The 72,089-nt window shown below is 35.8% G+C and overlaps 5 protein-coding genes across 5 annotated transcripts; all 5 read left to right on the top strand.

Moving 5' to 3' along the window:
* Positions 1 to 5,758: 5,758 nt before the first annotated feature.
* Positions 5,759 to 6,694, top strand: LOC122739011 (olfactory receptor 2D2-like). The gene has a single exon (XM_043980877.1). The coding sequence runs from the start codon at positions 5,759 to 5,761 to the stop codon at positions 6,692 to 6,694; it is 936 nt and encodes a 311-aa protein (XP_043836812.1).
* Positions 6,695 to 21,647: 14,953 nt separating this feature from the next.
* On the top strand, positions 21,648 to 22,583 carry LOC122739010 (olfactory receptor 2D2-like). The gene has a single exon (XM_043980876.1). It carries the CDS (start codon positions 21,648 to 21,650, stop codon positions 22,581 to 22,583), a length of 936 nt encoding a protein of 311 aa, XP_043836811.1.
* A 7,884-nt stretch (positions 22,584 to 30,467) lies between these two features.
* Positions 30,468 to 31,403, top strand: LOC122743402 (olfactory receptor 2D2-like). Its single transcript, XM_043988340.1, has one exon. The coding sequence runs from the start codon at positions 30,468 to 30,470 to the stop codon at positions 31,401 to 31,403; it is 936 nt and encodes a 311-aa protein (XP_043844275.1).
* A 20,204-nt stretch (positions 31,404 to 51,607) lies between these two features.
* LOC122743523 (olfactory receptor 2D2-like) lies at positions 51,608 to 52,543 on the top strand. Its single transcript, XM_043988509.1, has one exon. It carries the CDS (start codon positions 51,608 to 51,610, stop codon positions 52,541 to 52,543), a length of 936 nt encoding a protein of 311 aa, XP_043844444.1.
* Positions 52,544 to 70,951: 18,408 nt separating this feature from the next.
* On the top strand, positions 70,952 to 71,887 carry LOC122739009 (olfactory receptor 2D2-like). Its single transcript, XM_043980875.1, has one exon. The coding sequence runs from the start codon at positions 70,952 to 70,954 to the stop codon at positions 71,885 to 71,887; it is 936 nt and encodes a 311-aa protein (XP_043836810.1).
* The last annotated feature ends 202 nt before the right edge of the window (positions 71,888 to 72,089 follow it).

Raw genomic sequence — 72,089 nt, 5'->3', positions numbered from 1 at the left:
AACAGATGATATCAAATTAACTCCATTCACTTTTGGGAAATGGTAACCAGTCTAGTACATCAGAGGAATGCTATTGATAAAATCTATTCCTATGTCAGCAAAATATTTGAAAAAGTCTGTAGTGTTAGTCTTTGGAATATGATAAAGATATAGAGGTTAGATGATTAGACAAATGCATCTGGAACTGGTTATGTGACTGGACACAAAGTGTAATTAATGAGTTGATATCAATTTGGAGGGAGGATTTAAGTGGAGTTGCCAAGGATCTGTCCTTGGTGTTTACCAGAAGTGTCAAACCTGGGTAGCACATATACCCCACAATAGCTCTTATTGCAGACAGAACCAGGTTAAAATATAATTGGGACAAGGCAGCTAGGTGGCACAATGGATAAAGTATGGGCCCTGGATTCAGAAGGACCTGAATTCAAATACAGCCTCAGACACTTATTTGACACTTACTAGCTGTGTGACCCTGGGCAAGTCACTTAACCCTCATTGCCCTGAAAAAAAAAATACACACACACACACACACACACACATATATAAAATTGGGAAATACTTAACAAAATAGAAGATAATATCAATATGTAGTTTCCCAAATCAATAACAACCACAGGGATTCCCCCCCCCATTTCTATGAGTGTGACACCATTAATCTATTCTTTTTAACATTTTTATCAGTGATTTGGAAGATGATATGCAGTTGATTTAATTCTGATCAAGTTTTCAGATGATACAAAGCAGAAAAGAAAGCTAACTCTGAATGGAAGAAAAGAAACAAATATTTTGCTAGGTCAGAATTATAGTTTAAAATTGATGAGAATAAATTTAATAGGAAAAAGGGCAAAATTCTATATTTGGAATCAAAAACATCATCACAAGCTCAGGAAAGATAGGGTATGACTCTAAAAGTTTATGTGAAGGGGGCAGCTAGGTGGCGCAGTGGATAAAGCATCGGCCTTGGATGCAGGAGGACCTGAATTCAAATATGACCTCAGACACTTGACACTTGACACTTACTTGCTGTGTGACCCTGGGCAATTCACTTAACCCTCATTGCCCTGCCACCCCCCCCCCAAGTTTATGTGAATAAGGTCTAAATGTTTTAATGCCTATAAATTAAAAATTGGCAGAATCATTCAACAGGCTTAGTAGGTAATACTATTCTAAGTGGAATAAATAAAGACATTCATTTTCAGAACGAGGCACTTGATACTCCAACCATACAATTTCCTATTTAGGTCAGAGCATTGTGCTCAGATCCAGGTGCCACATTTTAGAAAAGATAGCAAGCATTGTAGGCAGCATGACCAGCATGGTCAGAGAATTATAAACCATGCTCTTTTGTATCACTATGGAGGTGATAATAGCAGGGGGCTTATTTTGCTTCTATCTCCCTTTCCTCTGAATCTGGAAGGCTTCTCTCTGGCTAGAAAATTTATTTCAACCTCAGCTAGTGTAGATGCCTTTTCTGGTTCATTTCTATCTATACTATTGCACCTCCAAAAGCCAGGCAAGTGTTTATATATGGTTGCCTGGTTCTTTCAGGTTTGGCTAAAAGAGATTTAACTTGAAAATATACCACAAATGCAAGGTATTTCATACTTGCAAGCAGGAAAGCTACATCAACCAAGTAGCTACCCTTAGGCTCCAGGAAGCTCACTTCTGTAACAGATTTGTCCAGCTGGAGAGCAGCCAAGGCCTCACTATGGGTAGTGTCCATGAACTACATGCACTTAGCCATTTCTAAACCCCAAACAAGAGCATTTTCATATATACATCAGAACACAAAAGATTCAACATAAATCCATAAATCTCCATTTTGCATTGCTTTATTTCTTTAAAAGTTCTTATATAAGTTATATATACACATATGGATGTATATGTACTAACATGCACACATGTGTGTGTGTATATATATATGCACACATTACACACACACACACACACATACACACATACATACACATGTACTTGGCTAGCTCTAGTCACTCTGGGGAAGCTACTTTGAACTAGCCCTGGCTTATTGGTGGAGAGTCCAGACTAATTTTTTTTTGAAGTTCTGGGTGAGAGAAGTTACTTTCTTGTTGGATTTCTTCATCATTATTTTATTTATTTTTTCTTTTGCTGTGAAGTTTAGAGTTTTGCTGGAGTAGGTTGGTGAAAGCTAGGTTGCTTGTCTGTGGTTCAGGCAGTCATCTTGGCAGGAAGTTCCCCCTAAATTATTTCCTTGTAAGATTTATGTCCAGTACTTGAAATGATTTCTAGATCATTAGGAGGGGTAGGCTTCTTCTACTCTTTCTTCTAGACATCCAGCTGGGAACAATAATAAATCATTAGGTTTTTCTAATGCTAAATAGGAGTATTGGTATACACAACACACACATACTATAAATGTAATTGCAAATGGAAACTACCTATAGACAAGTTATCTGATTAAATAAATGCAAGTACATACACACAATTGCATATGTGGATAGGGACTAAATTTGTGATTTCTGAGTGAGGAAACTCTTTATCAGTGAGACTTAGTACCTTCTCTGCAACTTTCTTTTCTATGGTTTTATGGAATTTCTTAGAGTACTAAGAGGTTGAGTCACTGAGTCAGAAGATCTGCCTTTGGAGGCAGATCTTCGTACTTTTAAGGCTAACTTTACAGTAACTATATAATTCTGCCTTGCCCATACATACATAAAAAATCCCACATGCACACTCATCCAGACACATGTGTATAAGTATATGTATACACATGTTTGTAATGCATGCAGTGCTGTATTTGTGTATCTGTATATCTGTACATCTGTACATTTTTATATATTGTGTACACAGATATGTGCATATATGTATATATATGCATTCTCTTTCTCTCTATATATATACATACATACACATACATACCATGTGACAGATAGTTATATAACATATACATGCTTTCCACTTTTTATAGAGGGATAATATAAGCTAATTATTTGATAGAATATGAATATGCATACATATATATGCATATATTACATGACAGAGAAATGAGATTTTGCTACTAACTAGAAGGCAGGAAAGAGAACAAAAATGCCAGCTCTTATTCAATCAATCAATCAATCACAAGTATTTATTAAATATCTACAATGTGCTAGGCACTGTGCTACATTCTGGGTATACAAATGCAAGGAATTAAAAAATCTTTACTTGCAAGGAGTTTACATTATAATGGGGAAGACAACAAATATATATGTATATATACATATATAAGTTTATATAGAATAAATGTGTGAAAAAATAAATACAAATATATACAAAATAGTTAAATATAAGGTAGTTTGGAAGCAAGCGTACTAGTTGTTAGAGGAATCAGGAAAGGTTTTACATAGAAGATGGTACTTATATTAACAAAGAAAGAGCCTATGAAGTGGATATAAAGAGGGAGTGTATGTGGGATGGCCAGTGCAAAGTCAAGGAGGTGGGCTATGGCATGTTACATTTGAGGAATAGACATAAGGGTCGGTCTGGGCAAAGGGTCGGTCCTCCTGCAAAGTGCAGGAGGAGGAGTAAAATTCAATGGTGATACAAAAATAGATTGTGGCCAGATTGTGCAATACTTTAAAAGCTAAATAGAGAATTTTATATTTTATTCTACTGGCCTGTAGGAAGGTTCTGGCCTTGATTATGTAAGACTCACATAGTCAAAACTATGTTTAACTTTTTGCAAGTTTGTAGGATGGAATTGAATGTGATGACACTTGAGGTAAGGAAACTAGTTAGGAAGCTTTTGAAAAAATCTAGGTGAGCGAAGATGAGGTTGTATTGTTTTTTTTTATGTATGAGGTATTTTATTTTTTCCATTACATGTAAAGATAGTTCTCAACTTTTGTTTATACATGCTTTACAATTTCAGATTTTTCTCCCTCCCACCCCTCCCTCCCCCCTCCCCTAGACAGCAGGTAATCTGATATAGGTTATAGCTATATATCTCTATACATATACATATAGATATATATATGTATATATATATACACACACACACATATATATACACATAATAACATTAATCCTATTTCTGCATTAATCCTGTTACAAGAGAAAGAATCAGAGCAGTGATGCAAAACCTCAAAATAGAAAGAAAAAAAAAAACCAACAGCACCCAAAACAAAAGAAATAATATGGTTCAATCAGCATCTATACTCCACAGTTCTTTCTTTCTTTTTTTTTCTTGGATTTGGAGATCCTCTTCTATCATGAGTTCCCTGGAACTCTTCTGTACCATTGCATTGGTGAGAAGAATATAGTCCATCACAGTAGGTCAACACTCAATGTTGATAATACTGTGTACAATGTTCTCCTGGTTCTGCTCATCTCACTCATCATCAGCTCACGTAAGACCCTCCAGGTTTCTCTGAACTCTTCCTGCTCATCATTTCTTACAGCACAATAGTATTCCATTGTATTCATATACCACAACTTGTCCAGCCATTCCCCAATTGATGGGCACCCCCTCAACTTCCAATTCCTTGCTACCACATAAAGAGCAGCTATAAATATTTTTGTACATGTGGGTCCCTTTCCCCCTTCCATGATTTCTTTGGGCAAAAGACCTAAAAGTGGGATTGCTGGGTCAAAGGGTATGCACAGCTTTATTGCCCTTTGGGCATAATTCCAAATTGCTCTCCAGAATGGTTGGATCAGCTCACAGCTCCACCAACAATGCATTAGTGTTCCAATTTTCCCACAGCCTCTCCAACATTTATTATCTTCCTTTTTTGTCATTTTAGCCAATCTGATAGGTGTCAGGTGGTACCTCAGAGTTGTTTTAATTTGCATCTCTCTAATCATTAGAGATTTAGAGCATTTTTTCATATGGGAATAGATAGCTTTGGTTTCTTCATCAGAAAACTGCCTGTTCATATCCTTTGACCATTTCTCAATTGGGGAATGACTTGGATTCTTATAAATTTGATTTAATTCCCTATATATTTTAGAGATGAGGCCTTTATCAGAAGCACTGGCCTCAAAAATTGTTTCCCAGCTTTCTGCCTCCCTTCCAATTTTGGATGCATTGCTTCGATGACGTTGTATTGTGTGGGTAAAGAGAATGGATCAGCATCAAGAGATATTGTGGGGGCAGCTCGGTGGCTCAGTGGATAGAGCACCGGCCCAGGAGTCAGGAGTACCTGAGTTCAAATCCGGCCTCAGACACTTAACATTTACCAGCTGTGTGACCCTGGGCAAGTCACTTAACCCCAATCGCCTCACACAAAAAAAAATAATTTAAGGGAATGAAAAGGTGGGAGTATATTTGACAGGAATAGGAAATTTTGGAAGAGGGGAAGGTTTAGGGAGAAAGATGATGAAAGAGCATATTAATTTTGAATATATTAATTTAGGACACCCATTTTAGAATGTCCAATAGATATTTGACAATGTGGAACTGAAGTTCAGTGAAGAGACTGGGGTTAGATATATAGATGTAGGAGTCATCTTCATAGATAATAGTTAAGTCATTGGTGATGATGAGATTACCAAGAGATTTTACACACACACACACATATATGGAAAAAAGAAAGGTAAAGTGGCATGGGTGGTCAGACTGAAGAAGATTTCTATTAAATATAAGAAAGCATTTTCTAACACCACTTATTAATACAGCTTTTAGTGGTTGGGTAGGATATTAGAGTTTGAAGATGCCATCTAATAATAGAATTCTATGATTCTATAGGTTACAGTCTTGTACCCAACATTTCGCTATTCTAAAGAACCAAAAAACAATATGAGGGAGACCAACAAGACCTGGGTGACAGAATTCCTCCTTCTGGGACTTTCTGATGACCTTCAAACCCAGCTCCTACTTTTCATATTCTTTCTGATAGTCTACTTGGTTACTGCACTTGGAAATGTGCTTCTTATCTCTCTGGTTCTGGTTGATGCACAGCTCCATACATCCATGTACTTTTTCCTTTGCAACTTGTCTTTGGCTGACCTGTGCTTTTCTACCTGTATCGTTCCCCAGGCTCTTGCCCACATGTTTTCCAGAAGGAAGATCATTTCCTTCACAGGCTGTGCAGCTCAACTTCTTTTCTCCCTCTTTTTAGGATGCACAGAGTGTGCACTGTTAGCTGTGATGTCTTATGACCGGTACTTGGCAATCTGTGACCCCATGCACTACCCTCTCATCATGACATGGAGAATGTGTGGCTACTTGACTTTGGGTTGCTGGACCAGTGGTATTCTAGTGACACTGGTTGACACTACATTCACATTACGACTTCCCTACCAAGGAGATAATAGGATTGCTCATTTCTTTTGTGAGTCCCCAGCCCTCTTGGCCTTGGCATCTGCAGACACCCACAGTTCACAGATGGCCATTTTCCTCATGGGAGTGGTGATTCTTCTTGCACCTGTATCTCTGATCCTGGCATCCTATGGTTCCATTATAGTGACTGTTGTCAGGATGAAGACAACCTCAGGGAGACTCAAGGCATTCTCCACCTGTGGCTCCCATCTCCTTGTGGTCATTATTTTTTATGGGTCAGCAATCATCAATTATATGACACCTAAATCCTCCAAGGAACAAGGGAAACTGGTGTCTGTGTTCTATACTGTGATAAACCCCATGCTTAATCCCCTCATCTACAGCCTAAGGAACAAAGATGTGAAGAGGGCACTCAGGACTGTGATCAAAAGAAGGAAACTCTTCAGTTCCTGATTGTCTCACTATCATGACGTATAGCATCACCTCTTCACTCCAGGGATTGCTATATCCCTTTCCACCCCATGAAAAAAATGGCCTTTCCATTATGACTAACATATGTGAATACAGGTTTATATTGCTCCATAGTGATACCCAGAAAGCATAGGTGTTGTATACTTGTAATGTGTCTCAGGTATAGGGAGAGGTGTGACATGATGTATTTATCACCCTAAAGAACTAGATGAGAACTTTGTTAATGTGCAGGACTTTAAAACAAAGTCTTATTAATGTGGAATTATCATAACAACAGACAGTTCTGCTCTAGACTTTGGGAAACAGAAAGAGGTTTGGTATAATGATTTTTGGTAACAAAGAAGGGGTTAGGCCTTTGGGAAGTTAGTGAGGAAATCCACTAAAACAGCTGACCTGCTTTTAGATTGCCTTGAGTAGAAATAGTGTCTAAAGTGTGTAAGATAATCATGACTTTGTGCTTTGCTATGGTAAGACCACGTCTCTAATGCTCTGTTTTATACATCACTTTCTCTCTCTCTCTCTCTTTTTTTTTTTGCAGGGGAATGGGGGTTAAGTGACTTGCCCAGGGTCACACAGCTAGTAAGTGTCAAGTGTCTGAGGCCAGATTTGAACTCAGGTCCTCCTGAATCCAGGGCCGGTGCTCTATCCACTGCGCCACCTAGCTGCCCCACTTTTTCTTATTTTATGATTTGATTATGTTTTTGAACCTATCTGATTTTTGAATATGTTACTCTACTACCTGAACTATTCTTTATAACAAAGATTTTGAAAGAAAAAGAAAAAAAGCAATGAAGCACAATTAACTAAAAAACAGCAATGATGTCTAGTATTCCATGTAGTATTCCATACTGATAATTACTTTCTATAAAGAAGAAAGAAAATTATATGTCCTCTGCTCTTTTCTAAGGACTAACTAGAAAATTATATTTACACAAATGCATTTTTGTCCTTTCCATTATGACATTGATATTACTATGTAGATTGTTTTCTTTCTTCTCCTTTCTTCAGTCTGCATGATTTATGACCTCTTATGCTTCTCTGAATTAAGATTTATTTTAATATTTTGAATTTAAAATAGTTTATTTTCTCTCCCTCCTTATATTAATGGGAAATAAAATCTTTATAAGATACTTGCTGCAAAGATTTTCCTAGTTATCTATTTTCCTTCAAATTTTTAACTGTATTGGTTTTGTTGATGCAAAAACTAAAAACTTTGACAGTTTATAGATTGTCCCTTTTATCTTGCAAGACTCCTTCTGACCCATATTTGGCCATAAATTCTTCTATCTACAGCTGTAAAAAAGTATACTCTTCCTTTTTTCTCTAACATATAATATAATCTTCTTTATTGTGTATTTATTTGGAGTTTGTCTTGGTGTATATAATGTGAGATGTTGGTTTCTGCCTAGTTTTTGCTAGACTTATTTCCAGTTTTCCTATAGTGAGATTGTACCCCAATGTCTGGGGCTTTGTATTTATCAAGCACTAAACTATTTGTTCATTTGCTACTATATATTCTGTGCTTCATCTTTTCTACTGATCAATTCTTTTTTAATTTTAATTTTATTTTACTGAGGCAATTGGGGTTAAGTGACTTGCCCAGGGTCACACAGCTAGTATGATCAACTCTTATATCTTAATCAATACCAAATCATTCTGATGATTATTGCTGTACAGTTGGAGATATTATATTGTAGACCTCATTCATTTCTGTATTTTTCATTTTATCCCTGGGGGGGGGGTGTTGACATTTTGTTCCTGCTGGTGAATTTTGACATTTTTTTTTCCATATCAGTGTCTCTGGCCATTTGGTATTGGTCATGTGCTTCCTTGGCAGGTTTCTCTAAGTGTGTATCAACTCTCCCACACAGATAGTAAATATATTTGTGGGATGATGGGATACAAGTTTTGTGGAGATTGTGATTTATTTGTTATTCCTGATTTTGTGTTAACATATTAATACCTTTGATGTTCTTACTATTTATTTTGCTTAATTGCAAAGGAAGCACATGAATGAAGAAAACTCAGGCCATCAGGGTAGTTTACAACTCTGGAACTATAAATGTTGATATTCTCTTTCCATCTCAGTTACTGTCCATGAAAGTTCTTTGATAACTTCTGTGTTGAGCAGATATTTTCAATACTAAACTAAAATGATTCATGCCATGTTTTACTAACACCTCTCTATGAATTGTATATAAATCACACTAATTAATTTACCAGGTGATTTCTCTATCTCTGCTTAGAAGATACCCTTCTGTTCAGCTAGACTTACTCCTCAACAGCAATTATAATAAATATCACCTACAGCTTCTAACTTAATAATGCAGTTTGAAATTTTTCCTTTTATCTTTTTTTCTGTTTGGTTCATATTCTATATACTCACAGTGAATAATACTATCTTAGCTTAAAATTAGCAATCAAATTTTCATTTATTTTTCTCATAATCACACATCAGTTCTGGTATGTTCATACACACATACAACTACATACACATGTACACATATATGTGTATATAAATATATGTTATATTCTGGAGTGAGACCTACCTAGCTATCATCTATCTATCTATCTCTATCTATCTCTATCTCTATCTCACTCCGGAATATAACTTATCACATTAAAAATGTAAGAAATAGGTAGAACCAAGATGGTGGATTAGGGGGAGCCACCCAGATGAACTCTCCTAACATTCCCTTCCAAAAAATTTTAAAATAATTCCTCAAATCTAATTTTGGAGTGGCAGAGTGAGACATTTTTCCAGTCTAAGACAACTTAAGGAGAGGGAAAATTTGGAATAGAAAAATTTTTAAATGAATGTTATATGTTAAAAAAAGTAGGAACTATCTCAGAATTCTGAATCAGAATCAGAATAACTTTCTCTTAGAACTCTGAGTAGACTTAACTCAGCAATAAAGTGCTTGATATGAAGGGGAAACACCTTAAAAGCACCACACCATACAGAAAGTCATTAAATACAAGATAGTTAGGGAGGAAGAACACTAGAAGTTGGAAGGGGGTGTTTAAAAAGACATATCTAATGTAGTGTTTCAGCTGTGTCTTAAAGAAAAAGAGCACATCTAAGAGATAGATTCTAGACATGGTGACAGCTAGCACTATGGCATGAAGATATGAAGATGGAATACTGTACATGAGGAGCAGAAAGAAAGCCAAATAAACTAGATTATAGAGTGTGGGAAGGGTAGTCAGGTATAACAAGGCTTGAAAAATGACTTGCTGTCATTGTTCTACACAGTATTTACTGCCATGTGAGCCCCACTAACTACAGTCTGAAGAACAGAAAAATGAAGGTTACATGGTATCAAACCCTATGAAAATCTATCAGCCTGGGATACTATAATAAATTTATTTGGAAAGGGAAGTGGTGGAGGGGTAGGATTCAGGCACAGAAGGAAAAAGTATGTAGTGTATGTAGTGAATACTGTCAGCTTGGTGGCACGGTGGATAGATTACTGGGCTTAGAGTCAGAAAGACTCATTTTTATAAATTCAATCCTAGACTCAGACACTCACTAGCTGCATAACCCTGCTTGCCCCAGTTTCCTCATTTATAAAATGAACTAGAGAAGGAAATGGCAAACCACTCTAATATTTTTGCCAAGAAAACCTCAAATGGGGTCATGAAGAGTTGGACACATTTGAAACTCCTCAACAATATGTAGTGACTAAAGGCCTATCTTGGGAAAAAGGAAGAATGGGGTTTAAATACCACTAATTTCATTTACTAACTAAGTAATGATGGCCAAATCATTTAAGATTTCTTTGCCTCTGGATCTTTATTGGCAAAATGAGAATGATGATGCCTGTAGCACCTATCTCATAAGGCCGTTTTGAGGTTTACCTTCATAGAGGTTTTTATCCTTTTTGTGCCATGGGTCCCTTTGGCAACTTGCTTAAGTGTATGGAACCCATCTTGAAAGAAGGTTTCTAAATGCATAAAACAAAATAGGTAGGATTACAAAGGAAATGAATACAATTGAAATGTAGTCATCAAAATATTTTTCAAAACAAGTTCACAGACCCTTCTCCAACTCTAATGAGATATTGTAGATAAAGTCAAAGTATTAAAATTTTATCAGTTCTACTTAGAAGAAATGAATGTAGAAAATGGATTATGATCTACCTACCAAAACTCATATGATAATAATATGAATAAAACTATAAAACATTCTTTACATAAATGAAGGAAGTCTTAGAGAGGAATTAATTGCTCATGGTTGGGCCATGCTAATATAACAAAAATACTACACAAGTTAATTACTTGAGTCTGTCACACCAATAAAACTACCAAAAGATTACTTTATAAAATTAAAAATAGGAAAACAAAATTCATCTGAAGAAATAAAATGTCAAGAATCTCAAGGGTACCAATGGAATGAATGAATAAAAATGTAGATATTAAGGGCTCACTATGTGCCAAGCCACATGTTAAGTATGGAGGATATAAACAAAGATGATAGAGTCCCTGCCATAAAGGAGCTCACGTTATAACTAGAGAGTTTAACTGTAGGGTGGATGACAAAGTTCAGTATTCCTTACCATCAGCAGCTGATCAGGTGGTAATGTCTGGATGTCTGGAGGTCACAGAAACAGAGAAGATAGTAAGATTTAGTGGTCCTTCATCTCACTGAAAGAAGTCATTAGCCACTACCAGTTCATCGAAGTAGTGTTAATAGACATGTTTCTCTTGCTTACTTGGGTCAGGAAAAGGATGAGTTTCTGGAGCTTCTTCTCACCCATGTACTCATGGTTTATATTTTCTTTACTCCACTGAGACTGAGAGAAGCTCTTTCCTTTCACTGGTGTTTTTACAATATTACAGTTATTACAATATTCCAGTTCTGGCCAGGATCTGGTAGAAATTGGACCACAGTGAGTGAACTTGTCTTTGAGAACTTCTCTGGCCTGAACTATGAGCACTGCATTCTTCTATTACTTTTGTATCTGACCATTTATTGTGTTATTGTTATAGGCAATATCTTCAGCATCCTGGTGATTACAGCTGACTCTATCTATTGGATACATGTAATTCAGCCTCTAGAACCTGTCCTACTTAGAGATCAGTTTCAACTTGATTCTGAGAACTTTGTTAGTCAAGGAAATTATCATCTCTTTTCATGATTTTACAGCTGTCATATATTTTTTTCTTCCTTTTGGGGGCTCTGTGGACCATCTTCTGCCTACCAAGGCATACGACCGTGACATAGCTATATACATAACCTTTAGTGTCATCATGGGCCACAGAGCCTGGGTGGCTGCTCCCACCAGATTCTCAGGGTTTCTTGTGACCACTATATTGACCACATTGATTTCTAATTTCTCATCCTGTGTTCCAAACAAGGTGAACCCAATTATGTTACAGCCCCCTTGTCATTGCATTGGTCTTTGCTGACACATCTGTTTAAGCTGGAGGCACTGAGAGCCACAGTCTGATTCACATGATTTTCCTTCATGATGATATTGGGGTTATGTGTCTACATTCCTTCCAAAATACTAAAGATGCCCATTTTCAATGAATACAAGAACAAGGCCTTGTTTCCCTGCTTTTATTCTTGTCTTTCCCTTCTTTTTGCTACAGTGTCACCCTCAAGTACATTTGGCCCTGATCTACTGCCTCACCTTAGAACAAAAAGTTGCTCTTAGTATTTTACACAGCAGTGATTGCCATGTTAAATGACATTATCTATAGCTTGTTGAATAGGGAGGTGAAGGATGCAGGACACCAGACTCTCAGAAAGGCCTGAATTTCAGATATTATGATTAACATGGTTAAAGTAGGGAGTTAAGTTCTGAGCCAAGATGGCTGAGAAAGGAAGCAACCCACTGCAAAAATCCCAGATTTCCCCTCTGAACTCTATGAGGAGCAGGGAAACATGGGACTTATACAAAAATTTACCATGTATTAGGGCATAAAAATTTTACAACCAGATGCAGAAAAGCAGAAATAATAAACACATCCTTTTCAGATCATAATGCAATAAAATTACATTTAATAATACACAATTGAAGGTGAGATTAAAAACCAATTGGAAATTAAATAATTTGATCCTATAAAACAAGGGGGTCAAAGAACAAATCATAGAAACAATTGATCATTTCATTAAAGAAAATGACAATGATGAGACAACATATCAAAATTTATGGAATGCAGCAAAAGCAGTTTTTAGGGGGAAATTTATGTCCCTAGCCACTTACATCAATAAAATAGAGAAAAAGCAGACCAATGAATTGGGCATGCAACCAAAAAAACTAGAAAATTAACAAATTAAAAAATCCCAAATAAACACCAAATTGGAAATCTTAAAAATCAAAGATGAGATTAATAAAATTGAAAGTAAGAAAACAATTGAATTAATAAATAAAACTAGAAGCTGGTTTTATGAAAAAAACCCAATAGAATAGATAAACCATTGGTGAATTTGATCAAAAAAAAGAAGAAAAGAAGAAAACCAAATTACTAGTATCAAAAATGAAAGGGGTGAAATCACCAATGAAGAGGAAATGAAGAAGAAAATTATTAGGAACTATTTTGCCCAAAACTATAAATAAAAATGTTTATTACATTATATATATACATATATAAAGAATATCAGAAATTTTTTAAAAACCCAATGTCTAGGTCAGTTAGTAAGGTATGTTGTAGACAAGTCATATTTTGGGTTGACCTAGGTGACTCCTTAGGCCTCAACACTGGAATCTTCTCATTCTACTTCATGATTCAAAATATCTGAATAAAATCAATGCACCCAGATCATAACATTTCACCAGTCCATATGATTCCTGTACTTTTCAATAGATTTTTTTCTTTGTAGTAAAACAAATCTTAAAATCTAGCCCCTTGGCGCAGTGGATAGAACACCAGCCCTGGAGTCAGGAGTACCTGAGTTCAAATCTGGCCTCAGACACTTAATACTTACTAGTTGTGTGACCCTGGGCAAGTCACTTAACCCTCATTGCCCTGCAAAAAAAAATCTAGCCCCTGAATCTCACAATCTCTTAAATTGATAAAGTTCTTGTGTATATCAAAAAATATATGTAGGCTCCTCAACCTCATCAATTACCCATACATGCAGCTACCCAAATGCACACAGAAAATAGTGGGGAGGGAGAAGGGAAGAGATTCAGAGTTTGAAGCTGTAGGTATAGATTTGAGTTATCCTGACTTGCTACCACTAGAAAACTACTCTGAAAAGAAACATACAGCTGAAGATCTTTTCTAATTAGTAGTAAAATCTCCAGAGCATATTTAATACTCCAGGGACTATTCCACATTACAGTCCATAGGAGTGTCCTCATAGAATCAGCTCTTATTTTAAAGGCAAGTTTCTTGAACCACCAGAGATATGCTCATAGAAAGGGTTAATTTGAGTCATTTTTCCACTCTTTTTCCTCTCCACCAACCCCTGTTCCTGCCACTTTTTACCAAGGTTTGAAAAGATCTCTTTGTCTCCACACAAGGTACCTGCTGTTTCCATCTTACTTATACCTGTTAACTATTTCTTATGCATCTACTCTATGTTCCAGAGAATCTTCTCTGGCTGTAATGTGCTTTTCTCACTTCAGTGTAAGAAAGAGAGAGCAAGGATAGAGGAGGCAAAACAGATTATTGAATGAGGTTAAATTTAATTCAGGATATTTAAAGGGAGATTTGTATTCAGCTTTGTCCTTTTGTTTATAGATCCCCTCTCCACAGACTCTGGTCACCATGTTTTCTCCCTTTGGTAGTAGATCCATTCAGCTGATTTCCATACAGTTGCCTTTCATTACCCTCATACATTAGTATGGTTTGAATGCTGGGTGATGTCTTCTATCATGCAGACTCTGTTTAGGGAAAATTTTTATCTATGTCTATCTATCATCTCTATCTATCTATCTATCATCTATATACATATATTTACATAGAGGGGTGGGGTAGGAAGATACATATAGAAGGATTTTCTATACTTTTACTCTTTGTAATAAAACTGGTCTGGAGAAGAATGACCATTTCCCTGACATGTCCTAGCTTTCGGCCAAGGGAAAAGTGAGGTTTGTGTACTGTAGTAGCTGATCCTCTAGTTTCACTTAGGGGAAAACATACCTACCTATTTGGGTATGGAAATGATATCAAGAAGAATCATTGACAGGATATTCTTCAAAATGGAATTCCAGATACCAAAGACCCAAGGAAGAGGTAATATCATCAACCCTTTTGCCAGCCAGCTCTGGAGAGTCACAAAACATATTAAGGTTCAATCCTGGGTTTGCATGGTGTCTTGGCAGTCTGATATAGTCCTTCCTAGGGCCCCCAAACCTAGGTCCCTAAGATCAGACAAGAGCCCCCTAACCTCCATGTTCTTTCCCAATGTCACATAGGAAAAGTGGGAAATAATGTAACTGTTAATCTCATACTAACCTACATAAATCACAAATAAACTTATTTACAGTCCTGGGAGACCAAGATCTAAGGTTGAATCCTTTATATATCTGGTAAGTATCTATTAGAAAGCTCCTAGAATAATGAATTAGGCAAGCAAGAGCTATTTCGAGGTAATGCTAATTCTTCCTCAAGCCTCACATCTCACACCCTTGGTCTTCCATACATTAAGGACCTCATAGCTTTCACTCAGAGGATATAAACCCCCTTTTTTGTCAAGAAATCCAAACCTTTCTATTGCCATACCATGCTGAATAGGCTTGGCCTGATCTGATCACATAAGTTAAATAGAATGAGATCTGATTAATATTTGGGTAGAAGAAATTAAATTCTGACAAGGTTTTGGATTTTTTTGGTTATTCTGGCAAATTTTAAGGACAACCTCTAAGGGCTTCTCTTGACTGCTTCTTTCCCTAGAAAAGTTAGGGAGCAAAAGAAACCAACTTATAAGGAATTGGCTTCTCTGAATGGCTCCTATCCTGAAGTTGCTCCCAATCTCTAGGATTACATTTGACCTTTTTAAAATGTTCTCAATTATGATTAGAGGGCTAGTTTTAGAAAGATAAACAGTGTTCACTGAGTGAACAGCACAGTTGCATTAAGAACTATTCAACAAGAACTTCATTACTATTTGTGACAGGTTTATTCTATTGATGTCTGAGGAATGTTATAAACATTTTCAATTTCAAAAAAGGAATTAGGCATATTTTTCATGATATCCTTATAAAAAAGGTGGAAAGATACAGACTAGTACAGTTACATATATTGAGAATTGATTGAATGGAACTAAATAGTAGTGACAAATGTATCAGAATCAACATTGATTTGATTGGCGTTTCTTATGGAAAATCACTAGGAAACTCTCCTTGGTGCTTAAATATTTAACACACAATATTAATTACTTGAGTAAAGCCATAGATGGCATAGTTATCAGTCTTAGTTACCATAAAATGTAGAGCGATTAGTAACATATCACATGACATAATTTGGATCCAAAAAAATCTTGACAGAAATAAAACAATGAGAAAAATTTTAAATGATGAAAGTGAATGAAGACAAATGTAAAATCCCATATTCTCTTAAAATTACTGGGGGCATAAGAGGGCATAGAGAGACCACTGCTCATATAAAGAAAGACCTAAGGGTTTTAGAATACTACAAAGTTATATTATTCAACAATGTCAAATGGCAACCAATAGCTTATGCATTCTTAGAAACTGTGTCCAGAACATCAGGTGTTGTAGTCCCATTGTAATATAATTTGGTTGGACCACGTGAAGATAATTGTGTACTTTGGGGTACTATATTTTAAGAAGGACATAATTTCCTGAAGTATGTCAAGAAAGTTGTGTTGATAATGTCAAAAACTACTAGCCATGCCAAATAAAGTTAACTCGAATGATGTGGGAATAGTTAAATTGGAGAAGACTCATAGGTAGTGGAGAGGATATGATACCTCTTGTCAAGTATTTTAAGTGCTATAAAATGGAAGAGGAACTTTCTTTTACTTGACACACAGGACCAGATTAGACCAAAGGGTGAAAGTTGCAAAAAAAAGCAGGGTTTTGGTTCAATATAAATTAAAATATTCTAACAATTTTAGGTATTTAAAATGGAATAAGCTACCTTTGGAGGTACTGAGTTTCATATTATTGGGTGGTATCAAAAACTTAGCATTTTGTAAAAAAGAATTTCTATTGGGCCATAGATGGGACTAGTTGAGATCTGAGATTTTACACAACTCTAAGATTCTCTGATTCTATGAATATTCTTTCACTGCTCTTCCTCACATCCCAAGGAAGAAAGTTGAGGCTTTACCTTTTTCTAGATGTACATTTTTTGTCTTTTTGGAAACTGAACATGATCAACCTATTCTCAGATTGACAGAGGGAAAAATAAAGGATGGGTAATGGTGAGAAATAGAGCATGAAGATGGCAAATATGAGGTTGAACTAGAAAAAAAGGTCAAAAATATTAATACCCAGGCAATTCCCCTACATATATCCCATCTTTGAAACATCCTTTTTACTTTTCAAGAAGTACGATGTTTTTATAATGTGGCAAAGAGTTAAAACAGTCAAATCTCATGAAATTTAGCTAATTGAGGGCACCATCATGCTCAATGTGAACCTTAGAGTACATGTAAATGCAATTTGTTCAGCAATTTCAAATGCTCACAACTAACGCTGACTGCAAATAGAATCTTTCCAAGTAGAAGTCCTGGGGTTATGCTTTAATAAACTTATAAAACATAGTTTTAATTAGTGGTACTAGTTAGAACAATTAATGTTCTAGAATCTGTAAAATGTGTCATCTCTTAAATCAGACGAATATATTCTTGAACACTTCCAATTTTGTCCACATTATTAGCTCATTTCACCCTTTCTCCATAGATAACCCAAAGAGAACCTAGACCAAATCAATTGAAATGACCACCAATTATAGTTAATGTTATCTAAACTAGAGGCATTTTCTACACAAATAGTTCCTAATTCAGAAACATATTGTGTGTAAAAGTTCATTTGTGAGCTAGTCATTTGATTTTAGAAGCATTACCCATAGAAACAACATCACAGTTGGTACTTAAGTTCCCAGTCAAATACTTAGAAGCCCTTTTAAGTAGACTACATTCTCTATGAGAAGCAATAGATAGAGTCCTATCAAAGTCACAATAAATCTAAATAGTACTAGTACACTGAAACAGTACACTGAAATTGAATAAGAAATTCTGTTTTCCATGAAATGCTAGTGTTGAAAAATGAAGAACTAATTTGAGGAGGATACAAAAGTAGAGAAATTTTTTGTGGAGCTTCTGAGGGGGCTTTCATGGAATTCTCAAATCTTTAGATATTAAGGGTCATCATTTCTCTTTCTATCTCATTTTATTTAAAAACGTAATGGTTTTCCTTTTCTTTAACACAGATGAAATACCTATACTATTCTTAAGGTAATTGGTTATGATTTGGAGATCACATAATAAGGAAAGAAAAAAGAAAGGGGATGAGAAAAAGATAGAAGGATAGAGGCAGAGAGAGAATGTCTGAGAGACACGATATAGTCTTATTAAGTTGAAGACAATAGAATAAATGAAACTGTTCTGTATTAGGTTCAGTCTCATCCACATAGCATTGATCAACAAAAATATACTCATGAATATCAAGTAAAAAAGATTATAATTCCAAAGAACAATGACCTATGAGTACAAAAGAATGTTGGGGACAGAGTTCCATAGCCATCTTATATGTGCATGCCCTGAAATGAGAGTATGATCCCAGTTTTGGGACTCTTCCATGTTGAGGGGCAATTCCCCAAAGCCATCTTGATTGCTATCAATTTTTGATCATTGATAAGATAATGTTCCATTGGCATGAGCTGATGCCAATGGAATACCACAAGTGGATGAACAGTCTTTAGACTCAGTTCTCCTTCCTTCCAAAGGTAGAGGCACAATTCTTTTTGTAGAAAGGGCATCAATAAGAGTTTCTTAATATTTTGGGTCATTGACTCCTTTGGCAGTGTGGTAAAGCCTATGAACCCCTTCTCCAAATAATGTCTTTAAATGCAGAAAATAAAATACTTAGAATTATAAAGGAAACTAATTACATTGACATATAATTATCAAAATATTTTAAAATCAATTCACAGACCCCAAATTAAAACCCCCTGCAAAAGAGGGACTCAGGACCAGCAGCAGTGAGGTTGTCATAGACACAGCTTTTAGTCCTATAAACATCCTTTCCTGTTGGTCATCCCACTCAGGACTTGGTTTGCTTTTTGAGCAATCAGATGATGATTCCACAAACCAAGAGTAATCTGTTGTAAACTATAAATATACATGTTCTCTTCAAAAGGAAGTTCCATAAGGCCTTGGTGCTTAGCAATAGATATTCATCTGGAATAGTTTTAATATATGGTAGGTCTAACTGAACGTTATCCTTATGTGAAATATTGTGGTAATCATTAAGAGCCAACATAACATTATAAAAAGCAGATGATAGGAAATTACTTTCATTTGTTTTTTGGAAAGGATAACTAGACTATGGATCACAGACATATTGTAGACAAAGTACACTTGGATTTCAACAAAGCATCTAAAAGAGTCTGTGATATTCTTCTTCTGGATAAGATAAAGAAAACAGACTAAATGATCTTACTGCTAGATGAATTCAGAACTGGTTGAATGATTAAATACAAAGACTAGTCCCTGATGAGTTCATGTGGTTTTAGAAGTAGGTCTAAAATTGAGTGGCCAAAATCCTATCCCTGCTTTATGATGTCAAACATTATCAATAACTTGGATAAAGACACAGATGTTTGTTATTGTTCAGTCATTCAGTTGTGTCTGATCCTTCATGATCCCTTGGACCATATTGTCCATTGGGTTGACTTGGCAAAGATACTGGAGTGGTTTGCCATTTTCTTCTTCAGGAAATTAAGACAAATAGAGGCTAAGTGACTTGCCCCGGATCACACAATAAGTAAATGTCTCAGGCTGGATTTGAACTTAGGTTGTCCTGACTCCAGGCTTAACACTCTATCCACTGAGTAACCTAGCTGCCTGACAGATGTTATTCTTATAAAATTTGCACATGACACAAAGAGTGGGCAGGAAATCTAACATACAATGAATTACAGAATGAGGATCTATGAAGACTTCAGCAGACTAGAATTATGATCTGAAACGAGTAAAAATTTATTTAATTGGAAGAAATACAAAGATTTACATTTAGGTTCAAAATAATTAATTTCCCAAATACAGTGTGGGAAAGGTATGGCTATACCACAGTATATTTGGAAAGTCTTTTGATTTTATTGATTACAACCCAAATGAGTCAACAAGGTCATCCAGGAGCCAAATAATCTAGGCTGCATTATGAAAGGAAGAATATGTAGAATTAGGAAGTTGGTAGTTCCTCTATACTTTCTACTCAGACCATATCTCAAATATTATATTCCATTCTGGATGGTACATTTTTGGAAAGACACTAACCACTTGAGAAGCAGGGCAACCCAGATGATGAAAGGACTATAAATCACACCCAGTGAGCACTGGTGGGCAAGATCACTACTTCAATGATCATAGCAAGTGACAAAATCTTCCTCTCCCTGAAATCTAGAGGACTTTCCTCCTGGAACCAGAAATTTACATTTCATTATATTAGTTTCATTTCCCTGAACTGTAGTATAGCTCCCTTTCCTGCTTGATTCCTGTCCATTCCATTTCATAAACAAAACAAAATTTAAAAGTTTAGAGTATGTAGATACAGTTTATTGATTTTTTTTAGGATCTGGGGGAAAGAGAGATTGGAAATTCCATACATTTGTTAAGAATTTAATAATAACAGAGAGAAAGGTATACAGAATGATCAAAGAGGTATCAGCTAAATGACTAGCTTTTGTCCCCAAGATCCTCAACTCCTCTGGGAGTTCACAATCTAATACAACACATACAATTTATATACAGAGTAAATAGAATGTAATGTCAAAAGAAGGGACTAGAAATGGGGGATAAAGTGGGAGTGGGGGAGGTCTCTTGCAAAAGCTCAGATTTGGTCTCAGTCTTAAAGGGAGCCAGGAAGTGAAGACAAGCAGAGAGAGCATTAAAGGCATTGGAGACAAGCAAAAAGACCCAAAGTCAAGAGATGGTGTGTCATGCAAGGAACAGAAATAAAGCTGGTGTCATTGGACCATAGGGTACGTGAAGGGGAATAAAATGTAATAGTAATGGTAATAGTGGTGGTGATGGCAGCGGGAGTAGCAGTGGTAGTGGTGGTGGTGGTAGTAGTAGTAGTGGTGGTGGTGGTAGTGGTGGTGGTGGTGGTGGTAGTGGTGGTGGTGGTGGTAGTAGTGGCAGTAGCAGTAACATAATAGCTAGCATTTATATAGTACTTTTAAGGTTTACAAATTACTTTACTGATATTTTATTTTATCCTCACAACAACTTTGGGAGATAGATGCTATTATTATTCACATTTTATAGATGAGGAAACTGAGGCACAGAGAGGTTTGGTGATTTGCCCAAGATCACACATACTTCAGAAGCTTCCAGTAGAGGCTTAGCTAGTATCATGGCAATTCTAGGAGAGACCAGGGAGAGGAATTGCTAGTAAGTGTCTAAGACTATATTGTACATATTGACTCCAAGTCCATTTGCACCACCAAAAGGCTGGAAAAATAGGAAGGGACCTTGTTTGAATAATTGGAGTTAGTTAACATTATTCCAACCAAAATAACTGAGAGATCAATGGGTATAAATTAAAGGATGAAAGATTTCATCTCAATATTATAACTGTTCAGCAAAGGAATTACTTCCTCATGAAGTGTTATACTACTTATCATTGAAAGTGTTCAATGGCCACTACCAGGGAAGATATTGATGGTTGGGTAGGAGACTAAACTACATAGTCTTGAAATTTCTTCTAACATGAAAATTCTATAATCATACAGGTTATACCCCCACATTAAAAAGGTGTTGTCTACTTCCTAAAGAAGAAAGACTATGAATCAGACTAACAAGATCTGGGTAACAGAATTCCTCCTCCTTGGACTTACTGATGACCCGCAGACCCAGTTGTTACTCTTTGTATTGTTTCTGGTTGTCTACTTGGTTACTGTGCTTGGAAACCTGCTTCTCATCTCCCTGGTTCTATCTGACTCACAGCTTCATACACCCATGTACTTTTTTCTGTGCAACTTATCTACAGCTGACCTCTGTTTCTCTACTACCATTGTTCCCCAAGCCTTAGTCCATATGATTTCCAGGAGAAAGTACATTTCCTTCATGGGCTGTGCAGCTCAGATTCTTTTCATCCTTCTTTTTGGGTGTACAGAATGTGCATTGTTAGCTGTGATGTCCTATGACAGGTACTTAGCTATCTGTGACCCCATGCACTATCCTCTCATTATGACATGGAAGGTATGTATCCAGTTAGCCTTAGGGTGCTGGGTCAGTGGCATATTGGTATCCATGGTGGATACAACATTCACACTACAACCTCCATACCAGGGAGAAAATAGGATTCCTCATTTCTTTTGTGAACCCCCAGCTCTCCTGGCCCTAGCATCTGCAGACACCCATAACTCTCAGATGGCTATTTTCCTTATGGGTGTGGTGATTCTTCTTGCACCTGTGACCCTGATCCTGGTCTCCTATGGATGTATCATAGTGACTGTTGTCAGGATGAAGACAACCTCAGGAAGACTCAAGGCATTCTCCACCTGTGGGTCTCACCTTCTTGTGGTAATTATTTTTTATGGGTCAGCCATAATTTCCTACATGACACCCAGGACTGCTAAGGAGCAGGGGAAACTGGTCTCTGTGTTCTATGCAGTAATAACTCCCATGCTCAACCCCCTCATCTATAGCTTGAAGAATAAGGATGTGAAGAGGGCACTCAGAAATGCAGTTATCAAGGGACCACAGGGTAGATTCTGATGTCATAATCATTATTTTTCAATATACCTCACATTAAAAGCTTACCATGTAACCTATACTTTGAAAGAAATGGCTTTTTCCTTATCATTGGAGTGTGGTGAGTAAAACTACATGTGGTTGCCTTATTTCTGTCCCAAGTTTAGTGAAAATTATCTGGGGTTCCTAATATATTTGTTACTTATAAATGAGAAGTTTTAGCACCAGTTTTGGGGCATTAAACATTTATTAAAGTATATTAGATATTAGTAAAGAGAGAACACTTGGCTCAGAAAGTTAAGAAGAGGCCTATCTAGCCTAGAGGAGAGAATAGAGCTCAGCCTGGCCTGCTTCTTCCTCCAAGTCCTCTGCCACCACCAGTGCCTCCATGAGAATCTAACTGTGTGAGAGAGTAACTGTGTGTGGAAGCCTTTTCTGGCTCTGGAGGAGAGGTGGTCCTTACAACACTGCTTCAACTAATTGGCTAGCATCAACCAAAATCCATTGGTTCACTGAACTTGAGGGTGGTCCTGTGTTGAGGTCAGAGTTCACACCCTTTGAGAACACACCCTCTTGAGGGCCAGGCAGATGTAGTAGTTTTAATTGAATTAACTTTAAATGAGTCAATTCAATCAATCTTAACCTGACCAATCTCCTCAAGGGCATTTGGGTGTTCCTAAAATCCTATTATTTTCTCACAGGAGGTAGAGAACACTGGAGAACAGTTTGCATTGCTCTCAATTATAGATACAATATTTGTATATTGTATACCTGTATTATGTCTTTCACCATGAAGAGAAATGTGACCAGATGCATCAATCATTGTGGAAAACTGGGTGTTTTTTCTAATGTGGGGGACTGAAATGGATACTATGGATTTGGCATCATAACAGACCCTGGAAATTCTTCACTAAACTTTTGAATTGAATTGAAGTGGGTGTGGTGGAAGGATTTCTGAAATAAAAAACCATCAGTAATTTGGGAAGCTAAAGAGGAACTGAGAAAAAAAAGCTAACTCTATCTTTGAAGGCCTGCCATTGGTGATTTAGTCACATTGTACTCTGAAGTAGAGTGGAACTTCTATAGTGATAAGATGCCTTCTGGAGTACTTTGTTCTATATCTAATACAATATCTTAAGAAAGACATTTCCAAGTTAAAGTGTGGGCAGAGGAAGGTGACCAAGATGATGAAAGCACTTCAAAAGACGTCATATAGGGGGCTAGGGAGCAGCTAGGTGGCACAGTAGATAAAGCACTGGCCCTGGATTCAGGAGGACCTGAATTCAAATCTGACCTCAGACACTTGACACTTAATAGCTGTGTGACCCTGGGCAAGTCACTTAATCCTCATTGCCCTAAAAAAATTTTTTTAAAAAGATGTCATACAATTGAATAGTTGTCAGAGAGTTGAATCACAGAATTTTTGAGTAGAAAAACATCTGAGATTCTCTCATTCAACCTCTACCTGAAAAAGATGACCTCTTTAAACATTTATTAGAAGTGGCAAGTATGCAAAATGGTCAGTAAATAATCATGAGGCATTTTATTCAGGGTCTAAGAATTGCTGTTTCAGGCACCACACTGCCTTTTCAGATAGGGGTGCCTCAGACCGGGAAGTTACAAAAGGGTCCAATAGGTAGGTAGCTAATAAAACCACAGGATCACCTGGCATAATCTGTCGGGTCAACAGAACAGCCAAATTATAGGAAGGGAGTATTGATAAGAGATTAAAAGAACAAAGTTGCCTCCTTGGAACTATATTTGTCTGGGAACAGGGGAGCTTAGAAACTGCTGATCAGAGAAGGGTAGGAGCCCAGAGTTTCCCAGGGGTTGACAGAAGTTATCAACCACTATTTGAAGATCACCACTACATAATAAAGAAGCCTATTATACTTCTACACAATTCTAAGTATTAGGAATTATTTTTGTTATGGGGAAATAGGGTGGGGGTTTGGGATAGGGATAGGGGTTGGGGTTTCAGATCCTTAGGAATTCCTCTTTAATGAATTATACCCTCTTGCACACAAATCCAGTAGAATAAGATAACAATTTAATTAGGGGCTAGAGAAAGGAAACCAAGAGAGAAATCCTTGGACTTCTCATGGGGAGAAGTCATAGCACAGAGTCGTGGCTCTGAGATACTTATCTCCTTGAGCAGGAGACAGACAGGTACTTTTATAGAGGACTGGTGGGGATGATCATCTGACTGTGGAATTTTCTCTAATTGGGGGAGGACCATACCATACTGGTGGTGGCTGGGGGAGTTGGGTGAAGGGTGGCTGCAGATCTCTCAAATCATCTCTCTCCTCCTCACACCACAAAGGCAACAGCCACACCTAATCTTATCTCCCCAGGTGTGGGGGAGACTGAAATGCAGGGTGGTGGTCCTGGAGCTAGCTCAGTCCGGATCCTGTGCCACTTATCTCTTTAGGTGTGTCTGTCCTTTGGTTTAGTTTCTCAAGAAGAAGGTCCTTTGATGTATCCCAGAAAACTTCTGGGGTGGTGCTAGGCCCATAACATTTTTTCATACCAAGTTAAAGAACAATCTCTGAAATTGTCTACATCTACATTTAGTTTGCCTCCTGGGGCCAATCAGAACAGGTCTGACATGGTGACCATAAGCAAGGGAAATATTATCTCAGTAGATCCTCACAACAACCCTGTGAGGTAGGAGCTATTATTGTCCCCCATTTGCAGTTGAGTAACTAGGGACATACAGGTTTAAATGATTTGCAAGATGATATACAAGATATGGATGGGTGCTGCACATCTTAATGATGCCCCATTATTCCAAAATCCCCTCCGTGTTATTTGCATTTCTTTTATTTTGTAAAGATGTATATCATCTTGAAGACCTTGACAATAAATGTTTAGATCTTCAGGCCCTTGGGAAAAGAGTAAAGGAAGAATGTCAGAGGAGAGGATTCTTATGGAATCATTGTTTGGAGGGCATGATGAAAGTGGAAACAGTGAAAATTCCCTATTCTCTTGGGCCAGAAGAACAATCCTTTCATCTCTCTGAGGTTTCAACATTCTGCAAGTTTTGACCAAGAGAATGGTATGAAAGTGTGAAACAATAGTGAGTTTGTCCATGACAGCTTCTCTACCATATCCTGCCCCCCCCCCCCCGCCCCGCCAAGCTAAAGAACCTATTGTTCCTCCTGTTTCTGATGATTTATTTTATGAACTTTGTGGGCAACATCCTCATAATCTTAAACCCTACTGGTCACTATAGCTGACTCTGCCTTGCCCAGCCCCACCTTCTTCTCCCTCAAGATGCTATCATTCTTAGAAATCAGGTTCAACTTGATCACATTGACCATGATATAAGGCAAGGAAACAACCATCTCTTTTCTCAGTTGGGCATCTCAGATGGATTATATATTCTTCCTTGGAACTTCTAAGTGCTACCTCCTGCCTAACCTAGTCATATGATCACCATGGAGTGACATGGGAGCTTTTGTACTATCCAGGTACCATGGGTCACAAACTCCCATAATCTACAGCCTTTGCAACAGAGGGGTGAAAGTTATTCTCACTTGGATCTTTTAAAATGTCTTTTTCCATTAATCCCCAAATTTTGAACAAATTAACCAGAAAGAAGATTGAGTTGAGCAGGAATTAGAGACAGTAGGAAAAAGTTGCATGATGTAGTATATTAACAAATACTAGTTGACTGTCTGGATGAGAAGTTGCCTTGGAGTTGGGAAGATCTATGTTCAAATCTCATATCTGACAAGCCATGTGACCATTAGATAGTCACTTAACCTCTCTGTTCTTCAGTGTTATACATAACATGGGAATAATGATACCTATAATTCTTAAATGACAAAGTTGCTTTGGGGCTCAAATTAAATATGTAAAACACTTGGCAACAATGAAAGCACTAAATGAATGTCAGTTGCTATTGCTAATAAAAAGTAATTGGAATAACATGACTAGCAAGATAGTTGAATAGTTGCTTTCTACAAACATCCCTTGTTCCAAAACCGCACACAACTAACACTGGAGTACTTTAATATTTGGAGTTCTCATCCTTACTATCAAGTGACTCCACATGCCCCTGCAATAAGGATTTTTAAAAGTCCTCAGGTTTATCTTTCAAGGTCCAGGTATATGGATTTCCTATATCAGAGACTCGGCCTAATCCTTGCAACTTCACAAGAAATGGCAAATACTGATCTGTCTGGCCATGCAAAGGAAGAAAATTGGAGATGAAAAACTCATTCAGGGCAAAAAAACTTTCCACATATAGTACTCAGAGCACTAGGCTAAACTCAAACAGAATGTTAGGGCCTGGTAAAAAGAAGACTAAAACTGAGACTAGTGCTTTGCCCCTTCCCCCAGTTAATCAGCACAGGAATCCAGGCCCAACCAAACCCTATACATGTAGTTTTGAATTAACTGCTCTAAGATTTGGTCTTTACAACAACAGAAAAACACACCAACAGATCTTTCCTAATGAGTACAATATCCTCTAGAGCATATTTGCTCTAGAGATCATCTCTCATCATAGCCCATTAAATTTATAGTATCCTCAAAGAATTTGCTCTTATTTGAAAGGTAATCTTCTGAACCACCAAGGAGACTTCCTTCTGGGAAAGGGACATGTGAACCAGTTTTCCACTCCCCCCCTCCCCTCTCTTCCTGGCACTTTACAAGGATTTAAAATATGTTTTCTGCCTTCCAGAAAAGAGTGCTGTGCTTTCTTTTGCCCTCCATTTAGCCCAGTGTTTACTTCTCATGCATCTGTTCTGTGTTCTGGCTATGAGGTCCTTTTCTGGTCTTCTCTACATTTCAGGTGAGAAAGCAAAGGTTAAGATACACATAGGAGAAAGAGGAAGGGTGGCTGAAAGAGGTGAAGTTTGATCTTGAATATTTCAGGGGAATTTATATTCAGTACCTTGCTGATTTTATCCTTTTGATTCAAAATTCCTCACCCACCAAGCATAATATTCTATAACTTTCCCTTAGACAGTTGACATCCTCAGATGATTCTCATTATCGAACAAATGTCCTATCAACACCAGGCATTCCTCAAGAACTGGCATGGAAGGAATCCCAATTGATACAATGCATCAGAAGATGAATTCCTTTGCTGCTACAAGAGCCCTTTGTACAGTATTTACATTTGTCTATATTGGTGAGGGTTTGGGTATAGGTGCTTCCTCCACAGCTATATTTTTGCATTTAAAACTCATGTGGAGTTATATGGCTTTCTCCCTGATCATATCTAGCTATTGTTTAAGGAGAAAAAACAACACAAAACAAGCCCTATGCAGTTAAGAAACTGGTCCTTTAGACTCTTCAGAAAATTATTATTTATGTCACAAAGGCATGAAGATGATCTAGAGAAGTAGTATTCAACAGGTAACCCCAACAATGGAGTTTCAAATGTAAAAATCCTGAGGATGAGGCAACACACTTAATCCTTGGGTCAATGGAATTAGGATTAGACAGAAGCAGAAGGCCACAGGAATTTCAGTGTACACCTTTGGGTCTGAGTGGTGGAATGACAGTGTGATACAGGCCCCCAAATTCAACCCCCTAAGATCACATATTATCACTAGATTCTCCATACACTTTCCTATTTCTGCTGTTTATCAAACCAGCCTTGGACTTTCCTTTCTTCTGAGACGGGGCAGAGGACAACTGGGCACAGTTAATAAGGTAGAATGTAAAATTAATTAACATTCTCCAGAACCAAGAAAAGCAAACATTTCAAAGTTGGTTAGTTAGATGATAGGAGTGAAGTGTGTGGGTGTTGGTTGAAAGATGGAGGGCAGGACTATCTCTTAAAATGTGGCATGGAGTATCTCCTAAAAGAAAAATTTGGAGTTCTCCTTTGGAATCTATATGTCTCAGTTTGTCTGGTTTTAAAAGAAAATATGTCAAACTAACACTAACATCTGAAATCTTCTACATCCCTCAAGAATCATATTTCAGTTCTTTAGTTCTGAAAACAAATGAGGTGGACATGGATTGAGACACATTGACCCTTGGGCAATGGATGTTGTCTACAGAAATCACTCAGGCTGTTGGGAGAAATTCAAGGGTATATGGGAAAACACTTCCCCAATACTAACAGTCTTTGGGAACAATGCAGAATAATATAACCATTCTATTACACTCACTTATAGAAGTCAAGAACAAACCCTATTTCTATCCTGGAAGATCAAGCTCCAAGATAGTATCTCTCTTTCAGCACCCATCATAATAAATTAGGTCAGAACTAGTTATCTCAAGGAACTGCTGATTCTTAACTACTCATCTCTTGGCCCCTCAGGACCCTAGTACCTTCACTCAGAATCTATTAACTTCTCCCTGTCAAAAAACATGAAATTGTGATGAATTCTGAGAATATTCCCTAATAGCTTCTTGTGACTTTTTTGCCACAAGAAAAGCCAGGGAAAATTTCCATGGAAATTTTCAATTTCAACAAGGAATTTGAAAAAAAAATTCTAATGATATCCTTGTGAACAAGATAGGTAGATGGGAACTGCATGGAAGCATAGTTAGATTGGATCCAGAGCTGGTTGAATAACTAGAACCAAGGACTGTTTGTTAAAGTACCATTGTCATATGGAGAATGCATGGAGCAGGGTACAAGGGAGTAGTGTGTGTGTGTGTGTGTGTGTGTGTGTGTGTGTGTGTGAGCGCGAGACTGTTTTGTAAGCGCTCGCCCGAGAGCTGTGTGTGTGTGTGTGTGTGAGAGTGAGAGAGAGAGAGAGAGAGAGAGAGAGAGAGAGATAGAGAGAATGTCTCTACTGGCAAACCTTCAGACATCTCTCAACTTTGTCCTGTACTTAAATAATGATTTTGATTAAGGCATAGATAATCTGAAATGTAGAAAGATGGGCCAATACCCAAAGTGTACTGAAAATGAGGTTACCACAAATATACTGTTTAGAGCCATCAAGTCTCTCACTTGTTTGGCTTTCCACTCACAGACTGATTTCTTTATTCAGGAGTCAGATGAGATATTAAGTAGCTAGAAATAAAGTAAGTAGGAATGTACTTTCCCTGGAAGTCCCAGAAGGTCTTGATCACCAGCAATAAGCCCTCATCTGGAACATCTTTACAGTAGAGCTGAAAATGGTCCTCACCTTGAACAAGTACTCTAAACACTAATTTACCTTCAGAATATTCACCAATTACCTATTAAGTGTGGCATATAGTATTCCTAGAAACTAGGGTCACAAAGACAAAGAAGAAACAGTATCTATCCTTGAAGAGTTTATATTCTATTGGTATAGTCTTGGTGTAGTTTGCACTTTGGATCTAATCTCCAATAGAAAAACCAAGTTAACACATCCTATGCCTGATTAACATGGATGTATCTATGGCACAAAAATGAGAATATCATCTAAATAAGCATCAATAAATTGCTTGACTGTGAGCTCAACACAAGATAAATCATGTGACTGCCCAAATACTAAATACAATCTCAGGCTCCATTATAGCAGGTACAATATCATTGATAACCAAAGGAACTAAAAGATACATTAAAAAGTGTGGTGGTCAAGCCACATGTGGAATATTATACTCAGATATTGACCTTGCTGAATTCTGAAATCTCAAATTAATGTTTGAAAAGAACATTAAAAAACAAAACACATCTAGAGGAGGGCGAACATAATGGTGAAAAATTGGGAAAACATTAATTCTGAAGAAGGTTGAATGAATAGAAAGTGTTTAGCCTGGAAAAGAGAAGACTTAGGGAGGCTGTGCAATGTGGCTTCAAATATTAGGAGAACTGTTGTGTGTTAGAGTGGTGGGGGGGGTTGAACTAGATAACCTCTTATATCCCTTCCAACATTAGATTCTCTAATAATATAGGTAACCTCCTCACATCAAATACCTGTTGACCCATTTTGGAAAAAATCACCAAAATAAATAAATAAATAAATGAGTCAGACCAACCAGACCTGGGTGACAGAATTCTTATTCCTGGGACTTTCTGATGACCCTCAGACTCAGCTTCTACTCTTCATATTGTTCCTCATCATCTATTTGGTTACTGCCCTTGGAAACCTGCTTCTCATCATCCTGGTTCTGGCTGACTCAAAGCTCCAAATGCCTATGTACTTTTTTCTGTGCAACTTATCTGTGGCTGACCTCTGCTTCTCTACTAGCATTGTTCCCCAAGCCCTAGTCCATATGTTGACCAGAAGAAAGTTAATTTCCTTCATGGGTTGTGCAGCTCAGCTTTTCCTATTCCTCATTTTTGGATGTGCAGGGTGTGCACTTTTATCTGTGATGTCCTATGACCGGTATGTGGCAATCTGTAATCCCATGCACTACCCTCTCATCATGACAAGAAAGGTGTGTATCCAGTTGGCTGTGGGGTGCTGGGTTGGTGGTGTGCTAGTGTCAATAGTAGACACAACATTTACCCTACAAGTCCCCTACCAAGGAGACAATAAGATTGCTCATTTCTTCTGTGAGGCCCCAGCCCTTCTGGCCTTGGGATCTGCGGACACCCACTTAGCAGAGACTGTCATTTTCTTAATGGGTGTGGTGATTCTTCTTGCACCAGTCTCCCTGATCCTGGTTTCCTATGGCTCTATCATAGTTACTGTGGTCAGGATGAAGACAACATCAGGAAGACTCAAGGCATTCTCTACTTGTGGATCTCATCTCATTGCAGTCACCATTTTTTATGTATCAGCAATTATGACCTACATGACACCTAAGTCCTCCAAGGAGCAAGGGAAGCTGGTGTCTATTTTCTATGCTGTGATAGCTCCCATGTTTAACCCCCTCATCTATAGCTTGAGGAACAAGGAAGTACAGAGGGCATTCAGGAACACTATTATCAAAGGACCACCTTGCAAACTTTGATCCTTTCAATATAGTTGAGTTTGGTAATGTACCTCATCTCCAAAGATGATTTCCTGGGGAAAAGTGTCTTTTCTCTTAGGAATGGGGAAATGGAGGAAATTTATATTTATATTGCTCTAAAAAGCTGTGTGTATACCTATTTAGATTATTATGTATAGAATGTGCATATACTTTATACCTGTAATATATGTCACATGTGAGGAGAGGTGTGAGGTGATACATATGTAACCCTGAAGATTTGGGTAGTTATGATAATGTGGAGAACTAAAAAATTTATTAATTTGGAATTATCAATACAATATTGTGGAGATAGTACCACTTTTTGAGTTGTAGAACATGAATGCAAATCCTACTTGTTATACCTCCTACCTGTGAAATACTGGGCAAATTACTTAGCCTCTCTAAGCTTCAGTTTCCTCATTAGTAAAAGGAGTTGGACTAGATGACCACTCAAGTCTCCTTTAGGCATAGATCTGTGATGCTATAATAGCCACTGGAAATTCTACAACAGATTTTGGGGGCAGAGTAGAATGTGGTATAAAAATTAATGGGAGGGGCAGCTAGGTGGTGCAGCGGATAGAGCACCGGCCCTGGAGTCAGGAGGACCTGAGTTCAAATCCGGCCTCAGACACTTGACACTTAACTAGCTGTGTGACCCTGGGCAAGTCACTTAACCCCCATTGTCCCTCGCAAAAACAAAACAAAACAAAACAAATCCCAAAAATTAATGGGAACATGGACAGGCATTTAGGAAGTTGAATGGGGAGCTACACACAAAAAATAAAACAAAACTGATTTTAGACAACTATTAATATAAATGTGACATTTTAAATGTTTAAGGTTTAAGTGCCATTGTCTGGAAAGCTGTGTTCTGTAAGAGAATGCAGCATTTTAAGGAGGACATTTTTCAGCCAGAGTGTGTACAGATGAATGTAACTACAGTGATAAAAAGGACTTGAAGACAAGCCATATGAAGGTTAGTTCAAATCACAAAATTGCAGCATTGAATGAGATTTCAGACTTTAGTTGATTCTGCATTTACCTGCAAAAGAATCCAATGTAAAACACTATTGAGAAGCTCTCAACCACTGTTTGAAGATTTTCTATAAAAGGAATCTACTAAGGCTACCTGTTCTAGTTCTGGACAGTTCTGATTTTGTCTACAAAGTTGACAAACATTTTCACTGATAAAAACATCAAATAGTATGAAACCAAGAACACATGATAATAATAGTATGCTAGAGGCTTCCTGGCAAGTTGGCATCAATTTGCTCTTCATTATTTTTTGGTTCCAGTCATTCAACCAAATCTAGATTCATCTAAATTTTTTATGATCCATTCCACACTTTGACAATAAGAATGGCATAAAAGATTTTGTGAAATTTTTCCTGAAATCTCAATATATCATGTCTATACCTTTCTCTTGATAAGACAATTTAATTACCTGGTAAAAAAAAACACCTAAAATAAATGTAACATCATTCCTTTGGGTTTTTTTTCCTATCACTTTAATTTCTGAACATTTGTCTCCAATCCCCCTACCCAGCAAGGTATCATAAATACCAAAGAATAAAAGAAATGAAGAATAAAAATTATTTTTTATTATTCAGCAAAAACAATCATCAATTGCTTTTCATAGCATATGCAATATTTCACAACCAGAATATCAAACTCTGCAAAGAAGAGACTATGGTGTGTTTTCTCTTCTCCAGGGTCATGTTTAGTCATAATTACATAACATACAGTTTCATTTGGAGGACTTCTTGCCATGTATATTTTCAAGTCCTTTTGTATATTATTATTCTTTTTCCTAATTTCATTCTGCATCAATTCATGTAAGTCTTCCTATGCTTCTCTAAGTTATTCATGTTCAGGATTTTACACAATATTTAATAACTTTCTTGCACCACAGTTTTCTTAACCAATCCATAGGCAATGAGCATCCTTTGTTTTCAGTTCTTTGTTACAAAAAGAAAAACAATTGCTCTGAATATTTTGGTGTATATGAAACATTTCTGTATTTAACCTCATTAGAATATGTACCTACAGGCAGATCTCTTGGAAAATATGAACTTCTAAGTAATTCTTTTAGCATAATTCCAAATTGACTTTCAGAATGACTGCACCAATTCATAGCTCTACTTCTATTAGTGTGCTTGTCTTTTCACAGCCTCACTAACACAAACAATTTCTATCTGTACTGTCTTTGCAAACTTACTGAGTGTGAGATGAAATTTCAGGGCTGTTTTGATTTTCATTTTTAGTGATTTTCAACAATCTTTCATATTGCTAATGATTTACATTTGCTCCTTTGAGAATGGTTTGTTCATATCCTTTGACCAATTATCCATTGGGAATGGCCTTATATTTTTATATTAATTCTGTGTCAATAAATATATATGGATGTGAAATGCTTATCAAAGATATATAGGGAAAATATTTTCTCATTTGGAAGTTTTCCTCCTTCTAGCTGCAATGACTTTCTTCATGTAAATGCTTTCAAGTTTCATATAATCAAGATGATATATTTTTTCTTTTATGAGACTTGGCTAGTTTTTGATGAAGACATACCTTCTCTCAGAAATTGCTTCTTTCATTTTTAAATACTTATCAATTATCTTTTTTGTTTTCAAACAAACATTATAGAATCTTCCCTAAGAAGCAAAGTTTAACCACATATATTTCAAAGACTATACCTTATTCTCTCTTATGAAAATCAGGAAAATCTTCATCTCTTTCTAGTCTAGTGACAGTTCTCTCCTTCGTGATTATTAAGGAATTTTTGTGAGGATTAAGCGAGATATGTAAGTAAAGCATTTGGCTAAATGTAAATGTAACATAAATATCAGCAGTTATTATTATAATAATTACAAATAAATAGGAATCCTGAGACCAGTAAGAATGATGAATATGTATTCTATAAAAACTCCTCTAATCTTAAAACCTCAAATGTAAGGAAATGTGTTAATTGAACTAGAGAGAGATAATGAAACAACAGCAAGAAATTCCATTAATTGTATCAAATGATAAAGAAAATTTGTTAAAATCAGAAATTATAAATTAATTTAAACCAGAATTCACAAAACTTACTGGAGAATTAGGGAAAAATATATTTGATTTCTTGCAAAAGGTGAATACATGATAGAGAATCTCTCCACAAGACATAAAACTCTATGAGTAGGGCAGCTAGGTGGCGCAGTGGATAGAGCACCGGCCCTGGAATCAGGAGGACCTGAGTTCAAATCCATATTCAGACACTTAACACTTACTAACTGTGTGACCCTGGGCAAGTCACTTAACCCCAGTTGCTTCACAAACAAACAAACAAACAAACAAAAAACCTCTATGAGTGAATAACAAATTTCACACACACACAAGTGAAGAGAAGGAGCATTTGACTGAAGAGAACCAAAGATAATGAACACTATCATGTGAGCATAATTATGAAGACAGAGTACACAGAGTAAGGGTCACAGGACTCCCAAAAGAATATGACAAATCAAAACACCTGAATATCATTATAGTGATTTCCTCTGACCCTTATAAGTGAGGCTAACTACTTTTCCCACATGTATGTTCTAGGGGTATCTTTGAGGTCTCCTCTCTAATGCCATCAGCTGGAGTCCCCATTTCAGTGTGCTTCCCTTAATCCAACTCTATTAGATACTGAATAATAACTCTCTAATCCCCCATAACCAATTAACATAAATTTTTTGCATTATTTTATTTTTCTCAATTATGTATAAACAACTTTAAATTTTTTTAAATTTGAGTTCCAAATTCTTTCCCTTCCTTCCTCTTCTCATCCTTCTTTAAGAAAGCAAACAATTTGATATTGATTATACATGTCATGCAAAACATTTCCATATTAGCCATGTTGCAAAAAAACCCTCACAGACCCCTCCACACCCCCCCCCAAAACACACCAAGACTAATAAGGAAAGTAGAAAAGTATAGTACAATCTGCATTCAGATTCCATCAATTCTTTCTCCAGAGGTAGATAGCATTTTTCATCATTAGTCCTCATTGTCTCGAATCACTGTATTGCTCAGAATAGCTAAGTCATTCACAGTTGATAATCATACAATATGGTTATTACTGTGTACAGTGTTCTGCTTCTATTCATTTCATTTTGCATCAATCATGTAAGTTTTTCCAGAATTTTCTGAAATCTGTCTACTCATCAATTCTTATAGTACAATAGTATTCCATCACAATGATATACCACAACTTTTTCAGCCATTGCCCTTAATTTTCAATTCTTTGCCACCCCCAAAAGAGCTGCTATATTTTTGTACATATACATCTTTTTCCTTTTTCTTTGATCTCTTTGGGATACAGACCTAGTAGTGCTTATTACTGGGTCAAAGGGTAGGCATAGTTTTATAGCCCTTTGGGCATAGTTCCAAATTGCTCTCCAGAATGTTTGGATCAGTTCACAACTCCACCAACAGTACATTAATGTTTTTCCACATCTCCTCTAACATTTGTTATTTTACATTTTCTGTCATATTAGTTAATTGATAGGGGTGAAGTGGCACCTCTTAGTTATTTTAATGTGCATTTCTCTAATCAATAGTGATTTAGAGCATTTTTTCATGTTACTAAAGATAGCTTTGATTTCTTCGTCTGAAAACTGCCTGTTTGTATCCTTTGACAGTTGGGAAGTGATTCGGATTCTTATCAATTTGACTCAGGTCTTTATATATGTGAGAAATTAGACTTTTATCAGAGAAATTTGCTGTATAATTTCCCCCTAGATTCCTGCTTTCTTTCTAATTTTGGTTGCATTGGTTTCATTTATGCAAAACCTTTTAAATTTGATATAATCAAAATTATCCATTTTATATCACGTAATGCTCTCTATCTCTTGTTTGGTCAAAAATCTTCCCTTATCCATAAATCTGACATAAAATATTCAATTATCTCATAATTTGCTTGTGACATCACCCTTTATGCTTAAATTAAGTACCCATTTTAACCTTATTTCTGTATATGTGAGTTGTTGGTGTTTCTGACAAGCTGCTTTCCAGTTTCCCCAGCAGTTTTTGTCAAATAGTGATTTCTTGTCTCCAAACCTTGAATCTTTGGGTTTGTCAAATACTAGATTACTATGGTCATTTACTACTGTGTACTGTGTCCTTAATTTAGTCCACTGATTCACCATTCTATTTCTTAACCAGCACCAGATTGTTTTGATGATTACTACTTTATAATACAGTTTGAGATCTGCTACTGATAAGTCACCTTCATTCACATTTTTTTTTTGCATGGGAATTTTTTTTTATGAACTATATGGATTTGTTTTGAAGGGGATTCTAGATTATTATTCAATGGGAAGAAGAGATAATACTATTTTTTTAAAAAGAAACAGATGAGTCAGGATATTTAGCTTTTTGTAGGTGTCCAATTTTCTTCTTAATCATAATTCTATTCAGTTAGGAACAGCATTATACGATTTAGGCTGTGGGGTGGTGGGGGGGTAAGGTATTCTCTGATTGCGGAAAACCCTTAAGACCAAGGTATTTATTAAATAATAATTCATTTCTGAAAAAATATGTATCCAAATATCATAAAAGCACTGAGATCATAAAATCAAATCAATGCTATTTCAATTGACTTATTCTTCTCAGAAAGACAAAAACATTATAGACCTAGACTTTACAGATTGTTTTTATTTCATTTTTATTTTTTGCAGGACAATGAGGATTAAATGACTTGTCTAGGGTCACACAGCTAGTAAGTGTCATGTGTCTGAGGTTGAATTTGAACTCAGGTCCTCCTGAATCCAGGGCTGGTGCTTTATCCACTGTGCCACCTAGCTGCCCCTTACATAGTTTTTATAAACTGACAAATAGATTTCTTGTCATTATGCAAAAATCCTAGTAGATTCAACACCCAACAATTTGGTCATTCATTCATGCATCTGCCTATTTACCTACAGATAATACAGGAGATGTAGGTGACACAATGAATAGAGTGCTGGTCCTGGAATCAGTTAGACCTGAGTTCAAAGCTGGTCTCAGACACTAGCCACATGATCTGGGCAAGTCACCTAAAGGTGTTTGCTTCATTTCTTCATCTGGAAAATGAGCTGGAGAAGGAAATGGCAAGCCACTCCAGTATCTTTGTCCAGAAAACCCCAAAATTGAGTCATTGAGAGTTTGACACAATTGAAATGACTCAACAACAAAAACAATATGGGGGAGGAGAAAAAAATATTCAAAGTTTGAAGCTGGAGATAAAGCTTTGAATTACCTGCACAAAAATTTCCTTCTTGCTACCACTTGAGAATCACTCTGAAATGCAACACACACTGTCACTATAATAACGAGCAAGAAATACTCTAGAGCATCATACTTTATAAATACTCTGGAGACCATTTCTCAACATTGCCCATTAAATTGGAACTATACTCCAAGAATCAACCCTTATTTCAAAGGCAATTCCTATTACCCACCAAGGAAACTTGATGCAAAAGGGTTGATTTCAGTCAATTTTCCACTTTCCTTCTTTCACCCAACTTTCCTTCTTTCTCCTTTCCTAATTCTTTCACAAGGATTTAAACCAAATTCTCTGCCCTGTCACCAAGGTCTTGGTACTTGGTACAACTTTTTATTCTGCCTGATATGCACAGTGGCTACTCCTTGATCTGTTATGTTTTCTCTTATAAGAGTTTCTTGCCTGACTATGAAATGCTTTCCTGATATTTTCTGTCTTCCAGGTGAGAAAAAGGAGGGGAAAGAGGGAAGATATTACTGAAATAAGGAGAGTTTAATCTTTCAGTATAGCTTTAGAATTTTTCTGGCTTCTTTCTTTTGTTTCAAGATTCTCTGTCCAATAAGTCTTTTATATTAGTATTTTCCACTGGGCAGTGGTTCCACCTATTTGGTTTCATTATGGGATCTCTTTCCGTTTTCATGATGATAATCTCAGAAACTGAGATGTAATGAATTATGAGTGATGGCTTGCATCAAAATAAAGTACTTTTGATGTAGAGGCTATTTTAATGGTATTTACATTTATCTATACTTGACAAGGGTTTGGATATAAGATCCTTAACATCTTTTCTCTTGGTGATGAAAATGATCATCTCTCTGAAAACTTCTAGTTCTAGGCCAAGCAAGAGACAACTTTTAGATGGGGAGGGAGCTGGTCCTCAAGTTTCACTCAGAAAAAAGTGTGCCTCTCTCTCAAAGGCATGGAAATGATCTATAGAAATACCATTGACAAGGTAATACCTAAGATGAAATTTCAGACCAAGGGCATGAAGAAGATATGATGCATTTAATCTTTGGTTTGCCCAGCGCTGGAGGATCATGGAGTATTGTAAGTTTACATGTTTGGCTTGGCATTGAGTGGCAGCATAACAGTTTGATATAGTCCTCCCCAAGTCCCCAATATTTAGTTCCATAAGATCATAAATGAGTTCCCAAACATGCCCACCCTTCCCCATCTCTGCTGTTTGTCAAAAATACCCTAGACTTGTCCTTCTTTTGAGGATTCCCTGGGTACAAAAGGGCACCTGAATTGAAGCAGGATATAAGACATATAAAAATGCAAAAGAACTAAGAAAGATAATTTCAAGGGAGACTAGGTAGATTGTAGGGTAGTGGTTGGAGTATGAGGATTAGGGATGAATGATAGGGAATGAAGGTTAATATCACAGAATTTCTCCATGTGTACCTCAGTACTCATCCAGGGAAAATCCAACAAGATGAAACAAAATGAAAATTTAGAAAGACTAAATCTGAAGTCAATTCTAAAATTAGAATGGAAATATGTTGTTCTCCATTGGCTCTTTTGTGCCTCTCTATAATTCTCCCCTTTGAAAGGAGACAATAAGAGCAATATTGACCTTTAAACTCTTCTATCTCTGTCTGGGGCTACATATGTAATTTGCTAAGATCTGAAGATACATATGGCAGACAAGATGATAGAAAGGTGGACTCTTGATACAGTTTGTTTATAGCAACCATCCTGGCCCTGTGAAACACTCAAACAAATATTCAAAAACCATATTCCTAGATCTATCATTATCCTGAGAACCCATGCCAAAAATAGACTCCCTCACTTAGCTTTTCTGTCTTTTGGAAGTTTTCAAACTAATAAAGGTATCACAATGACCAATCATAGGGTAATTCTGATTCTACTCATTCTAAGTCTTTTGGCCCCTTAGCTTTAAAAACACTAAGGCTTCAGTCTTAACTCAGAACCTTCAAATATATCCCTATCAAGAAACCCAGACCTGTTATGATGGATTCTGAAATTCCCTCTGAGAGCATTTTTAAACTGTTATTGCCACCCCCTTCCCTGCTTCCAAAGCAAAGGAGCAATAGAAGTCAACTACTATGTTGTGTTCTGATCCTGAAGTAACTTCCCTCCTTTAGGAGTGAATTTGAGCTCTATAAATAACAAATGTTTTCAGATATCATGAAAGGGATGGTATGTATGTACTTAGTTAAGCAGTGATCATGAAGAATTAACAGTTTTATGAGGCACAAGAAATGACAAAATAACCATATTTCTCTTTGGGGAATGCCAGAAATATTCTAGCTTTGAACAAAGATTTTGACAAAGCTTCTTATGATAAACTTGTTTAAAAAATGGGGAGATATAGTCTGGATAATGGAGTAGTTAGGTGAATTTAGTTCTAGTTAAGTAATTGTAAGTAAAAAGGAATGATAAAAGTATTTTCATCATGGAAATTGGTAAGGGTTGGTTCCTATTAAGGTGCCTCCACAGAGCTCTCTTTGTTCTTGTAATGGTTCAACATTTTAATCAATGACTTGAATAAAGACAAAGATGATATGATTATAAAAATCTTAGATAAATGAATAGATATCTAATATTCTAAATAATATAAAAGGATTGGAAGCTATCTTAACAAACTAAAACAAAGGGATATATATATAAAAAGATGAAATTTATTGAGTACAGATATAAAGTACAACATCTTGTTTTAAAGCAGTGGGGATTAATGTAGACAAATGTTCATATAAAGAAACCCTAGAGAATTCTAGACTCAAAGCTTGGTTTCCTCAACAATGTAATATGACAGGCAAGGAAATTTAATGCAATTTCAGTGTCCAGAGAAGGAGTAGCTATGTTACTCTGTATGATTCCTTGTTCAGAGCACATCGAGATTACTGTGCACATATTGAAGGACTACATTTTCAAGACGTTTTTATCAGGAGCATATCTAGATGATGGTGACCAGGATTAAGAGGGGACTTGTGGACATGCTACATAAATATAAATTGAAGGAACTAGGAAAATTTAGAATGTAGAAGAGACATGTGGGAGTTGTAGAGGAAATGCTAGCTGCTATCAAGTATCTGAAGGATTGTTATATTGAATACACCATTTTACTTGATTCCATTCAATAAAACTAGGAGTAGTGGGCATAAGGTGCCAAGAGGCAGATTTTTATTCAATATAAGGAAAAGCATTCTAAAAACTAAAACTGCGTAAAGGTGCAAAGAGCTCCCTCTGAAAGAAGGGCCTTCCCTACCACTGGATGTACTTAAGAAATCTTTGGAGATTTAAAAAAATCATCAGAGAATTTGTAGAAGGCATTTCTACTCTGGTATAGATTTGAAATAGGTTTTCTCTGCTCTGTACATCCTCACATTATGGCAGAGAGACAGGATAAGTTGGATGAACTTCCAACTTATGGATCTGCTTTCTTATTCTTTCACATGATCATGCAATGTTTACATTAGTAGAGGGAAGTGAGGAAGGGTACATTGAAGACTATGGCAAGGAGTCAAAATCAAAGTCAAAGGCAGAACCCAGGGATTCTACCACACATTCTCCCTAAAGATTTCCCATCTTTGCCCTATCATATTTACTTACAATGAAATATCACATTTTATATTCTGACAAGTAGTTGATACTCAAATTGTACTAATTAGGAGTAATATTAAGTTAGTTTGAACTTTTAGAATATTTAGAAAGTTTGTCTTTATAAAATACAGATAATATTTGTCTTCTATTGATAGACTGAGCTAGAAGACATCCTACAAGGTCTTTTTAATAAATAGAAAAGATTTGGTTATGATTAATAGCATTTACTTTAATAATTAATATACTAGAATCCTGTTCTGATATGTACAATATTATCCATATTATTAAAGCATTTCACCCTTTTCCCCATAGATAATCCAAAAAGAACAATAGATCAATTGGGAAAATAAATTCCAATGAATATCTTCCAGTGAGTAGTATTTTCTTTCTATACTGTTTGAATTCCTAAACATGCACTGGGCAGGTAGGTAATGCAATGGACAGAGTGTTAGATTAAGGATAGAATGTTGGATCTTCCCGTTAGATCAGAAAGATCTAAATTCAAATTCTACCTTGGACATTTACTTGTGTGTGACGCTGGGAAAGTCACTTAACCTCTCTCAGTCTCAGTTTCTTAATCTGTAAAATAGAGATAATAATAGCACTTCCCAGTGTTACTAGAAAACATATCTAGTGCTTTGCAAATCTTAGAATGATCTATAAATGCTTACTATTGCTATGACAATGAATACTACTACTATTAGCATTTAATGTTAGTGTTTTAAAATTTATTGCTACATAGCAGTAATATTATAATTGGTACTCAGTTTCCTAGACCTCTCTTCAAAAGCCTTGAATAAATATCTGCTTCTCAGCAACTTTCTCCTTAAATGTAATATATTTATCAGGAGAAATATTCACAAATACTTTCATAGCAACCATAACAAAACTAGACAGAACAGTAAAATCGAATAAGAATTTGTGTTTTGCTTTGAATTCAGTTGAGAAAAAGCAGACTTGATTACAAGAAGTTAGGGATGAAGATAGAGATATTTGTGGAGCTTCTGAAGGAATTTTCAGGGGATTTTTACTGCCTTTAGATGTTAATGGCACTGACTTATTCTATTTAACTTTTACTTCAAAATATAATGGCTTTAGGGGGTGGCTAGGTGGCTCAGTGGATAAAGCACCGGCCCTGGATTCAGGAGTACCTGAGTTCAAATCCAGCCTCAGACACTTGACACTTACTAGCTGTGTGACCCTGGGCAAGTCACTTAACCCCCACTGCCCCACAACCCCCCCCCAAACAAACAAAGAAATATAATGGCTTTATTTTTTGACATATTTGAAATGCTTGTACTTTTATTAAATTTATTGGCCATGATTTTTAGATCACAAATGGCATTAGTGTGAAGGTGTGGGGGGGGGGAAGGGATATACTAAAGAGACAGGCAAAGAAAAGGAGAAAGAAGGGTAGGGGGAGAGTTTCAGGGAGCCATAGACAGAGGAAGAAGGAAAGAGAGAGGGAAGAGAGATATTCCTTAAGCAGATGGGAAAATATTGAATAGAGGGAATATAAAGGGTGTCCAGAGGCAATTATGTATATGTAAACAAAAGACATTGCTTTGAAATATATTAACCTGTGAAAATGAATGTCAAAAGAAATGACCATTTGATTCTTAACTTTAATGAGTTTGTGGGAAAGGAGGAAATGAATGAGGAAGAGAGACAATGGTATACAAATGGGAATTTATACATATGAGGTATTCATGAGTCTGGTGTTTGCTATTCTAAGGAGAGCAAATATTCTGATATGTAATACTTTAGAAGTTACAAAACATTTTCCTTTCTGTCAGTTTTCAAATGTGTGTTCTAATATAAGTGGTATAGCTGACAAAGGTGCCATGAGTCCCTGGTGATTCACAGGAACATAAAGGGATCAAGATATTTGGGAGATAGGTTTAGAATTGGGGTTCTACTTGTTGTTTTGGCTATTATATTTAACATCAGATTTGGCTTAATGGGAGAGTTGTCAAATGACTAAAAAAGGACAAAAATAGGCTAACTTTTAAAAAAAAGCAGGCAGAGAATAGGATAAACAAAGCAAAGCTCAGTAAGATTCATTTTAATTCCAGATGGAAATCTAAAACAGTTTATTAAAAGGAAGGTTTATGAATATTTAGGGGGAAACAATGATCATTAAGAGCTAACATGTTTTCATGCAGAAGAGATAATATCAGATTAACCTTATTTGCTTTTGTTAAGGTAACAATATTGGCAGATCAGGCAAAAATTGGACATGAAGTATACCAGATTTCAACAAAGGTTTGGACAAAGTCTGTCAAGAGATCATTCTCAACAAGATGGAGAGAGATGAGTTACATTAGATGAATTGCCATATGGGTGAATGACCAAATCCACAGGGTAGTCAGTAAGGGTTTATTCCAATTGGAAAGAGATCATGAGTGAAATTTTATTACTGACTTATATGAAGTCATTAAAAGCACTGTCAATGAAATTTTCAGAAGACAGAGCAGAATGGAAAGCTACTATTTTAGATAATAAAATCATGATCCAAAACTATTTTGTCAGCCTAGATTATGGGATGTAATGAATCTCATGAGCCAGAATTTTATAGCAACAAATGCAAAGTTCTATATGTGTTTTTTAATCAATTTCACTTTAAAAGACAGATTTTAATAATTAAAAATAAGCTAATAATATCATAAGACAGCCCCAAAACCTAATAATAATATTCTAGGCTTTATTAATGAAGGTATAACATGGATAAATAAATGGATATCCCTGCTATACTATTCCCTGGTGAGGCCATATCTGAAATATTGTATTCAGTTCTAGGTGCCATATTTTAGGAAAGGCATTGGCAATTTGGCAAGCATTATGACCAGAAAGGTAAGAGTACTGTATATAAAAATGTAGATCTCTACTATGTATAGTTTGCTTTTTTTTTTTCTTTAAGTATAATGTCAGCAAATAAGATGCCAAAGCTATCTTGTTTGCCTGTGCTTCTTTCTGGCTTTTCTATGATCTTTTGCACCTTTCTGGTGCTACAAATTTTCTTTTCTTTCTTTTTTTCCTCTATTCCCTCACATCCTTACCATTTTATTTAAAGAAAAAAAATCCTTGTAACAAATATGCATTGTCAAGAAAAGCAAACTTCTGAACCGGTCATATCCAAATGTGTGTCTGCATTTTGAATACAACACCTGTGTCAGGAGGTAAACATTACTCTTCATCTCCAGAGCCCTGGAAACATAGTCTACCATAGCAATGATCAGAGTTCTGAAGTTTTTCAAAACTATCTTTCTTCATAATGTTGTTGCCATTGTATAAAGTGCTCTCTCCATTGTGCTCACTTAACTTTTTATCAGTTCACACAGATCTAGGTATCTCTGAAACTTCCTCCTTATCACTTCTTATGGCACAAAACATTCAACTACATTCATAAAACATAATTTGTTTAGTTATTCCCAAATAAATGCACATTCACCTAGTTTCAAAATCTTTGATACTACCCCAACCGCCCACCCCCTTTAATCTCTTTGGGGGTATAAGGCTGAGTAATGGTATGCCTAGATCAAAGGGTATGGACAGTTTAGTAACTTTGGGGGAATAGCTCCAAATTTCTTTCCAGAATGGCTGAACCAATTCACTGTTCCACCAACAGAGCAGTATTATTCTCATTTTTCTCGAATAAATTTCCTTTTCTTTTTAAAACATCTTTGCCAATCTAATGGGAATGAGATCAAACCTTAAGTTACTTAAACTTGAATTTTTTCTAATTATCAGAATTATTTATTTATCTAATATGGAACATGTTTACATCCTTGTTTGTAATTTGGATTTCTTCATTTGAAAACTGCTCGTTCATATCCTTTCACCAAGATTCTATTAGAAAATGGCTCTTATTCTTATAATTTGAATCATTTATGTATTATGGATAAGACTTTTGTCAGAGAAACTCTCTGCAAAGAATTTTCCTACTTACCTATTTCTCTTTTAATTTTAATAATATTACTTTTGTTTGTGCAAGAACTTTTTCATTTTCTGTAATCATAATTATTCATTTTAGCTTCTCTGATACTCTCTATCCCTTTTTTAATCAAGAAATAGTCCCACTCCATAAATGTGAAAGTCAATTTTTACCTTGCTCCTTTCTTTAATTTGCTTGTGCTGTCCCATTTTATGTCTCTGTAACACATCCATTTGGAATTTATCTTGGCATATGATGCAAGATATTAATTTATACTTAATTACTGTTAAACTCATTTCCATTTTCCCAGAAGTTTGTGTCAATAGATTTATCCAAATAACTAAATCTTTAAGTTTATAAAACATTTGGCTATCATAGTTTGCTTCTATGTGTTTTATACCTAATCTTTTCCATTTTTCTATGTTTTGGTAAGTACCAAATAATTTTTTTTAAGCAGGGCAATGGTGGTTAAGTGACTTGCCCAAGGTCACACAGCTAGTAAGTGTCAAGTGTCTGAGGTCAGATTTGAACTCAGGTCCTCCTGAATCCAGGGCCGGTGCTTTATCCACTGTGCCACCTAGATGCCCCAGTACCAAATAATTTTGATGATTACTGCTTTATAGTATAGTGTGAAATCTGGTAATGTTATTTTCTTTGGAATTCTTGAACTTTTTGTTCCTCTAGATGAATTTTGTGGTTTTTTTCTAGTTATTTAAAAAATTCATAGGTAATTTGATGGTAATGACATTGAATAAGTAAATTAATTTAGGCAGTATTGCCATTTTTATTTTATTTGCAGGATACACCCATATGCAATTAATGTTTCTCTAACTATTAAGGTCTGACTTTATTTTGGTAAGGAATATTTTGAAGTTGCATTCACATATTTCACATGTTTGGATTGGCTAGCTTCCTGAATTTTTATACATTATACATTTGAATGGAATGCCATCTTCTATTTCTCATTGGGATATATTGGTGATATATAAGAATGATGATTATTTATGCGAATTTACTTCATATCCTGAAATTTTGCTGAGTTGATTATTTGAACTAATGTTTAATTTAATTCTTTAGGATTGATTGCTAAGTAAGTCATCATATCAGCTGTAATAACCAATAATTTTGCTTCCTATTTGTGGTTGTCATTTTAAATTTCACATCAATTTTTATAGCTAGCATGTCTAAATGCATGTGTTAAATCATAGTGATGATATAGGTATTTTTACTTTACCCCTAATCTTTCTGGTAATTCCTTGAATTTTTTTCTCCATCACATGCAGTGCTTGCTCTTGGTTTTACATAGATACTACTTACAATGTTAAGGAAAAGTCCATTTACTTTGATGCTGTCTGGTGTTTTTTGTTTGTTTTTGTATTCATCTTACAAAAACATATCTTGGATCAGCATCTATTGATATAAGCATGAGGTCTTTATTATGTAACACATTAATGTAATTTATTATATTTATAGTCTTCCTTATATTGCTACAAACTCTAGTTCCTGGCATAAATCCAACTTAGTCATAATCCATGATCTTTTAAATATGCTGTTATAGTCTATGTGATCATATTTAAATTTTTGTATCAAAGTTCATTAGTGATATTGATCTATAGTTTTCTTTTTCTGATTTGTCTCTTCATAATTTAGATATAAAGGCCACTTTTGTATCATACAAAGAAATAATGTTTCCTCCTTGTATTTTTGAATTTATGTAATATTAGAAGCAATTTTTCTTTTAATATTTGACAAAATTCACTTGTAAATCTACCTGTCCAATATTTTTTCACCTTTGGGAGTTCATTTATAGCTTGTTCAATTTCCTTTTCTGATATTTTGCTATTTAAATAATCTTGCATATTTTAAATTTCAGTAGTCTTCTGTGATCTTCACTATAGATTCTTAGATATTAAACTCTTTTGTTGGCTGCTTCTAATATTTTTTGTAACTAGAAAACTGTAGATTGTAGTTAGTCTGCTCTTGTATTTGATTTTTTTCCTATTTACATCTCCAGTCTCATTTTCTGGATTGCAGGTTTGTGCTTAAGTAAAACTTTGTTTTTGCCCTCCTAGATGATGTAGGCCCTACTTAATGCTAGGTTAGGTGGTTAAGGTTAGACCTTGCTTTTTATAGGAATTATCTGGCCTTGTCTCTTACCATGGTTCAGTTCCTGACTACCTGGATACTTGATTGAGAATGAGCTGTCTGGATACTGGTCCTGTCTGTCTCTTGCCATGGATAGAACCCTTGGCTTCCCACAAGGGGAGTTATTTTTAGACCTATCTCCTCCTGGAGACGAATATCCTGGGTTTTCCTACGATTGGTCTGGGTATTGCCATGACCATGAATCTTGCTGAAGAAGGAACTTACGGCTCATCTTATCTTGGACTTTCTTCTGAACCTGTCTTCTACTGTGGGACTAGGATGCTTAACACTTCATCTTCCTCTTATCTTAGCTTGTCTTTCCACTCTGCATATTTCTGGTCGTCTTTTTGTATGGTTCCCAACTGGATGAGGTTTATTACTGATTCTTTTTGGTTTTATTTATGAATGATTTCTTCTAGTTGATTTTTTTTTTTTGCGGGGGCCATGGGGGTTAAGTGACTTGCCCAGGGTCACACAGCTAGTAAGTGTCAAGTGTCTGAGGCTGGATTTGAACTCAGGTACTCCTGAATCCAGGGCCAGTGCTTTATCCACTGTGCCCCTCTTCTAGTTGATTTTTAGAGCTTTATTTGGGGGTATTTGTGGAGGATCTTGGCTTTTATAAGTCCTAACACATTATCATCTTCCCACAATACTCATTTGATGTGCTTTTAGTCATCTGCTACTTTTTACCTCTATGACCTTACATAGATCATTTTATATCTGTAGACATCAGTTTGCTCATCTATAAAGGGAAGGGACTAGATAATGATTGCTGACATTTTTAGATCTAAATATATGGTACTATTGTGGTTATTTAACCAAGATTAAATATTTCAATGAATGCCTATGCTTTTCCTGTGGAGCCCTTATGTGGTAATCTTTAGAGCATATTTAAATTATGGGGACTATCTAGGTGATAGGATGATAGGGTACCCATGTTTAGATTAAGAAGAGAATTATTGAATATTTGGAATAATGGATACATATTTCTTATTTCTTCATATTTTGTAGCAAAAGTTTTTCCCCATGTTCTCTTATGTATATTCACATCTTAAACTGTAATTAACTTCTGTTACATTTTCTTTTTGCATATCTCTCTTTCTTTTCTCCCTTCTCTTTCTTCCTTTCAATCCCCCCCTCTATATATACATGCACACATACACATTTAGATATACAGTATAGTGATTTTTACATACACATATGTATATAGACATGTATGTATGTATATTTAAAGATACACATAGCCAGGACTCTATGGATCCACAGAAATTAATATAAATTTATATTGTTAGTTCATATAGGTCTATCTACATATAGTTTTTATTAATAGAAATGTAGAAGTGTTGATACATAAAGTGTTGCCAAATGGCCAAAGAACTGGACTTGAAGTCAGAAAGAACTGGATTCAAGTCCCACATCTAATATATATTGCCCATGTAATATCTGACAAGTCACTCAAAATCTTAATGCCACAAAAAATGCTCTAAGACTATAAGTTACAGTTGAATTTCTGATTTGCTTTGGTAGATGAAGTTTATTCACTGGGAATCCCCTATTTCAATGAAATTATATATATCCAGATCTATGTTCTCTCTCTCTCTTTGTGTATAAACACATATATGTATATAGATAGGCATGTGTATATAATGTATATATAGACACAAATATAATGATCTGTGATTTCATTGGTATAGGAGATTCTCCCTGAGGAAACTCCAGCTAATGTGGCAGATAAAAAACTTCTGAACTTCTTTAATTTTACAGTATTTTTGGCATTAAGAGATTGAGTGATTTGACAGGTATCATACAGGCAATGAAGATATAGTATACATACATGTATATCTGAATCTGTATATATTGTTTATATATGAGGTCATAGAAATAGTCTCATTGTTACAAAAATGCAGGAGAAACAAGAAATATATTATCTGTTATTACCAATAAATATTTAGCCATCCCTTGTCAACCAGGCAAGGGTAGCAATAAATCTATCTGTAGCTTAAGGATGTGATTTGCCCCCTTCATCCAGACTGTCCCAAAATTAAGGACTATTATGAAGTTTACCACACAAAGGAACCACAGGAAAAGTATAAGCACTCATTAAAATACTTAATCTTAACTATTTAACACACGATGATAAGTTCAGGTATTTAGATCTATTAAGTCATATTAGGAAATCCTCAAGACCAGCTCCTTACATTTGCAGATGAGAAAATTGAAAATCAAAGATGTTTTTTGATGACCTAAGATCATACAGTTAATAAATAACAGAGGCAGATTTTAACTCTCATACTCTGACACCATATGTAGTACTGAATATATCATAGGGTGCTTTTTGTAGAAATCATCATAAACTCACCATTGAGCTACTGACAGTTTCCCAAAAGGGAAATCAGAAGATTGGCTCAATTCAGATATTCTCCTCTTAGTTTGCTAATACAAAAAGATAAGATACCTGGAGGGATGTTAAATGCCAATTTAAACTGGTCAAACAAAGTTAACATTTTTTCACTCACCCTGGAGCACAGGTAGGGTGTGTATGGTATTCAATGAACTCAGTTATACTACCTTCTCTTCTGTGCTAACAGATGGTCTACTACAAACTGAAAAAGGCATAAACTTAAGATCAAAAAGGATGTCTTGAAAATAATTTTTAGAAAAAATAGCTCTACAAGACCACAAGACAATTGAGGAAATTTATAAGAGGTCAGGGTGACAGAAGTATTGGGAGCATTCTAATGTCAAAAGAGATAGAAGGGTCATTTAGCAAAGATGACAGACTAAGAGTGAAAGGGACAGCAGCACTAACAGTTCAACACAGAATGGAACATTACATAGTGGGAGTATATTTAATGGAACTTTCTTTTCCAGGCAACTATCCAATATAGTACTTCAGAGTGCTTGGTATGTGACTGGTGGTTTTTCCAATGGGCCATATATGAGTAATTTCATAAAACTTCTCCCTTCCCTGTGCAAGGTTTATAAAGAAAATCCATGAAGGAGGTGTCACAGACATCCAAAAAGAAAAGTATTCCATGATTTTATATCTTTTTCATTTCTCAAAAGGTAGAATTACCAATACCCTAATGTGGTTGGCCCATGGGTGTTTTTAGAAATAAGTCTGTCTCCATCTCTCTCTATTTCTGTCTCTGTCTCTTTCTCTCTTTGTATCTGTTTCTCTCTGTCTCTGTCTCTCTGTCTTTCTGTCTCTCTCTTTCCCTGCCTCTTTCTCTTGACTCTCTCTATCTCCCCCCTCCCAGAGGTCACTACATCAGGGTTTGCAGTTTACTTTGAGAGCATCCCACTATTACTTACAAAGTCCATCTTCATGGTTTCCCCAGGGTGCCTGTGTGTATTTTAACTCTTCCAGTGAAAGACCCTCTGGCCAAAAATTATCTGATGAAATGAGCATATATTATCAGCCAGCTCTATGCCTCCCCACCTACTTTATTCCTTCAGGCCTGCTCTTGTCTTTCAATAAGTACCAGCATAATAACAATGATTTAATCCACAGAATTTCTTGATAGGTACCTCAGTACTCTTCCAGGGAAAGTCCAAGAAGATGAAAATTTAGAAAGACTAAATCTGAATTATCCATACAATTACAGTATGGGATAAACCTAAGTTAATAGCAGTGAATATGAAAAAGACTTTAAGGTTTAACCTAAGTATAAACTAAATATAAATTGTGTTATGTGGTTGATAAAAAGATAACAATCTCAGGCTGCATTAAAGTAAATACAATTTTGTTCATACTGGAGAAGGAAATGACAAACCATTCTAATATTTTTGCCAGGAAAACCCCATATGGGGTCACAAAGAGTCAGACATGACTAAAACAACTGAACAACACATTTTATTAATAATCAAAGTAGCTAATAGCTTCACTGAACTTTTTGGTGTTCAGACCTCATATAGAGTATATGAGTATAGAGATCTCATATAGCATGTAAACTCTGAGTTTAGCCATATATTTGAATGGAACACTAAAAAGAAGAGCACATATAGAAGAAAAACTTGGGAGAATTCAGCTCAGTAGAATGGAACACTTCCTAAAAGAGTTACCCAACAATGGAATGTCTTCATCATGAGATAGTGTACAACTTGTGAATGGAAATGTTCAGTGAACAGCTACCGGGGAAGCTGATGTTGATAGGAGGGTGGAACAGATAATTTCTATGGTCCCTTCTAACACTAAGATTCTGTGATTTTGTAGGCTGAATCTCCACGTTGAATATCTGTTAACTCCTTTCTAAAGAAGTACAAAGACAGAGCATGAACCAAACCAACCAAATCTGGGTGACAGAATTTCTACTCCTGGGCCTTTCTGATGAACCTCAGACTCAGCTATTACTCTTTCCATTATTCATGGGGGTCTACTTGGTTACTGTGCTTGGAAACCTGCTCCTCATCTCTCTGGTTCTGATTGACTCACAGCTCCATACACCCATGTACTTTTTTTTATGTAACTTGTCTCTTGCTGATCTATTCTTTTCCACCAACATTGTGCCACAAGCTCTAGTCCATATGCTGTCTAAGAAGAAGGTCATTTCCTTCATAGGATGTGCAGCTCAGCTTCTTCTTTTTCTTATTTTTGGATGTACACAGTGTGCACTATTATCTGTGATGTCCTATGACCGGTACTTGGCAATCTGTGACCCCATGCACTACCCTATCATCATGACATGGAAGGTGTGTAGCCATTTGGCTTTGGCATGCTGGGCCAGTGGCATTCTGGTGTCTTTAGTGGACACTACATTCACATTACAACTCCCCTATCAAGGAGACAATAAGATTGCTCATTTCTTTTGTGAGGCCCCGGCCCTTCTGGTTTTGGCATCTGGAGACATTCACAAGGCAGAGACAGCCATTTTCCTCATGGGAGTAGTGATTCTTCTTGCACCTTTGTCCCTGATCCTGGTCTCCTATGGCTCTATAATAGTGACTGTTGTTAAGATGAAGACAACCTCAGGGAGACTTAAGGCATTCTCTACTTGTGGCACCCATCTTCTTGTAGTTATTCTTTTTTACGGGTCAGCAATTATCACCTACATGACACCCAAGTCTTCCAAGGAGCAAGGAAAGATGGTGTCTGTGTTCTATGCTGTGATAAATCCTATGCTTAACCCTCTCATCTACAGCCTGAGGAACAAGGATGTGAAGAGAGCATTCAGGAGTGCAGTTAATGGGGTAAAACCCTTCAGGCTGTGATTATCTCACTATACTTTTATGCAACTTTATATCTCTCCTCCAAAGCTTGTTGTATTCACCCCAGGTAGAAGTGGCCTTTCCCTTAGGACAGATAATAGGGAATGTATGCTTATATTGGTCCTTACCTATATATATATATATATATATATATATATATATATATATATGTGTGTGTGTGTGTGTGTGTGTGTGTGTGTGTGTGTGTGTGTGTGTGTGTGTGTATATAAAGTTTCTATATTGGAAATATATCCCAGCTTTGGGGGGAAGTGTGTCATGATGTCGTTATTACTTTGGAGATTTTAGTGGTAATATGAATGACTCAAGGAAGAGGCTTATCAGTGGAATTATCATAGCTGTTGGAAAAAAATCTATACCATGTCTCTTGACAATTTATCAATTGGGGTATAGCTTTTATTCTTATGAATGATTACATGTATTTGTTGAGATGAATAAAAAGCTAATCTCATTTCCCCCCTCACCCTGAACCTGTGATTTTACTGGTATGAGGAATACCATGAAGGTTATTCTTTTTACTAATGAAGGTCAGCAATTATTATAAAGTGTATAAGCCTAGGGACTTGATGTTCTGTGGCACTGGGAGGGATTGGAGTAGGGAAAATAATTTGATCAGATCACAAAGCCACATGGAAGTTGAACACATGTTTTCCTGACCATGAGGTCTGCTAGGTATCCAATATGCCATACTGACTCATTGTTCTTATCTTAGGCTATTATTAGTAGAAGTATAGTGCTCAAGATGAGTAAGGTTGCAGCAGGAGTAAATATTTAAAAGTCAACTCTCCAGAAAAAAAGTATTCAAAAAAGTTTTAAGTTTAATCTGAATTATTAATATTTTCTCTATCCTTTTCTTAAATCTAGATAATGAATGAAACAAAAAAAGTAAGCCCTGATTTTGAGGTATGAATGTTCACACTGTAATTTTAATAATTGGCTTTTGAACAACCCTGAGTTATAGTGCTTTTTTCATAAGACCATACCTAGAACACTACATTCTTTATTAAATGTGACATTATAAAAAGAATATTTATAAAATGTAGGCATTAAAAGTCATACCAATTACGGGAATAGGGAAGTAAAGTATGTTACAGATACTTTCCATTGTCCCTCCAGTGTTGACTGTTATCACTTTTTTTTTTGCCAATTGGATGGATGTGAGATTAAACATGAGTTGTTTTGATTTTGATTTTTCTTTTTATTAGTGATTGTTAACCATCTTTCATGTGGGTGTTAATGGATTGGAATTCTTTTTTATTTTTTAACATTTTAATTTAATGTTTAGAGTTTCAAATTCTATCTCTTCCTGAGATGGTAAGCAATAGAATATAGGTTATATATGTGAAATTATGTAAAATATTTTCATATTAATAATTTTGTACAAGAAGATTCAAATTAAAAAATGGAATAAAGAAAGTGAAAAATAGTATGCTTCAGCCTGTAGTCAATCAATATCAGTTCTTTCTCTGAAGGCAGATAGTATGCTTCATAATTAGTCCTTTTGGATTAATTTGGAGCATTGTATTGCTGAGAATAACTACATAAGTCACAGTTCTTAATTGAAAAATATTGCTGTTACTGTGTACAACATTCAACTGGATCTGCTCACTTCACTATACATCAGTTCATATAAATTTTTCCAAACCTTTCTGGAAATCATCCTGCTTGTTGTTTCTTATAGCACAATAATATTCCATTAACATCATGTACCACAGCTTGTTTAGCTATTACCCAATTGTTGGGGATCCCTTTGATTCCTCTGATTTCTTAGTCACCACAAAAAGAACTGTTATATATATATATATTTTACAAATATATCCCTTTCCCTTTCTTGAGTGTCTTTGGAATATAGACATAGCTGTAGTATTGCTGGATCAAAGGTTATGCATTGTTTTATTTTCCAGATGAATTTTGTTATATTTTTGTAGATTGATAATTTTTTGATAGTTTTGTATGGCACTTAAAAATAGATTAATTTAGGCATAATTGTCATTTTTACTACATTGGTCAATCTACCCATGGGCAATTAATATTTTTAATTGTTTATATCTGACATTATTTGTGTGAAAAGTGTTTTATAGTTGTGTGCATATAGTTCCTGGGTTTTTCTTGGCAAGTGGATTTCCAAGTATTTTATACTGTCTACAGTTATTTTAAATGGATTTTATATCTCTTATTGCTGGGCTTTGTTGGTCATAGATAGAAATGCTAATGATTTATGTGGGTTTATTTTGTATCTTGAAACTTTGCTAAAGTTTTTAATTATTTCAAGTAGTTTTTTAGTTGATTTGCTAGGATTTTCTAAGTATAACATCATATCATCTGCAAAGAGTGATAGTTTTATTTCCTCATTACCTATTCTAATTCCTTTAATTTCTTTTTCTTCTCTTATTGCTATAGCTAACATTTCTAGTAAAATAATAATAAATGAAGTGATAGTGGACATTCTTGCTTCACCTCTGATTGTATTGGGAAGGCTTCTGGCTTATTCCTATTACAGATAATGCTCATTGTTGGTTTTAGATAAATATTACTTATCATTTTAAGGTAAGCTCCATTTATTCCTATGCTCTTGTGTTTTTAATAGGAATGGTGCTGTATTTTGTCAAATGCCTTTTCTGTATCTATTCCAATAATCATATGATTTCTGTTGGTTTTGTTATTAATATGGTCAATATGCTTATAGTTTTCCTAATATTAAACCAGTCATGCTATTTTTAGTTTTCCCAGTAGTTTTTGTCAGATAATTTTGTGGTATAAACCCCAGCTTGTCATAGTGTATGTTGTATGTTATATGGCATAGTGTATTGTGATATGTTGCTGTAATCTCTTTGCTAATATTTTATTTAAAATTTTTGTATCAGTAGTCATTAGGGAAATTGGTCTATAATTTTCTTTCTCTGTGTTGGCTGTTCCTGGTTTGGGTATCAGCACCATGTTTGTGTCATAAAAGGAATTTGTTAGGACCCTTTCTTCACCTATTTTTTCCAAATAGTTTATATAGTATTGGGATTAATTGTTCTTTAAATGTTTGGTAGCATTCACTTGTGAATCCATTTGGCACTTTGGTATTTTTCTTAGGAAGTTCATTGATGGCTTGTTCAATTTTTTTTCCCCTAAGATTGGGTAATTTACGTGTTTTATTTCTTTCTCTGTTAATTGTGGTAATTTTTATTTTTGTAGATCTTCATCCACTTCACTTAGATTGTCAAATTTATTTGCATATAACTGGGAAAAATAGCTACAAATAATTGTCTTAATTTCTTCTTCATTGGTGGTGAGTTCACCCTTTCAATTTTGATCCTAGTAATTTGGTTTTCTTTACTTTTTAAAATCAAATTAACCAATGGTTTATCTTTTTTATTGTTTTTTATAAATGCAGCTTCTAGTTATATTTATTAATTCAATGATTTGCTTACTTTCAATTTTATTAATCTCTCTTTTGATTTTCAGGATTTCTAATTTGGTGTTTAATTGGAGATTTTTATTTTGTTCATTTTCTAGTATTTTTTTTTGTTGCCCAATTTATTGATCTGCTTTTTCCCCCCTATTTTATTGCTGTAAGCAATTAGATATATAAATTTTCACCTAAGTTCTGCTTTGGCTGCATCCCATAAATTTTGATATGTTGTCTCATTGTGGTTTACAGTTCTTTTAAGAACTGCTTGTTTACATCCTTTTTAAAAAAATTAATCCCTTTTATTTCATTCTTTTAACTGATTATTTAATTTTTCCCTTTTTATCCTCTCAGTCAAGTAGATTCCCTTTTCCTCTCTTCCCCTTCAACTAGTCCTGTTCATTAGTTTATTTTACATTTTGTTTTTTGCCCTTTTTCAGAGATGACTTCTCCCACTCTCTTCATTATCTGTCCTCTCTTTTTATGGTAGACAATCATCCCCCACTTTCCCTATCATTATCTTGTCCCTCTCTATTCTCTGCATTTGTCATGGAATCAAAAATTCCAAGGTATCCATTTTGAGATCTTCTTTCTAGGCAGTTTCTGCCACTGCCTTGTAGAAATTGCCCCTCCTCCCCCAGATTCTTTTTTTCCACTGTCCTTTACCTCACAACAATGATAATTCCTGAATTTGACAGAGAGAACATTGACCCTCTAAATACATTCTTGATGGAGCAGAGCCAAGATGGTGGATGAAAGCCTGTGACTTCCCCAAGCTCCTGACAAACCCGTCCACACACTCTAAAAATAATGCCACAAGACAAATCCAGGAGCAGACTAACACACAAAAGAACTGAGTGAGACTATTTTCCAGCCAAAGACAGCTTAATTAGGTGACTGAGATCACCTGCTGTTCGGGGTGAGAGAAGACTTTGGTGCAGACCTAGCCCGGGACAGACTACACCTTCAGAGCCTCTGAGTCTTCTGCACCAGAGGCTTCTTCTGAGGCTCAGCTTGTGGACTGGTGAGGGGGTCTGGTGGTTGGCTGGGTTGAAACGGCTATGGTCTCTGCTGGAGTTGGGGCAGGCCACCCATGTTCTGAAACAATGGGCTGACTTGAGTGGCAGCAGCCCAGTAGGGGAGAGGCACAGGCACACCAAGATTCTGACCATAGAAAATCAGATTTCAATCAGACATCTGCTTCTGGGTCAAAGTGAGTAGGCAGATAAAACAGTTGACCATATAAAGCTTCATTGGGGGAAAGGTAGACCAGAATACACCCTCAGAAGAAGATAATAACAAAGTCAAATCTCCAACATACAAAGCTTCTAAGAAAAACATGAATTGGTCTCAGGCTGTGGAAGGACTCAAAAGGAACTTTGAAGAGAAAGTAGGAGAAGATTTAGAGAGGTGAAGGAAAGAATGGAAAGAGAAATGAGAGTGATGCAGGAGAGTCATGAAAAAAATCAACAGTTTGAAAAGCCAAATGGAAAAGGAGATACAAAATCTCTCTGAAGAAAATTATTGCCTAAGAATTAGGATTGAACAAATGGAAACTAGTGACTTTATGAGAAACCAAGACACAGTAAAGCAAATCCAAATGAATAAAAAAAAATAGAGGGCAATATGAAATATCTTGGGGCAGCTAGGTGGCCCAGTGGATAAAGCACCAACCCTGGATTCAGTAGTACCTGAGTTCAAATCTGGCTTCAGACACTTGACACTTACTAGCTGTGTGACCTTAGAAAAGTCACTTAACCCTCGTTGCCCTACAAAAAAGGGGGGGGGAAAGAAATTTTTTAAAAAATAAATATCTCCTTGGCAAAACAGCTGACCTGGAAAATAGATCCAGGAGAGATAATTTGAAAATCATTGGTCTACCTGAAAAAGATGATCAAAATAAGAGTTTAGACATCATCTTCCAAGAAACTGTCAGGGAAAATTGACCTGACATTCTAAAAGCAGAAAGTAAAATAGAAATTGAAAGAATCCACCGATCACCTCCTGAAAGAGATCCCAAAAGAAAAACTTCCAGGAATATTATAGCCAAATTCCAGAGCTCCCAGATCAAGGAGAAAATATTGCAAGCAGCTAGGAAAAAGGAATTCAAATACTATGGAGCTACAGTATGGATAACACAAGATCTAGCAGCATCTATATTAAAGGACCAGGGGACATGGAATATGATATTCTGAAGAAGGGGAAAGGAACTGGGACTATAACCAAAAATCACCTATCCAGCAAAACAGTATAATCTTTCAGGGGAAAAACTGGTACAATGAAAAAGAGGACTTTCAGGTATTTGTGAGGAAAAGACCTGAACTGAATAGAAAATTTGACTTGCAAATATGAGACCCTAGAGAAGCATAAAAAGGTAAAGAAATTGTGAGGTATATTAAAAGGTTAAACTGTTTACATTCCTACATGGGAAGATAATACTTCTAACTCATAAGAATGTTCTCAGTATTAGGGCAGCTGAAAGGAATATATTTAGACAGAGGGCACAGGTGTGAATTGAATATGAAGGGATCATATCTGTAAAGCATTTATTTTTTGTTTATTCTTGTTTTTTGTGAGGCAGGCAGGGTGGGGTGGTTTATGTCTGGGGCCAGATTTGGGCTCAGGGCCTCCTGGGTCCAGGGCTGGTGCTTTGTCCACTGTGTCACCTAGCTGACCCATTATGACATCTTTAAAATAAAGTTAAGGGGTAAGAGAAAAATACTGGAAGAAAGGGAAAGGGAAAGGTGGACTGGGGAAAAGTAGCTCACATAAAAGAAACAAGAAAAAGCTTATGGAGTGGAGGGGAATATGGGGAAGGAGCGGGGGAGTGAGTGAATCTTACTTTCATCAGAATTGGCTCAAAGAGGGAATAACATACACACTCAAGTGGGTATAATAATATATTTTGCCCTGAGAGAAAGTGGAAAGGGAAAGGGATAAGGGGGGAAAGGCAAAGGAAGGGAGGGCAGATTAGGGGAGGGGGCAGTAAACAGCAAAACACTTTCTAGGAGGGATAGGGTGAAGGAAGATAAAAAATAGAGTAAATATCAAGGAGAGGGAATAGGATGGAAGGTAATACAGTTAGCAATAATAACTGTGAAAGACATGATGAGCAGGATATCAGAAGGAACTATGGGAAATGCAAACCATCAACAGAGGAAGAACTGATAGTATCTGAATACAGATTGAAATAAATTTTGTTACCTTCTCTTTCTAAAGTTATTTCTGTCTATTTTCTTTCACAACCTGACTAATGTGAAGATGTTTTGCATAACTGCACATGTATGCCTTATATTGAATTGCTTGATTTCATAGGGAGGGTTGAGGAGGGAGGGAGGAAGAAAATTTAGAACACAAAGTATTAAAAAAATCAATGTGAAAAAGTGTTTTTTTATTTCTTTTTTCATGTAATGGAGAAAATTCTAAATAAAAATGTTTTTTAAAATAAATACATTCCTAATTTTGTAACCTACTATGATGTGTCTTACAGAGTTTCAACTTTATTTTTCTGGAGACAATCTATGATTTCTTTCAATTGTATTTGATTTTCTGTGTTTAGAATTTTTTGAAAATTTCAATGTATTATTTATATTGTCTTCAGTTTCTTTATTTTTTATTTTTCTTTTGTTCTTTTGGGAAACCTATAATCTTTAGATTGTTTGTATCTATCCTATCTTTGAGATCAGCATATTTTGATTAGATAGAAAGCATATTTTCTTTTAATGATAATGGTTTTGTTTTTTCTAGATTTTCCTGTGATTCTGTGTATTTACATTCCCAATTTCTTATTCTCTCTTCTGTTTCTTTCATGAAGTTTTCCATCACAGATTCAAGTTTTCCTATTCTACCCATTATGTTTGCTATGCAAGACTTAAATTCTTCTTTTGCAATTACCTTTCATTTTTAAGCCTCTCATAAACTATTTGTTGTGGTTCTATGTTTTCCTCAAATTCCACAGGGTCCTTTGTCTCAAGTATTAGATTATTTTCCTTTGTTTTTCATTATTTATTCACAGATGCATGAACATGTTTACTACATCTGAAGACCACATTTCCTATGATTTATTTGTTTATGTTCAAAATCTTTGAGTTTTCTTTTTTTCTGAGATCTTTGGCAATTTCAGGCTTCTTTCCTTATTTTTTTTCTATTGCTTACTTTCTAACTTTTTCTCCTCTGCTGGTTGTTTTCCTGAGTGCTGAATCTCAAAGTGTCTCAGTCTCCTCCCAATCTAGGCAATTCACAGTCCACTAGCCTAGATATCTACCCCAAGTTACTTGGGGCATAATATAACTGGCCAAGGGGAATGCTGTGACTTTTCCCCTCAGACTTAGTGGAGTGCTACATAGCAAACCAGTCTCAACCCCAAAACATATACACAGTGGTCTGTCTCTTTTTCTCTGTTTCTCAGTTTTCTGACCCAGCAATTTAGAGAACTGTCACACTGGTACCCAGAGATGATTTCTATCATTAGTTTAGGTCTCAGAGACTCTGGAATGAGGATGGCATTGAGTGATATTTTAGCCTAGATACATTCTTGCCTCATTCCATCTATTCCTAAATCCACAGAGCACTTCTGGGCCATTGGCCACTGAGGGCCCAGCAAACTTCTCCAAGGAACTGGAGAGGAAGGGAAGACTATGGTGTGGCATTGGGTTTTCTTGATATTCTATGGGTCAAGTCAGCTATTGTAACCTTGATGCTTATGGTATGGTGGGAGTTGGTATAGAGATAACTTTCTGATCTTAGGGTAGGCATCAGTTCATTATTAACCTTATTTTGGGATACCATGGCTAGTTAGTGAAAAATTAAAAATTTGATTGCAAATCTTCATTACTCCACATCCAGAGCTTTGTCAAATAGAGTTGCAATACTGAAACTTACAATAAATTAAAATGCAGCTTATCTTTTTACTCTAGCTGTATTTTTTATTTGTAAAAGCTTTCCAATTTCATGCAATAAATATTTAATATATTCATTAAAGTAGTAGGATACAAAATAAATCCATAAAAATCAACAATATTTCTATTTAGCAATATTAAAATCTAAGTAGAAATTATAGAAATGGAGGTCCCTTTCAAAATTTCTAAAAAGAAAAAAGAAATCTGTGAGTCAAAATATCCAGTGATATGAGCTTTATATAAATAAAATCATAAAATATCAACATAATAAAACTGATGAAACTGCACAACATGAATTATGAACTTAATGTTATGCCAAGCTACTAATGGAGTAGACAAAATAATACAAAATTAACTCAGAGAAACAAAAATTCTAGAATTTCAAGAAAAAAATGGGTAAAAGAAGGAATGAAAAGGGGTAGTATTTGCAATCTTTGATTTATATTCTAGAACAATAATTATCAAAAGTGGTATTGATGAAAATTACAAAAACACATGGATGGAACAAATTATAGCAAGAGGAATTAGAAATATTTGAATTAAATTTTCTAGTGTTCAATAATCTGAGAACATAAATTACTTGAGGAGTTAAATTCTCTAACAAGAACTACTAGGAAAATTGGAAAGCAAATTGGTAGAAATTAGTTTTAGACTAACATTTATGGCTTTAGTATTAAACATAACCACTACCCCTAGTCCCTCCCCACAAATGAAAAGAAAACTAGATGTTGCCTTCACAAATGAACATACACACAAGCATATACTGGTAAATACTTAACAAACAAGCTCTCAGGACTACACACACATCTGTGTATGTGTGTATGATTAAGACATTTTTATGTTTAATCTGTATTATTAACATTTTCTACATCACTTTCTTAAGGTCAGATAATCACTAAAACAATAGACCAAACCCTGATTATGAATCAGTTTTTTTTAAACCAATTTCCTAGGTTTAAAGGTTTACAACACTGAAAATTTTACAATTAGTTCTTGCAATCTGATGCAAGCTATCTCCTGCAAGTCACTATATGTGTATGTCCACATGTATATGTTTATGTGTGTATGTATATATCTGTGCTGATAGAGATAGAAGTAGATATAAAGTACTTAACAAGATAAGGTATAAAAGCAATTACAAAAGATAAAATAGATAATTTTAATTACATGAAATTGAAAGGCTTTTGAATAAAATAAACTCAACTAATATAATAATGGAAGTTGACAACTGCTAAGACATCTTTACATTATATATCCCTGGAAAGGGTTTGGTATCTAAGATATAAAGCAGACTCACATATAGGACCAAGAGACATTCTCAACTATAATGAAAAGATATGGGGGCAGCTAGGTGGTGCAGTGGATAAAGCACTGGCTCTGGATTCAGGAGTACCTGAGTTCAAATCTGGCCTCAGACACTTGACACTTACTAGCTGTGTGACCCTGGGCAAGTCACTTAACCTCCATTGCCCCCCCCCCCACACAAAAAGATATGAACAAACATTTATTCAAAAATTTCAAAATTTTAACAACTATGTAAAAAATTCTTCCAATATATTTATAGGAATTTCAATAACACCTATTCTGGTTTTACTTCACACACAGAAAATTGGTAAGAAAAGAAGGAAATATTGGAGGTACTGTGAAAAGCTAGGTGCATAAATATACTATAGCTAGAGCTGTGAATTTGTCCAACCATACTGGAAAAAAATTTGGAATTGTGAATGAATGAGCATTTATTTAGAATCTGCTATAGCACTATGCCAGGCACTGGAAAGTACAAAGACCAAAATAAAAAAAAAGTCATTACTCTCAAAATGTTAGATTCTAATAGAGAGAGAAAATTCATATAGAAAAATGGTAATCAGGGAAGGATTTTTCCCCCTAGGCTGTCACAGGAATGATGAGGGGAACCATAACATTCCACTTTCATGCTCTCTCAAGAATAATGGTAATGTTGGTGTGATCACTTTTCAGACTTTTCAAATGGCAGTATTTCTGAAAATATACAGATATGAAGCATGATGTGCTAAGAGAGTGACTAAAATGCCCATAGTCTTTAATCCAGAGATACTGAAAGTAGGTATATATACCAAGCAGAGTAGATGAAAGGAATAACCATTTATATGATACTATGAGGCAGGCATTGTGCTAAATGTTTTTGGCAAACATTACTTTATTTGTTCAGAGAAAGAAAAATCTCATTGTGCATCAAAATATTCATAATGTTACTTTTTGTTGTTTCAAAACTGTGGAAACAAGGTAGATACTCATCAATTGGGGAATCAAATAACTTAGCACATTAATATAATGGAATATGATTATATATATGTGGTAGACAACAATAAATATTAATTCAAAAAAGAATGAGAAAAGTCTTTAGAACTGATGCAAAGTCAAGTAAACCAAAGCAAATATACACAATAACTTTAACAATGGAATTGGAAAGGAAAATAGCAAAACAAAAAGAAATTGAAGGCTTTGTAGCCATAATGACCAAGTTTTAAGAGCCAGGCTCTTAAGAATAAGTTTAAAAAAAAAACACCTTTTCTCCTTATTTTCACAGATAGCAAAACATGCTGCCAGACACATGTTGTGTTGGTTGCTTTGCTAAACTATGTTTTCTTTTCTTTTTTATTTCATTTCATTCATTCATTCATTTATTTTTTTTTGTAGGGTAATGAGGGTTAAGTGTAGGGTAATGAGGGTTAAGTGACTTGCATAGGGTCACACAGCTAGTAAATGTCAAGTGTCCGAGGCCGGATTTGAACTCAGGTCCTCCTGAATCCAGGGCCAGTGCTTTATCCACTGTGCCACCTAGCTGCCCCCACTATATTTTCTTTTTATTCTTAGTTACAAACAATTGCTTTCTGGGTAAGAGAATATGAAGGGTTATTTTTTTAATTAAGATATTATAAATAGATTGATAAAAGTAAATATTAAAAACAAAAAAGGTAAAACCAGGAAATTGGCTATGGATCTGGTCTTCACAAGGACAGTTTATTCTCTCTCTCTCCACACACACACATAAACACACACATGCACATATATATCTGTATATCTACATATCTATAGCTATATATGTTTGTTAATATGAATTTTCTTTCTAGTATTTCTTCTGAAAGGTTATTTGTACTAACAGCTGTTTTTAGTTTTCTAATCCCTTAAGAAACTTCTTACACTCTTCATAACTTTCTTTTGGACAACTAAGAAATGGATAATGTTCCTTCAAAAAGATGATAACCAGTGATTATTATGGAATACAATTGTGCTATAAGAAATAATGAGAAGAATGCTTTCAGGAAAACCTAGACAGACTTGCATGAACTGACACAAAGTGAACACTGCATACAGTGACAGCAATGATCAACTGTGAAAGACTTAGCTATTCTCAGCAATACAATAATCCATGACAAATCTAAAAGATTTATGATGAAAAAATGCTATCAAATTTCTAGAGAAAGAACTGATGGAGTCTGAATGCCAATAGAAGCATACTTTTAAAAACTTTCTTTTGTCTTTTTTGGACTGTGTTCTTTTTTTGCAACATGACTAACATGGAAATATATTTTTCATTACTGCACATGTATAATCTATATCTAATTCATTCAGGGAGGGGGAAAGGAAGGAGGGAGAGATTTGGAACTCAACATTTTAAAAACTGAAAGTTAAAATTGGTTTTACATGTAATTTGAAAAGAAATTTAAATATAAAATAAAGATGATACCCAAAATTGGACTCAAATCATCCTGGTTTGGTATACACATGGGATGGTGGGTCTATCACCTATCTCACTCTGGGTACTATATTTTTATTAATGAAACTTTCACAAGATTTTGCTCACAGGATAAAGTCCATATTCTTCTCACCTTCGAATCTATCTTAGAGGCAGGAGCCTCTAGATAAAGTTTAAAGGTGAAAAGAGCTAACCAGTATCCTTCTAGTCATTATAACAATGGACTGAAAGCTCTTGAAAATCTGTATGAGGAGGAACTCTTGGAATATAATCCCTTTGAAGATTCACATGAGGAAAATTCACAGGGTTTGGCAGTAATAAAGCACATGGTAATTTTTATGCTGGAAAAGAGAAGACCTGGGGGTCATTATATATGTCTTCAGATGTTTGAATAGTGGTTTTGTGGAAGATGGTTTTAGTTCTGCTTGGTACCAGGGAGCAGGGCTGTAACTAGCTAGAGATATGCCTAGAGCAACTTTAGCTAGAAGGGGGAGACTGAAGAAGCACAAAAGACAGTGTGATCATGGTTGCAATTGCTACAGCAATGTGGATGGTCCATCCCTCAGGGACTGGCCTAAGTTTCTGCAGGAAGGGAGAGGAGACAAATGTCTATTCAGGAATATGAAGAGAATACAACAAATCATAGACTTGGCATCTTAAGGATTACTGTGCTTTAGGGTGGTTCAGCGAAGAACTATCAGAAAGGTGCAAAGTCATCCATCTCACCTCAAATAAAGCTACATGGATGAAGTTCTTTAAGATGAAACCCTGTATATCTGTGCTAGTTGTGACTCTGATAGAAGACATAACTAGGAAAAACAGGTAACAAGAAGGTACATTTCAACTTTTAGAAAAAAACACTTTTTCACGTTATAGTCTTTCAAAAATACAATAAGCTGAAGTGAGATGTGTAGCATATTTCTTATCTCTGGATGTCTTTTTTTAAAAAGCCTGATGACCACTTGTCAGGAATTTTTTAGACAGGATTCATGTTTTGTGTTGAATTAAGTGATTTCTGAAACACAATTCTGATCCTCTGATTTGAATTTGTGGTTTCAAATATCTAAATGTCACCAAAACATCAAGATAATAGAATCCCATCAGTCAATATGATGCACTGGCTTTTTTGTCAGTAAAACTAACATTGGAAAATATGATCTTGAATCCACCTGTTCTCACACATTTATAAGCAGATTTCTGTATCATGGCAAAAATGAGTAGGCCCCATACTTGATCCCTCAAGTACCTTCTCATGCATACTTTGACTAAAGAATATGGGGAATGGGAGGAGAGAGAAGTTTGATAATTTGTGGTTGAAGATGTAGCTTCTTACTTGAAGCTGTACTAGAATTCCCTTCTTGCTATACCACCTGAGAACAACTTAGAAAAGAAACACATAGCATAAGGTCTATTCTAATGAGTAAAAAAATCCTCCAGAGCATATTATATGCCTCAGAGACAAAATCACACCATCACCCATTAAATTGAGACTGCCCTCAAAGAATCAAACTTTATTTGAAAGGTAATTCCTCTAAACCACCAAGGAGACTTCATGCTGAGAAAGACTGATTCAGCCAATTTAGCCACTTCTCACTTCTCACCCAATTTTCCTTCCTTCTCTCTTTCTGGAACTTTTATGATTGAAAATGTGTTCTCTGCCTTCTGGACAAGATCTCTGTGGTTTCCATTTTACCCAGTGGCTACTCCTTATTCGTCTGTTCTATGTTCCTCATTTGAAGTCTCTTCACTGGATATGAGATTTATTCCTGCTCTTTTTTGCCTTCCAGGTGAGAAAGTGAGGTTTAGGATGGAAAAGGGACTCTTGAAAAGGGGAGTTTGATCCTGAATATTTCCTTTTATTTCAAGATCTCCTGTGCATGGAGTTTGATATCCCAATATTCTACTCTTGACAGTATATATACATAGTCCAAAAAGGACTTTTATTCCCTATAACCAAAACATACTACTCAGTAACTGACAGGGAATCAATATTATTTAGATGATAATTGAAATGAAAGGAAGAATTCCTTTGATATAGGGGTTATTGGCATTGTATAATGAGGGTATTGAACTAAATATAATATGAAGTCACTTCCAACTCTACATCTACGTCTTTGATCAGTTGATATGTCTCATATTAATCTGTAGAAGTCATAATTGTTCTATCTTATATTAATCTACCTGTCTCTATAAAAGGAAAATAAGGAGAAATGCAGTATTTCTTGCCTAGTTGGTCACTCTCTATTCGCAAGCTCTGAGATAAGTGAAGGATTAAGAACCATTTGTATCAGGGAAATAACAATTTTTGCCTCACAACGAAATTTCTTATTCCCTTAACCCTGAACACTTGTAGATAGCCCTTAACATCACAGTTTTTACTTAGAACATTTAAGCACATCTCTATTAAGGAACCTAGTGTGGTAAATTCTGAGAATCCTCTTTGAGGGCTTATTCTGACTGATTTTTGTCTTTAAAAAGTAGAACAAGAGAGGTCGTGTTGTAAAGAAATGAAGCCTCTATTTGGTTCCCACCCTGAAGCTACTTCTCTGACTAGGGATCTCTGTGACTCTACCAAAAAAAAGTGTGTATAGATCTTATTAAAGGGGTTGCTTGTAAGTACTTAGAAAGATAAGCAGTAAACAATAAGAGCTAACAGAGCTTTATCAAGAACAAGTCCTGACAGTCTAATCTCATTTTTATTAGTGGCAATCAGTTAATAAATATTTATTAAACTCTTCTGTTATGTGCTAGGGATGCAAAGAAAGGGAAAAGACCATCCTTATTCTCAAAGAGCTTATAGTCTAATGGGGCAGAAAATATGCAAGTAATTGTGTACTAACAAGCTATTTACATGATCAGTTGGAAATAATCAACAGAGGGGAAGGTCTAGAATTAAGTAGGAATCAGCAAAAGCTTTCTGTAGAAGTTAAAATGGTTGCTGATACTTGAGGAAGCCAGGGAAATTACAAGGAAGAAATGAAGGAGGAGAGCATTGTAGGCAATGGGGGACAGTCAGTAAAAATGCTTAGAGCTGGGAGATGGAGAGTCTTGTTTGAGGAATATGAAGAAAACTATCATCACAGGATCTCTGGATATGTTATGAGACAGAAAGTACTTATTGGGAATCATTTAAGCTCTAATAGCCCCCAAACAATTCTCTAAGTTGAAAACAAGGTGCTAATTTGCCAGGAACCCTCTGCTCTGGTGAAATCACTGGCACAGTCCAAACAAAGGAAGTATGATACAAACCCCAGTAGAAAACCATGTTATCAACTGAGAATGTCTGGAAAAGGTCAGTGGTGATAAATGAGTTGGAGGAAATCAAATATTAAAAGAAACTAGACAGTTAGTATAGCTGAAATGACAACCAAATGAATCACATGGTGAAATGGTTGGTTAAATATTAACAATTTTATCAGGGAATAGAGCAATAAATCCAGGGAATGAATTTGACATAACTGTCTTTTCCAGCCTACTGTTCTATATAACGTTCCAAATAATGCAGAATATGATTACTGTTCTCTCCACTGGCTATTCCACTCCTCACTGAGCAAATAAACAGGGCCCCTGTTCCTTAATAAAGAAACTCATAAAGAAAGTGCAGTTGACATAGATAAAATAAAAAGGCCTTCTGCAAGCTTGACACTATTTCCATTTATTATGAAGCAATAAGAGATATTTAGTGTCTTTTTGGTTTTTGTTTGTTTGTTTTAGGGCAATGAGGGTTAAGTGACTTACCCAGAGTCACACAGCTAGTAAGTGTCAAGTGTCTGAGGCTGGATTTGAACTCAGTTCCTCCTGAATTCAGGGCTGGTACTTTATCCACTTTGCCAGCCGGCTCCCCGCCAAGTGATTTATTTATGGTCACATGATATCTCCTCATGATGTTTCTGATAGGATGAATCTTTGAATATTATGAGAAGTGAACCAAAGTTCTAAGTTATGATGTGAATTTATGATCCATCCCAGATATCCACATATCTATCAATGTTTATAGTTTTCTTTGAGAGTATCTCTATGAAGAGGCACAAAAAGAACCCATTACAATAGAGGGAAAGAAGGGAGGGGTGAGCATTGTTGTAACCTTACTCTCATCAGATTTGGTTCAGGGAGGGAATAAAATACACTCCCAGAGAGTATCTCAAAATTCTTTACAATGGCCTGATAGTGTTAATAATACTTTGATTCATGATATTTCTCTATAGGCTTTTCAGTACTGTCCAGGGGGAAAACCAAAATGAAACAAGATAAAAGCATGGCTAACCCACAAGTCTCAAATCTTGGTAATAAATAAAATCATCTACATAATTAAACATTGAAATAGGTGTAAATACCATATATTTCTGTGAAAAACATTTGAAGACTTTAATTAATATCTCAGTCAGTATGAGACAAGTGTTATGTGATTACCAAAAAGCTAATTCAACTTTGGTTTGAATAAGGAAAGTACAATTTCATTCCTGATTACAGAAGCTAATGGTTCTATTCAACTCTGTGGTGGTTAGACTACTTAGAGATTTATGTGGTCAGTTCTTGACTCCAAATTTTAAATTAAACATTTTCGAAAGGGAATACATGTTGAGGAAGGTGAACAGATTGATGAAGTGTCTGGGAAGTACGTAATATAAATAAGAGTAAAAGGCTTAGTCTATAAAAGAGAAGCTTAGAGAGGACATGGGAATTGTCTTCAAATATGTGGAAGGTTTCATGTGGCAGAGAGGTTACATTCATTCTATGATGATCCAGAGGACAGTACTAAGAAAAATGTTAGAAAAATTACAGAGTGGGAGATTTCATCTCAACAGAAGGTAATATTTTCTGTTTGAAATGTCCAAAAATGGAATTTATTTTCCTTGTCCTTCGAAGTATTCATTAAACACCTAACAGCAGAGCACTTAATGAGTGAAGGGAAGTTCAACCAGATCATCTATAAGGTCCCTTCCAATGCAGAGATTATGTCATTTAACAGGTTACAAACTTACATAACATTTCTATTGGCTCCTTGTAGTCCTCCTCCTCCTCCCTTCCTAAGGGCAAAACCATAAAATACTACTTCTATTCAGTGATTTTTTTTTTTTTTTGCGGGGCAATGAGGGATAAGCAACTTGCCCAGGGTTACACAGCTAGTAAGTGTCAAGTGTCTGAGGCCGGATTTGAACTCAGACCCTCCTGAATCCAGGTCTGGTGCTTTATCCACTGCACCACCTAGCTGCCCCCTGCTTTTCTTTTTTTAAATAAAAGTGTTTTATTATTTTCCAGTTACATGTAAGGATAGTTTTCAACATTTCTTTTCATAGAATTTTTAGCTCCAAATTTTTCTCTCACCCTCCCTTCCCTCCCCCTCCCCATGACAGAAAGCAATCTGATATAGGTTATATATGTACAATCAAATTAAACATATTTCTGCATTAGTTATATTGTGAAAGAAGAATCAGAGCACAAGGGAAAAACCTCAAAAGAGAATTAAAAAGAAAACAGCCCAAAAGTATCAACAGTATGGTTCAATCTGCATTCATAATCCAAAGTTCTTTTTTCTGGATGTTGAGAACATTTCTATCATGAGTTCTTTGAAATTGTTTTGGATCATTGCACTGCTGAGAAGATCCACATCTATCACAGTTGTTCATCATACAATGTTGTTGTTACTGTGTACAACGTTCTCCTTGTTCTGCTCCTCTCAGTATTATCTGCTTTTCTTCTAAATATTTGGTATGGGGGCAGCTAGATGGCTCAGTGGATAAAGCACTGGTCCTAGATTCAGGAGTACCTGAGTTCAAATCTGGCCTCAGATACTTGACGCTTGCTAGCTGTGTGACCCTGGGCAAGTCACTTAACCCCCATTGCCCTGCAAAAACCAAAAAAAACCCAATAAATATTTGGTATGATCTTAACTACAAAGGTCGTATGCCCATTTTAAATTCATTGTAGAATATGACATAACATGGTGGCCTGAATCTCATTTGTGGCATATTACTTTTCCAATGGTTTTTGTAAAGTAAGGAGTACTTTACAAAGTAATTTATGTTTTGTGGTGTATTGTACCTTGGGTTATTGAATTAGATTGTTTCTGATTCTCCCTTGTCTAGACTGTTTCATCGATTTACTTCTCTATCTTTAAACCAATATTAAATGGCTTGTTTCTGATTCTCCCTTGTCTAGACTGTTTCATTGATTTACTTCTCTATCTTTAAACCAATATTAAATGGCTATTATTACTGCTGTTTTATAACATAATTTGAGATCCAAAATAAATATTATACCTTCATTCCTACCCTTTTCATTATTTCCCTTGATTTTTCTAGACCAGTTATTTCTCCAAATGAAATTATTGAATCCCTCCTAAAGAGATAAAAAGATCAAACATGAGCCAGATGAACCAGACCAGAGTAACAGAATTTATCCTTCTGGGACTTTCTGAGGACCCTCAAACTCAGCTACTGCTTTTTGTATTGGTGTTGGGGGTCTACTTAGTTACTGTTCTTGGAAACTTGCTCCTCATCTCTCTGGTGCTTACTGACACCAATCTCCATACACCCATGTACTTTTTTCTGTGCAATTTGTCCACAGCTGATCTCTTCTTCTCTACCAACATTGTTCCCCAAGCCCTAGTCCACATGCTGTCCAAGAGGAAAATAATTTCCTTCATAGGATGTGCAGCTCAGCTTCTTCTCTTTCTCATTTTTGGATGTACACAGTGTGCCCTGTTAGCTGTGATGTCCTATGACAGGTACTTGGCAATCTGTGACCCTATGCATTACCCTCTCATCATGACAGGGAGGTTGTGTTGCCTCTTGGCCTTGGGGTGTTGGACCAGTGGTTTTCTAGTCTCCATTGTGGACACTACATTCACACTACACCTACCCTACCAAGGAGATAATAGGATTGCTCATTTCTTTTGTGAGGCCCCAGCAATCTTGGCTGTATCATCTGGAAATACTCATAGCACACAGATGGCCATTTTCCTCATGGGAGTTGTGATTCTTCTTGCACCTGTGTCCCTGATCCTGGTCTCCTATGGCTCTATCATAGTGACTATCATCAGGATGAAGACAAGCTCAGGAAGGCTCAAGGCATTTTCTACCTGTGGCTCCCACCTTCTTGTGGTTATCCTTTTTTATGGATCAGGAATCATGACTTATATGACACCCAAGTCTTCTAAGGAGCAGGGGAAACTGGTGTCTGTGTTTTATTCTGTGGTAAACCCTATGCTTAACCCCCTTATCTACAGCCTGCGGAATAAGGATGTGAAGAGGGCACTGGGGAATGCAGCCAACAGAGGAAAATTTTGCAGACCCTGAGCCTCACAATATAGTTGAATACATGAATGTCTTTCTGTTCCAAAATTTGTTGTATTATGATCAGCACCACCACTGTCCTTCCCCATGGAGAAAATGTATTTTCCCTCATAATTGGTGGTGGAAAAAGCATGTTAATAATGCTCCATAAATGTACATAGATTATTTGTGTATTGTATACTTGAAATTTGACTCAGGAATGAGA

This window comes from Dromiciops gliroides, chromosome 2, assembly GCF_019393635.1.
Source record: "Dromiciops gliroides isolate mDroGli1 chromosome 2, mDroGli1.pri, whole genome shotgun sequence".
In the NCBI taxonomy this organism is placed as follows: Eukaryota; Metazoa; Chordata; class Mammalia; order Microbiotheria; family Microbiotheriidae; genus Dromiciops; species Dromiciops gliroides.
Note: the sequence above shows the minus strand (reverse complement) of the source record. Positions and strands in the feature narration are given on the sequence as shown.

Excerpts from the sequence above, each read along its gene's own strand:
- LOC122743523 (XM_043988509.1), top strand. The coding sequence starts at position 51,608 with ATGAACCAAACCAACCAAATCTGGGTGACAGAATTTCTACTCCTGGGC.
- LOC122739009 (XM_043980875.1), top strand. The coding sequence starts at position 70,952 with ATGAGCCAGATGAACCAGACCAGAGTAACAGAATTTATCCTTCTGGGA.
- LOC122743402 (XM_043988340.1), top strand. The coding sequence starts at position 30,468 with ATGAGTCAGACCAACCAGACCTGGGTGACAGAATTCTTATTCCTGGGA.
- LOC122739010 (XM_043980876.1), top strand. The coding sequence starts at position 21,648 with ATGAATCAGACTAACAAGATCTGGGTAACAGAATTCCTCCTCCTTGGA.
- LOC122739011 (XM_043980877.1), top strand. The coding sequence starts at position 5,759 with ATGAGGGAGACCAACAAGACCTGGGTGACAGAATTCCTCCTTCTGGGA.